This window comes from Rutidosis leptorrhynchoides, chromosome 3, assembly GCF_046630445.1.
Source record: "Rutidosis leptorrhynchoides isolate AG116_Rl617_1_P2 chromosome 3, CSIRO_AGI_Rlap_v1, whole genome shotgun sequence".
Classification (NCBI taxonomy): Eukaryota; Viridiplantae; Streptophyta; class Magnoliopsida; order Asterales; family Asteraceae; genus Rutidosis; species Rutidosis leptorrhynchoides.
In genome coordinates, this window is record NC_092335.1 from 73,239,021 (window position 1) to 73,311,109 (window position 72,089).

General features: G+C 31.9%; 3 protein-coding genes, 1 long non-coding RNA gene and 1 other non-coding gene across 8 annotated transcripts; 2 read left to right on the top strand and 3 right to left on the bottom strand.

Moving 5' to 3' along the window:
• The first annotated feature begins 10,938 nt into the window (after positions 1–10,938).
• On the top strand, positions 10,939–15,680 carry LOC139896338 (uncharacterized). Of its 4 annotated transcripts, XR_011776214.1 has the most exons (7): positions 10,939–11,295; positions 11,562–11,632; positions 12,075–12,238; positions 12,350–13,058; positions 13,437–13,514; positions 13,639–13,710; positions 14,838–15,680. It is a non-coding gene; the product is annotated as an uncharacterized lncRNA (long non-coding RNA). The 4 variants fall into 4 exon arrangements; XR_011776213.1 differs by having other exon boundaries at positions 12,350–13,514; XR_011776215.1 differs by having other exon boundaries at positions 12,350–12,449; positions 12,528–15,680.
• Positions 15,681–16,594: 914 nt separating this feature from the next.
• LOC139896339 (probable mitochondrial saccharopine dehydrogenase-like oxidoreductase At5g39410) lies at positions 16,595–19,066 on the bottom strand. The gene is made up of 2 exons (XM_071878967.1): positions 18,305–19,066; positions 16,595–17,276 (listed from the first exon to the last, which is right to left on the bottom strand). The coding sequence occupies exons 1-2, from the start codon at positions 18,965–18,967 to the stop codon at positions 16,596–16,598; spliced, it is 1,344 nt and encodes a 447-aa protein (XP_071735068.1). The 5' UTR covers positions 18,968–19,066; the 3' UTR covers position 16,595.
• Positions 19,067–22,091: 3,025 nt separating this feature from the next.
• TRNAQ-UUG (transfer RNA glutamine (anticodon UUG)) lies at positions 22,092–22,163 on the top strand. Its single transcript has one exon. It is a non-coding gene; the product is annotated as a tRNA-Gln (tRNA).
• Positions 22,164–22,472: 309 nt separating this feature from the next.
• On the bottom strand, positions 22,473–25,602 carry LOC139896340 (uncharacterized). Its single transcript, XM_071878968.1, has 3 exons — positions 25,359–25,602; positions 24,517–24,748; positions 22,473–24,421 (listed from the first exon to the last, which is right to left on the bottom strand). Exons 1-3 carry the CDS (start codon positions 25,361–25,363, stop codon positions 22,694–22,696), a joined length of 1,965 nt encoding a protein of 654 aa, XP_071735069.1. The 5' UTR covers positions 25,364–25,602; the 3' UTR covers positions 22,473–22,693.
• Positions 25,603–27,938: 2,336 nt separating this feature from the next.
• On the bottom strand, positions 27,939–42,781 carry LOC139900099 (uncharacterized). The gene is made up of 4 exons (XM_071882901.1): positions 42,496–42,781; positions 42,055–42,411; positions 29,025–29,299; positions 27,939–28,868 (listed from the first exon to the last, which is right to left on the bottom strand). Exons 1-4 carry the CDS (start codon positions 42,779–42,781, stop codon positions 27,939–27,941), a joined length of 1,848 nt encoding a protein of 615 aa, XP_071739002.1.
• Between the last annotated feature and the right edge of the window lie 29,308 nt (positions 42,782–72,089).

Here is a 72,089-nt window from a genome sequence, read left to right on the forward strand (position 1 = left end):
AGTTTCTTCATTACAACTCCGTTTTTGTTGGTTCAACTTGCCACTTCCTTGGATCGAGTCAAATTTTAAGAATATGAACTGAAAATACCTTAGGTTGTATTCGAAATCACAGGTTATAGGTCAAACTTTGGTGAAACTTATGAAAGTGATCATTTTCCATCATAAAAACAACATTTAATGATCATTTTTCTAAAAATACTTACACTTTGAGTTAAACCATGAATTTTTATGTGTTAACATATTCATAAGAAATATCATTTTTCCAGAACATGAACTTCCAATTCAAAACTTAAGATGGTTTTTAATTATCCAACCCAAAACAGCCCCCCGATTGCACTCCGACGACGTAGATTCAGTTTTTAAGATGTTCTTTGTAAAACCAAGTTATATCTTGTTAAGTTAGCATATCATTATGATATATTACAGATCTTGAAGTGTTTTAAAAGTTAAGTTAGAAGGATCTATTTAGTTTGCAAACAAGTTTGAAATCATTCAAACTATGTTCTTGTTGTTAAAATTTTACAACACAAAATAAGATAGCTGTATAAATATGAATCGAATAAGGTTATGAACAAGGTTACTACCTCAAGTTACTTGGACAAAGTTACTATAAAAGATGAGAAAAATCTTAGAACCAAAAGAGTGGTGGAGTTGGATCAAAAGGTTGGAAGTAAACTTGTATTTTTGGAAGGATTATTGAAGTTTTCTTGTAAGGAATTTATTATGATGATTAAGGCTTGTTTTTGAAGCTAGATCTTCATGGTTATTTGCTGAGATTGTGAAGAACACTTAAGGTTCCTAAGAGTGTGTTTTTGGTTAGAGAAAATGTATAGTAAAAATGAAATTGGAATGGAGTATAAATGGTGGTGAAAAGATGTATAAATTTGTAATATTGTGCAAAAGTCTTGTAATATGCCAAATTGATTAATCATGCATGCTAAGATCCAAAATTGGCTGACTCATGGCTGCTAATAAAGTGATTGTGATGTGTATATACTAATAGTAAATGCGTATAGGAGCTGGGTATGATACGAGTACATATACTCTAGGTATACATGTAGAAATTTTGAGGAAACGGAACGAGAATTCAAATATAGCTATCTTTTGTAAATATACTTATATTGTTTTATGTATATAAGCCCTTTAAAAGTGATTAAATACATATTTATACGATACTTGTATAAGTATTATAGGTTAAAGGTATATATGTCAAATAACGTTACGTATAGTTATCATTTTGAAAACTTAAGTTAGTAGTCTCAAAGTATACTTATAACTTATTGTTATTAGTACACAATAAGATGTTAAACCATTCTTAGATCATGTTAAATATATATAAATACATATATATATACAAACGTATAATTATCGTTTGTTATATAGTTCGTGATATCATCGGTCAAATTGGACGGTCAAACGTTGTGTAAAACTCTTTTTAAAAACATAAATCTCAACAATTTAGATTACTTATCATGTTGGTAAGGTTTAATTTATGTAAATATTAATCTCATAGGTATAAAATGATCGGAAAAATCCGGGTCGTTACAGATCAAAGGGCACGACCAAGTAAAACCCCCATCCCCTTTACCCCCTAAACGATATGGAAAAGATGTCATGGGTGAATACTTCATGGTAGGGATAAAATTGTGCTTTTAATATGTAGTCAACGAGGGTCGAACTCTTTATAATTACACATAGCCCTACTACAATTCACGAGTGCAACAATACAACATTATACAAACACATGTGACCTAAAACAACATCAAACAAATAGAAGTGAACCCATACAACTTTAAACAGACCATTTGAAACAATTTACCACACCAACACATGAAGCCACCGAAACACCAATACTAACAAAATATGTGTCAACAACAACCCAAAAACAATCAACCCACCACAGACCTCGAGTCACCCAAACTACACCTACAACCAAGGTTGCAAAAGACGTGAGACGGGGTCAAGACGGTCGGGTCCTAAAAAGGTCGAGACGTTCGAGACGGGGGTCGAGACGGACGTTGACTAAAGTTGACTTTTAAATATATAAGTATATAAATGCATATATGTATACATATTTTAAAGCTAAAAACTTTATTTGATTAATTTGTACTCATAATTGCTATCATCGTTAATTTAATACAAAAAATTCAAACTAAAATACAATATATTTCACCAATTTTACCGATTTTCTGGCTTTTCTGAATTCTGACCGACTTTGACCCGATTTTTTCAACTTTGACCCAAATTTTGACCGTTGACTGTCATATTAGATGATTTTCTTCGAGACGAGACGGACTAGTCACAAAACTGTCGAGACGGGCGTCGAGACGGCTCGAGACGGGGTGTTTTGCAACAGAGCCTACAACATACGGAACGCCATCGCAATCCAAACAACACTACCTAGACAAAAATCTGAAGGAACCTGAACAGAGGAAATTTGCTGCCGCTGAAAATGATTAATTGAACAAGTGTCGAATGATCATATGCGTGGTCACGCATATGAAGTACGCGCTATAAATTGAACAAATAAACATTGCCGAAGTAGCAAATGCTCGCTCAAAAGTTGGCGGTTTATTGGCAAGACTTATCGGATATTCCACAGAAATTAGTTGGGGCAATCCACAATCAGGGCCGGATATTGAGGCGTGCAAGTCATGCGGTCGCACAGGGCCCAACATCTATAAGGGCCTCTAAAAAATAACCTAACCTTATACATATAGGCTCATTTTTACATATTTTGATCCATTTGTTAATAAACAAAAAGAAAAATCGAAAAATAAGATACACAATCAATGTCGAATACTCCGTAATCCAATAGTATGCTCCAATACTCCACGTTCATGCTCCAATACTTAATTGCCGAACCTTAGTATTATGTTATAAAGAAAATCTTTTGTATACAAAAGGCCCACTTTTATTTTTCGAACAGGGCCTATAAAATTAATGGGACGGCCCTGTCCACAATCAGCAAAAATTAAAAAACTATAAATAGAGGACTTCGACTTTCTTTTGAAGGTTGTTGAACATGGATTCTTCAAGAGCGTTTGTTACCATTTTGTTCACTCGAGTCATTGGTAATCAATTCAAGGTAATTGTAAGGTTCAAGACCGGGACATGTTAATTGATGATCCTAAAACAATGTTTTAGAATTAAAGACGATCATAAGTTCTTCAAAACATCACAACAACATCAACCTCATTGCAATCGATCTTAGTTTGTCTTTTAGTAGTTGATCGAGGCTCCGAACACCCTTAAAACCCTCAAATTACCACCAAGGCACCAACTAGATAAATCTGAAAATCGCAAGACGAAGGTGCAACTCTATGGCATACGTTAAATTGTACTCCAATAGTCAAAATTTTAGTGTTTAAAGTTTAATACATAATGGCTTTAAAAAAAGATTAATACATAGCATAAAAAAAAATAGACTTTCTTAAATGTAGCTTAACATGTGATTTTTTTTTTTTTTGAACGGCAAGCTTGCATCAGTCCGGACCGAAGCCTAGTCATCATTTGCAGATACACACACGTTCGGGCAGGAAACCCGAACCATATTACAGGGATCCGAACCTTAAACCATCCCGAGGGGCAGGCGGGTCGGATCTGGGTCCTGAATAGGTCGGTAAAACCTTCCCTGGGGCAACCCGGCTTATGGTAAGTAAGCCTACCACGGGTATTTTTAAAGAGTGGGATTCGAACTTGAATCCACTGCTACCCCTTGCCCTGGCCCCATCGAAGTGAAACCAAGGATACCACTCGGCCAACGCTGGAATGGTTAGCTTAACATGTGATACATTGACACATGTTAGTAAAATCCAAATTGTAATTGGTGTGAAATTTTAGTGTTTGTTATAAAAGTAATAACTGGATGATAATTTTATTATTATTATAGATATTGCATAGTATATTTTTTTGAGTATAAATAGGTGTGTTGAGTTAGAGTTTATGGGATGTATTTTTTGGTTAACAAAAACACACTCTCTCTCTCTAGATTCCAAATGCCACCAAACTCTCATTGTACATTTTTCTATAAATAAAAAACCAATTACTCATACCTTTTGTTCAACCTTTGTTTTCTCCATTTTACAGTATCTCTATCTCTATATACCTTCTACAGTCAAGAACCACTAAAGGTAGTTATAAGCCTACTGAATTATAACACGTTATCAGCATGATTATCTCAACATTTATACTAAATATGGTTGGCTCTGCCACCTAACTAATATATGGTCGGTTATACCACCTAAATGATATATGGTCGACACTGTCGCCTAATTTACATTTATGTTATCTAACATTTATTTATGTATACTAACATTTACATTTATGTTATCTAACATTTATTTATGTATACTAACATTTACAGTTATGTTCACTAACATTTATATTTATGTTATTTAAGTTATATATGGTCGGTTATACCACCTGAATTATATTTTCTGTAATCTAACTCTTATTAACTTCACTAACATTTATATTTATGTTAATAAGACCTCATGATTGTACGCAACACGTCATTTGACAACACGGTACTTTATGTACGCAACACGTCATTTGACAACACGGTACCATGGGTCGAGATTAATTCCGATCAATACGAATACGATGGGGTCTTTATATGTTATCTAACATTTATGATTACTTATGCAATTAATCATTATTTATTTCATGCATACTAATGTTTATTCTTAAATTTATAATCTCAAAAGTTAAAATAAAAAAAGTAGTTTGTATTTTTATTAAAAGTAAATCTTAAAAGTTAAAATAAAAAAGTAGTTTGTATTTTTATTAAAAGTAAATCTTAAAAGTTAAAATAGAAAAAGTAGTTTGTATTTTTATTAAAAGTAAATCTTAAAAGTTAAAATAAAAAAAGTAGTTTGTATTTTTATTAAAAGTAAATCTTAAAAGTTAAAATAGAAAAAATAGTGTGTATTTTTATTAAAAGTAAATCTTAAAAGTTAAAATAAAAAAAGTAGTTTGTATTTTTATTAAAAGTAAATCTTAAAAGTTAAAATAAGAAAAGTAGTTTGTATTTTTATTAAAAGTAAATCTTAAAGGTTAAAATAAGAAAAATATATCATAATAATATATATTATAACTTAATATATATTATAATAATATCATTAATAATATAATATAATATGAACCTATATTCCCTTATGATTTTATTATTTGTAATCATACCATTATTCCTTTGTTTACTACTTATGAATCTAAACTAATTCTAATTGCATGTTGTTATTTATCTACGAAAAAAATAATAATATTATGATTATGATTATGATTATGATTTATGTTGTTCATCTTTCTGAAAATAGAAAATGTCAAACTTATCAAAGCTTGAGTTTGATGCCTTAAACGTATCGGGAACAAACTACACATCATGGGTTATGGACGTAGAAATAAATCTTGGATCATTGGGTATTCTAGAAACTTTAAAAGAAAATAATACTTGTTCCGATCAAGATAAATTAAAATCAATTGCTTTTATTCGCAAACATATTGATACCACCTTAAAACATATGTTTCTCACTATCAAAGATCCACATGTTTTATGGGAAAGTATCAAGAGTAGATTCGATAATCAAAAGGAAATATTACTTCCAGCTGCGAGGGAAGAATGGAGAAATCTAAGGTTCCAAGATTTCAAAAAGGTAAGTGATTACAGCTCGGCCATGTTCAAGATCCGTTCAAAGCTTCAATTCTGTGGTCAAGAAATAAGTGATGCTGATATGATGGAGAAAACTTTCTCCACAATGCATTCTGCAAATATAACCGTGCAAGAAAATTTAAGATTGCAGAATTATAAAACTTTTTCCAAACTTCAAACTTATCTCTTAGTTGCAGAAGTTAATAAAGAATTACTGATGAAAAATCAAGAATCTCGTCCTACCGGTGCGCTAGCATTTCCTGAAGCTAATGCTATTAACAATAATAATAATAATAATAAAAGAAGAAATGCACATGGACGAGGGCGTGGAAGAGGTCGTAGCCATATTGGCCAAAACCATCATCATGGAAATTACCATAACAATAATAAAAATTATAACTATGTTCGAAATCACCCTTATGGTAATGGTCGTGGTGGTGGTCGTGGTCGTGGTGGTCGTGGTGGTCGTGGACAAAGAAATAATAATTCACAAAATTATAAAATCCAAACACCATACAATCCCACAAATCACAATGTTGAAGAAGGCTCTTCAAAGATTGTTGAAGATTCTTGTTACCGATGTGGTAAAATTGGCCACTGGTCTAAAAACTGCCGAACAAATCAGCATTCTGTTAATCGGTATCAAGAATCCCTAAAGGGAAAAGGAAAAGAAGCAAATCTTGTGGATGACCTTGATACAAAAATCACTGAGCCAACTTGTGACTACTTTAATGAATAAATTTCTAATATCTATATATATATATATAGATATCCTATTATATGTTCTCGTTAAATAAATGGTTGTAGATTTTCAATCTACACCATATCTAGTTTACTACATATTTCCTTATTATGTGCTATCGTTTGTAACATGTTTTGAATGTAATATATTGATGAATTATATACTCATTATTTGTTTCTCATATTTTTTTTTGAAGTTCATGATGTATACTGCTGGAGTAAAAAATCAGTCAAATGGTGGAGATATTTGTATTGCAGACAGTGGTGCCACTCACACCATACTCAAATCTAAAAAATATTTTACAGACTTGAAAGCAACGGAAGGAACTATACATACTATATCAGGTCCTGTGGACTTAATAAAAGGAATGGGAAAGGCAAAATTCATGTTACCAAATGGTACGAATTTTCTGATAAATAATGCCTTATTTTCTCCCATGTCAAAGAGAAATTTGTTAAGTTTCTCTGACATATACCAAAATGGATATGATTATCAGTCAGTGACAACAGAAAATGAAAAATATTTAAGTATCACTGATAAGAATCGTGTAATTGAAAAACTACCAAGACTTCATTCTGGTTTACATTATACACATATAAATGTACCTGAAGTAAATGTGGTAGTTAAAGAAAAATTATGTGATCCTGTAATGATCAGTTTGTGGCATGAGAGATTAGGTTACCCAGGATCAACAATGATGAAAAGAATAATACAAAATACACATGGACATCCATTGGCGGATCAAAGGATCCCTCATGATGCACTTATCCCATGTACATCATGCTCACTTGGAAAGTTGATAATAAGACCATCACCTCTTAAGGTTGAAAAAGAATCACCAATGTTTCTTGAAAGAATTCAAGGTGATATATGTGGACCAATTCATCCACCATGTGGACCATTTCGATATTTTATGGTTCTAATAGACGCATCTAGTAGATGGTCTCATGTTTGTCTATTATCAAGTCGAAATATGGCATTTGCAAAATTTCTTGCTCAAATTATTAAATTGAGAGCACATTTCCCTGATTATACTATTAAAAGGGTGAGACTAGATAATGCCGGTGAGTTTACGTCTCAAGCATTTAATAACTTTTGCATGTCTATTGGGATTATTGTTGAACATCCCGTTGCCCATGTGCATACACAAAATGGTTTAGCTGAATCATTAATTAAACGATTGCAGCTAATAGCTAGACCATTGATAATGCGAACAAAACTCCCAGTATCTGTATGGGGCCATGCAATTTTGCATGCTGCATCATTGATTCGCATTAGACCAAGCGCAAGTAATACATATTCTCCTTTGCAACTTGCTTTTGGTCATCAGCCAAATATTTCCCACCTTAGAACATTTGGTTGTGCGGTTTATGTCCCTATCGCACCACCACAACGCACTAAAATGGGTCCTCAAAGAAGGATGGGAATATATGTTGGATATGAAACATCTTCAATAATAAGATATATTGAACCCATGACGGGTGATGTTTTTACAGCACGTTTTGCTGATTGTCACTTTAATGAAACATTATTCCCTAGATTAGGGGGAGAAATAAAAAATAAAGAAAATGATGTTTCATGGTGTGAACCTCAATTAATGTATCTTGATCCTCGCACAAAAGAATGCGAGATCGAAGTTCAAAAAATAATGCATATGCAAGAACTTTCAAATAAATTGCCTGATGCATTTACAGATACAAAAAGAGTGACTAAATCATATATACCAGCAGCAAATGCTCCAGCTCGAATTGAAATTCCAAAAACTGGCAATAATGTTATTCTTGAGTCTTTGCCACGCCAGAAACGTGGGAGACCAATTGGTTCCAAAGATAAAAATCCTCGGAAAAGAAAATCAGCTGATAATGAGGTAAAAGAAAGTGTTCAAGAAGAATTACAAATCAATACTCCTTCTGCAGAGGAGATTGATGATGTCAATACGGAATTTTCAATCAATTACGCACATTCAAAAATATTATGGAACCGAAATGAAATGAAAAATCTTGATGAGATATTTTCATATAATGTTGCATATGACATCATGAATGATGATGATGATCCAGAACCAAAATCTGTCATGGAATGTCAAAATAGACATGATTGGGATCATTGGAAAGGAGCAATACGAGCTGAATTTGAATCACTCAATAAAAGAAAAGTTTTCGGATCTATCATTCTCACACCTAAAGATGTAAAACCTGTGGGATATAGATGGGTTTTTGTGCGAAAAAGAAATGAGAAAAATGAAGTTACAAGGTATAAAGCTAGACTTGTAGCTCAAGGTTTTTCTCAAAGACCGGGAATTGATTATGAGGAAACTTATTCTCCTGTTATGGATGCAATTACTTTTAGATACTTAATCAGCCTGGCAGTTTCTGAAAATTTAGAAATGCATCTCATGGATGTTGTGACTGCTTATCTTTATGGATCACTTGATAGTGATATATATATGAAGATACCTGAAGGATTTAAGGTATCAGAAGCAACCAATGCAAAACCCAAAGAAATGTACTCAATCAAGTTACAAAGGTCTTTATATGGGTTGAAACAATCGAGTCGCATGTGGTATAAACGATTAAGTGATTACTTGATAAGCAAAGGGTATACCAATAATCTTATTTGCCCATGTGTTTTCATTAAGAAAACAACATCCGGATATGTGATCATAGCTGTTTATGTTGATGATCTTAATATCATAGGTACAAATAAAGAGATCCATGAAGCCATTCAACTTCTAAAGAAAGAATTTGAAATGAAAGATCTCGGAAAAACCAAGTATTGCCTTGGTTTACAAATTGAACATATGCCTAATGGTTTACTTGTACATCAAACAACATATACTGAAAAGATTTTAAAACGTTTTAATATGAACAAGGCAAAACCATTAAGTACTCCTATGGTTGTTAGATCACTTAATGTTGACACTGATCCATTTCGTCCCTGTGAAGATCATGAAGATATCCTGGGACCAGAAGTACCATATCTTAGTGCAATTGGAGCTCTTATGTATCTTACAAATTGTACAAGACCTGACATTTCTTTTGCAGTTAATTTGTTGGCAAGGTTTAGCTCAGCTCCTACCAAAAGACACTGGAATGGGATCAAACACATATTTCGATACCTTCGAGGAACTACTGATTTAGGATTATTTTATTCTAACGAATCAAAACAAGATTTGGTTGGTTATGCAGATGCAGGTTATTTATCTGATCCACATAAAGCTAAATCTCAAAATGGATATGTATTCCTAAATGGAGGTACCGCAATATCATGGCGTTCTCAAAAACAAACACTTGTTGCAACATCATCAAATCATGCCGAAGTAATTGCATTACATGAAGCCAGTCGGGAATGTTTTTGGTTGAGATCAATGACACAACTCATTACTGATTCTTGTGGACTAGAACGCAATAAAAGTTCAACAACTATCTATGAAGATAATGTAGCTTGCATAACACAGATGAAAGAAGGGTATATCAAAAGTGACCGAACAAAACACATACCCCCTAGATTCTTCTCATACACTCAAAATCTCATTAAGGACAACCAGATTGAAATGAGATATGTTCAGTCCAGCAAAAACTCTGCTGACCTTTTCACCAAAGCACTTCCAACTGCTATTTTCAGAACACACGTTCATAATATTGGCATGAGGCATGTTCAGAAGATGTAACAACTCAAGCGTTGCCTACTTGAGGGGGAGTCAACTCTATGATGCACTCTTTTTCCCTTAGCTAAAGTTGTATCCCAAAGGGTTTTCTTTAGCAAGGTTTTTAACGAGGCAGTACTAGTTATTCACTAATAAAATTATCATCCAAGGGGGAGTGTTATAAAAGTAATAATTGGATGATAATTTTATTATTATTATAGATATTGCATAGTATATTTTTTTGAGTATAAATAGGTGTGTTGAGTTAGAGTTTATGGGATGTATTTTTTGGTTAACAAAAACACACTCTCTCTCTCTAGATTCCAAATGACACCAAACTCTCATTGTACATTTTTCTATAAATAAAAAACCAATTACTCATACCTTTTGTTCAACCTTTGTTTTCTCCGTTTTACAGTATCTCTATCTCTATATACCTTCTACAGTCAAGAACCACTAAAGGTAGTTATAAGCCTACTGAATTATAACAGTGTTCTTTTAAAACCGTATACTTAATTCAAATGGATACGTTGACATTGACTTCCAATTGATAGCGGAAATGTGTGATAATCTGGCGAAAATACGTGTCAACAGAATATTTGTGTGTATATGCATATTGAAATTTTAGTGTTCTTTTAAAACTGTATACTTACCTCTTCTTCTATCTTCTATCTTCTTCTATCTATCTATCTATCTATCTATCTACATTTTACAAAGCATAAAAATTATATCCGACGTGTCAACCGTACAAACAATCCATAACATTTTGTCCACGTGGAGGTTTTTCTATCACAATCTTCCATCTTACTTTCAAATTAAAACTGTCACCTGGACAAATAAAAACTAATATCGCAGAAGCTATTGTTGAAAATAGCTTCACAATCTTCCATCTTCCATCTACAACCGTTCTATCTCTCTTTCTTTAATCTTCTTCCACCAACATCCTTTCAATAGCCGATTATGGCCGACGGCTGCCTGAAAATTGTTAGCCGCCACAACAGATTTAATCGCTACACTTTTACGCACATGATGGTATAAATTTTGTATACTATATCCGATTTAGGGAGTTCTCCATCGATGGTTCGCTACAGTTTCGGATTAGGGTTCGCTACCTTTGAGATTGAAACCCCTTTCAGATTGATTTTACGATCGCCATCAGTGAGGAATTAGAAAATGGTAATTAACTCCGCATCGATGTTTTAGGGATGATTCAGATTTTTTTATCGAATTGATTTCGGTTTCTACAAACGACAACAGGTACGTTTAATCAATTTGATTTCTCCATATACACAAATGTACGAGTGATGTTTTTTGACTTCTAAGTTTAAGAACCGTTTTTAATATTTGTTTCTTATTGTCATTCTTGATTGACATCAAGTTTTAAGATTTTGTTATTGGGTCCGTTTGATGTAAATATACCTGCTTGGAATCATTTATATCAACAATTATTTTTGTTTGAATAATTGCAGTTAAATTATGCAACTTTGTAATCTTTTGTTACAACCATGATAATATTGTTACAGACCTCTTTAACCACATAATGTTGTTGCACACCTCAGTATGGAACCAGATCTCATTATTCTATTGATATATGGTACGTTAAAACTTGGTATAGGTTGAATTTGTTTATTATTATGTTATAGGTCCGTTGAACTTATGTTAAAACTTTAAGGAAAAAATCCTACGTATGATCTGCTTCGAACCAACATAAACATGGTGCTACTCTCATGTACTCACAGTATCCTTTGCATGTACTTCTTTAACTCTAAAATTTAATAGTTTTACTATGTTATAAGTTGATTTAATTGTTAAATGCAGTAAACTAATGGACAAATTAACGTTTTTGTACATCACTATGCTCATGTTGGACCCATAAGATAGCTTCCAATGGTGCAAACAAACTCCTACTTTATTATTCTTAATAATTGAATTTCTTATAAAACAATTGATCGTTAGGGTTATAATGATATGAACTTTGCTGTAAAAATCACTCAGAAGAATAGGTAATAATATGTTTCCTTCTCCTCTTAAAACAGGGCTCTTTGATGCTAATATGGGAGGAGTTCATGTGGCTAAATCAATTTTACTACTTTGTATTGTTTAATCCATAACAATTATACAAAGTACTTAAAACTATATTCCAGCTGTGTTCACTTCAGTGATGTTATCAACTATACTGAAGAACCAGACATTCCAGATGGTAAGTATTACTGTATATTTTTGTAATTCATTATCTTATTATTAGCTTTAGCTATATTTTTCTAATATAGTTCAAAGTTCAGTATTTAATCGTCTTTCCGCGGTATTGTAGATATCATTGGATGAGTTGTTGAAACTCGAAAAATAGTGGCGTATGAAAAAGATTATTAGAAGGAAGGAAAACGTCTAACAATGGATCTAGAGGATCTAAAGTACGATTTTCAATAATTTTAATTTGGTACACAACCTTTCAGTATTTGTAAGATACTTATTTTCTTTCCAATGTGTAGTGGTTTGAAGATGAAGTGTACTTTGTGGGATCATTATGCTGAGCACTATCGTAACTTTGTTGTGAAAGTCTCTCTTTAAATGCTTTTTTGACTCTTCAAAATGCTATTGTGAAATTTTTATGGATATAGATGCTATTGTTGATATTCGGCAAATAATTTAGCTTAGGCATGTTGTTGTTTTTGGTGTTGTTGTAAGTTACAAAATGAGAACGAGAAGGGCTACGAGACTAAATAAGCATAGTCAGTTCTTTCGATCTTCTTCGCGTATTATGATATATGTTAGAGATAGAGATGGGAAATTTGACCCATTAATGTTTATCAGTCTATTTGGGTTAAAAAAGTTTTAAAGGTCCAAATTCTTTGAGCTAAAAACTTTAACTAATAAATGAATTTGATGCTTCTTACGTTATTGTTGTATAGATGTAGCAATTTCGACCCATTATTAATAAATGGGTCTTTTGTTTCTATTGCAGATCGGTTCGGAGCGAAGATAGTCGAGTGTTCCCGTGTCATTGAATTACCCGAACAAAGGTACAACCTCTTTAATATTGTGTTACTATTTAAATTTAGTTAAATTAGATAAAGCTTCAAATATCGTTAATAATTCATGGGTAGATAACCAAGCCCTTAAATTCCAGTCTTTTTAATATGAAGTATATGTGGCAATTACAACCCGTCTACTCTTGATGTGTAGAAATTGGGTTATGTTGTATCTTAGAAAGGATCATTCGAAATATTTGAAAGTTAGAGCAAAACTTCATGTTGATCTGAAAAACATAAACGCGGGTATGTATTGTTTATAAAATCGTCAAATTTTTAATTTTTGATAAAAAAAAATTCAGTATTATATTATATTTTTCAGCAATAATATGCCTTATTGTTGCTGAAATTTTGATATTTCAAGATCAGTGCAGAGCATTTATAGTTTTATGCTTGCTCTCATATGTTTTGGGTTGAGGATATGGAAAGAATCATGGATGGTGTGAGGTACATTATCATGCTAACTTGCTTCATTAATTGTATTTCAAAATGGGAAAGTAATAATGAGAGGCCTGGGCGGGTTGGATAACGGGTCAAATAAATAATGTGATGGGTTTTTTGTACTGTTCAGGTTGCATTTGTAATGGGCCAAAAGAGTCCGAGTCACGTATTATCAAGAATTGTGTCTCAAATATGATCACAGGTATATTATGTCAATAATAATAATTTAGTTTCGGCCATGGATATTATGTCGAATAAATCTTTTCGTGTAGGCTGCCTTGGAAAAACTCACAAGGCACATCGAGTATAATGAAATTGGAAGAATTTAGTTAAACCATAGTGAACCAACCATGAACCTCAACCACTAATTTTTCATCTTATATGCTACATTTCAGAATGACACAAGTACTTGGTGGGGCAAGTTAGAACCTTTTAAACTTTCAAATTGGGTCTAACTTGACTACATTATTATTATCGTAAGATAGTTGAATATGTATAGTAAAGTTTAATTTAACGAGTTTACAATTACATAATATAATATTAACAACACTATTTTAGTACAGGAAACTATAGGTTAGACAAAATGTGGGTGGATGAACCTGTTGACAACATTATTTAGTACAAGAAACTATAAGTTTATTTGTATTTAATTCAATTTACAAGTGTGGCGATTGATTGACTTTTATGAGTCAAAAGGATAACATAATGCATGTTGACTGTGATAAAATAAAAAGTGATATGGGAAGGCGTATAATATTATTAGTTTGTATTTATCAATATGTAGTAGTAAGCTTTTATGAGGCGCAAATGCTTTAAACATGCTATGGTATTATTAAAGTTTTATTAGTCAATGAAACATCACTTACACTTCCATTTTCTTTTTAGGTAAAAACACTTTTAGCGAAGATGGATGCTCAAGTTATGGTGTAGCTATAATAACTTTGGAGAAATGAACATTAAAATATGCAGCTTAGCTTTTCAAATACATTAAAACGATTCCAAACCTTTTTTTAGCAGCGTGATGTACTTGCCCATTAAGACACTTTGACCCATTACATATTTTTTCGGTGAACTTAAACTTGTTGTAGTAAAATTACTATATCTATTTCTATGTTCATTTATACACTTTGACCCATTTAGACCACAAATATCGGGTCTTTACTTTAATTCATCATTGGACTGGTTTTCAGTTCAAGAGTCCCCTATTGTGTATTTTGATGCACTTTGAGCTGTATCATTTTCCTTTATTCATTTTATATATGAAACTCATGTTTTTAAGTTTATATTACCATGCTTGATGCAATTGTAATCATTGCTATATTTTTGTAGATGTACAGTCAATTCAAGAGATCGGTTTTGAATGAGTTTGTTACGGGTGATTAAGAGACTGACTCAGAAAATTTTCAAATCTTCATCAGGTACATATCCTTCAATCACAACTAAATTATAATGTTGTATTTAATATTGGTGTAACGCACGGGCTTTAGAACCTACAGGTAATAACACGATTATATAGTCATGTGATGCATTGTTGAGCGGGGCTATAAAACCTACAGGCCATTATTTCACTGTCTTTAAAAGTTATCAAGTTTCTCTAATCGAAATGAGTTTGTATTGTTTTACTGGTATGAAATCAAATATGCATATATAGATATCCATAACAGGTGTCAATATGGGTATTGTATCAAAACATATGCAAGAATAAAAAAACAATCACAACTGACATGCATCTAAAATAACAAATCCTTCAAACTTTTGAAGTTATGTTGAGCCTTACAAACTCCAAAACACTTGAAATTTGTTGTTTACCGGATCAACCTAGCCGTTGCTTAATAGGTGATTTGATATGAACTATATATATTTTGCAATCAAGGCTTTATTCGTTTTGCTTTTGATCAAGCATACTTTATGAATTTGCTTATAATTCACAAATCATTATGTATGTAATTAACTTTAATATTGATGTATATAAAAATTGATTTATAAACTTCCGTGCAACCCACGGGCCCATAATAATTGTGAATCGATGATTCAAGATGATGAGATGACGCGTTTTCCATCGATATTTTGAACGAAAATCTTAAATTGTTTGGGTGTGTTGTACTGTTTGATACTCTAACAAATGAGACTGAATCGTTCTGTATTTTTAAGTGTTCAGGGATTGTGGGAAACAAGTCTTTAGGTAAGTAATCTGCTTCATATGGATAGGGAAACAAGTCTATTTAGGTAAGTAATCTGCTTCATATGGATATATCAATTATATTTTTTTATTTAAGTTGTAGTTACATGTACTAACTACTGAATTTGATTACGGGTGGGTTTGACACAGCTCTTGCTGCAGCAAGGTTCGACCTTTCTTGGTGAACAAATTATTTAATGCTATAAAATTTGTTTGTTAATATGGTTTTGACTCGATATATTGATTATAATATACAGCGTATGATCGGGCTCCTATCAAGTTTCGGAGAATTGATGCTGATATAAACTTTCATATATATGAATATGAGGAAGATATTCTTATTTTTTATTTTTGTCACAGGTAAATTTTATATTTTTCAGGTGAAAATCATTTTTTATTTGTCACAGGCTATGGTAAACTTTCATATAATGTTATTTTGAATGTACCTACTTTTTTCATTTGCAAACATTTACATGAAATATGAAATAAGTTGTTATTTTTTATTTTTATCATTAAGAAAATAGATGCTATATGCATTAGTAAACATAATGTTGTTTCGTGCTACAGAACGTATATTGATCCTATATACGTTCGTTAACAATTTACATGTTCTGTAATTAAGGCGACAAATTAAGGGTCGCGGTGCAACGCACGGACTCTTAAATTCTAGTATACTTATATACTTATTGATATGTGTTATGTTGTTACATACATAAACAAGCACTGTACATGGTAAACAATAGTTATATTTTGAACAGTTTATATGCATTGCAGATGGATTCAATCAAACTTAAGTAAGCTTTATGGATCTAATAAGAAGATTAATTATCTGTAACATCCATCATCATAATCTCTTGAGCTGAAAACTGATAGAGTGACAAAAGAACATATCATTTGAGTAAAAGTATTCATTTTTCTGAGACCAAATCAAACGAAATTCCATTCTCCTGTAGTCGATCTTGAAGATCAGTTGGGCCAAAAACTATCCCAGGAGTCAAGACGCCACCTTTAGGAAGATCTTGGCGTTGTTTCAATAACATCAAAGCACACTGAATCAAAATGATGGGGGTTGTCAAATACCCAATCTCGGGTCCCATTACTCTCGTAATGATCTCTGTATCAGGTTTTGCGTCTCGCTCAGAAGCCAGTTTAACGTCACTAAATCCAGTTCCAACAAACCACATCTTAAAAGTGGCACTAGCCACTTCCTCTTCGGTTGGACCCTCTTTCCTAAACCCTCCGAAACTGAAAAAGGAAGGAAATTTCAACAAAAGCCACCTCCCTAACCTAAAACTGCCCAGCAGCCCGATCGATAACCCAATTGCTATGAACCCAATGACACCCAAAAGACTCTTAGTGGCAATCTTTACTCCAAAATGAGCCGGTTTAATCGTCGACCAAAAGGCAGCTCGTTTCTCTGCCTGTTTGGGATCCTCATTGACTCCTTGGAGACCACTTGGGTTCTCTGTAAGTGCTGCAAGTGTTCTTCGGACTACAATGGCATCTGCAGATGGAAGCTTCACTGCCCAAACCCCGAGATCTTGCTGGTGCTCGATAGTCGATCCTTTTTCAGGAGGGGGCCCGGGAATCTAATTAACACAAATAAAGCCACATTAGATGACCTGCAAGAATCTAATATATCGGTCACTTGCACCCGGTTTTTATAACGTGCAACTTATATAGGCTACTACTGTTGCTAGATGAAAGATAACCAGATTCATACAATAGCAATAAGATAAATAAATTACTATACACCATCGAAATTCTAAAGTTAGACACACATATTAGCATATTTGGTACAATTTAAGTGGTTTACAAACACTAAATCCTGTCTACAAGACTACAATTCAATAGGGGTGTATAACCGACCCGAGTTGAGTTCAAAGAGCTTGAGCAAGGATCGTTTAAAATTATACTAATAGTTGTTGTATTACATAACTACATATAAAATATTATATTTTCGTAAAAGAATAATAATAATTTCAAGTTTATTAAAAAAAAAATTCACTGGTAGAGCGTGCTACCAGTCAACTTGTATATCTCAATTTTTCTATTTGATCATTGACTAATGACTAAGATAATGATTATAATTCTCAGTCTTTGTATATAAATCAAACACTTTCACACACATGATCCTTCATTTAGATGACATGTTCTCTTCCATTATGTATACTTAATCTTAAAATTTATTGATTTTTAATACTAACAACTTTTAATACCTAACTTTAACAATAAAAAATTTTGATTCTTATCTTGCTAGTGTTATGCACGAGTGAGTTCTGAATTATTTACAACGAAAGAACGTAATCGAATGCAACTCGAAGTTTTAGGTTTGTACCGAATCATAACTTGTTACTTAAAGTTTGTGAGTATATATTTTTAAATTATTTTGTGCCACCTGTGATTCAAATTTCTGGCTTTGCCCCTCCCGTGAGCTAGTTGAGTTCAATGTAACCAACTCGATTTCGTTTACTAAACTAGTTCCAAAATATGTTCTAGCTCTAAAAGCTCGAATCGAGCTTTTAACGCTTTTAACAGTCAGCAAATTTACACCATGCAATTCAGATAATCAATCAGCATACTATTAACAAAAAATTAATATAAAATCCTAAACTACCTGAGGTCGAGCTCTTCGAGGTCTAGACCGCCTTAACGCAGCCAACTTATCGGCATTAGCCACACCCAAAACCGCAGACTCAAACGTCCCAAAATTTCCGACAATCCTTTTATCCGATTCGAGACTCAAATAAGCCTCAACCCGATTAGGAACCGCCGGATCAACCCACTGTTTACAATTAAACATAAACCCAAATTCAGCAGGAACCGAATCAAACCCGCAAGCTGAAATTACCAAACTACCCTTCTCAACTGCTTTCTCATGATACGCCGCTTCCATTCTCTCCATAAACTCCGGTTCACCACAAATATCCAAATAATCGCAACCCGATTCAACACAGGCTGCAACAACCGGATCACCGTAAAGTCGAAACGGGCCAACGCAATTGAGAACGAGTTTAGCTTGAGACGCCATGTGACGGAGTGAATTAGGGTCTGACGTGTCGGCGGTGATGAGAGGAATGGAAGGGTGAGATGTTGAAGAAGATGCCCATTTTAGGGTTTGGGTTAATTTGGTTGAATTACGGCCAGCTAAAGCTAGGGTTTTGAGAGGAGAATTTGGAGTGTTGAGGAATTTGAGGGCTTCTCTTACTACGTATTTGCCGGTGAAACCTGATGCACCGAAGATGATTATGTCGTACGCCGGTTGTTGAAGTTCTGCCATGTTTATGTTTTTCTGTGGGGGTTTGTGATTTACTCCGTGGTTTTAGTTCTAGAACTAGATCTCAAAATGGATAAAAGAAAAGGGTAGTGATTTGTTGAATCTGATGACGTCAGTGGAGAAAATATGGGTGTACTCGTCCAACGTTATAAGTTTATACTCCGTATCATACTTGGACCTGGTGGACTTGTGAAAAATTTTTTAGATGATAATAATATTATATAATAATAAATAATATAATATAATAATAATAACTAGTTTTCGAACCCTCGCTTCGCGTCGGGAATTCGGTTTTCAATGTATTTTATTGCGTTTAGTTTGTAAAATTATTTCGTGGCTAACGATGATGTTGACGCGCAACTCGAGTCGAACTAAAATGTATAACCCGTGAAAGATTTAAACGTTATTTTAAATTAACATTATATGTGCATCTCCGCGTTTCTCTATGAAAATGTAAACTTTTAAAAATTTAACGCAAAATCAACGTGTATGAAAATTGAAAAGTAACCCAAATATTTAGCGTTTTTTAAAAAGCGTCCGTTTTGCGTATAGTTAGTGACATTGTGTTTCAAAAATTATTTCGAGTTTAACGATGGTGTCAGAAAAATTTAACTCGTTGCGAGCGAGAAGATATAACCCGTTGAATATTTGGGTAGAGTTTATTTAAGATTTTTTTTTATGAAAATGGTTATTTGACACTTTACCACCTATTTGAGGGGTCGATCTGAATTTTTGAAAAAAAGAGTGGGGGGCTTTGTTGGTGAAATGATACCCCTAGTTACTATTCATAACTTTTGTCTATTATATATATGTATAATAACTTAAAAAGATATGATATTTTTTTTCCGACGAAAAAACAGAAAACTTTTATAAATCAATAGAAGGTTCATCAAAAAAATGAAACCTCCTAGAAAGATACAACCGATAACGCAGAGCAAAATTAAACTAGACCAAAAGAAAGCTCACAAAAATAACTAAAATACATAAGGACTTCGAAACTCAAAAGATATAATCTATCTAACCGGCCATCGGAAAATAAAAAATCATCTAAAGACCAAAAACGACGGCCTTCTCACAAACATAGAGACTCAAACGTCTTTGACAAAATCACCAAACACTTCCATCTCCTCTTCATGAGACTTCTTTTTCCTTTCTTTCTCGGCCTTTTAACAATCGTAGATACAGAAGACGGATCACTAGAATTATTAACGACCCCCTTTTGTACCCCTTCCATGTTATCCATTACATTGTAGAAAGCCGCGTAAGGATCCCGACCAAAAGATTTGTTACCAATAGATTTGATGGAATGAAAAACACTTGCAACCTTAACCAAACCTTCTATCGGGTTTTCTATGCAATGGCTCGGCCCAGCAATAGATGAGCCCAAATGCTCAGGCCCACTACCCTTAGACCCATTATTAACACCTAGTTCATCAACATCACCTGGATTGCATACGGCTGCATCACCATCAGCCTTCATCCCCAACCCAGGATCCAAATCAACCACAGCATCATCAAGCGCATCCACAAAATCGAAAGCCGGAATCATACACTCGACAGAAGAAACCTTATCCCGATTAACTATCGTCGAATGCGATTTCTACAACATCGGAAGTGGTAATACGAACACTACCAAACAAGTCATTAGACTCCGGTTGAATCGACTCTGGAACAAAAATATTCCCCTCGTCAACAGTAGCAACAGAGTTGCTAGCCAAACAACTAAACGAAGCGTTAATATTACGGTAAAATTTGCTTCCGTAAGTCCGTATATTTATTATACGGAGTGTATTATTGTATAAAATATGACCTCGTGGTTTTCGAATTAACTTCCGTCAACTAGTGTTCCACTTTTGACTTAAAAGTTGAACACTTCACCCTTTGAAATCGATTACTTCATTAGACTAACACTCTATTCTCGAGTTTTATTTAGGAAAGAAAAAAAAATGATTGAGAAACTAAAACATTGATGTATTTTTTATTTTTATTTAAAAGAGAAAAGAAAATTAGTTGATGAATTATTTATGAAAAATAAGAAGTGAAATAAAGAAGAATGAAAGGGAAGAATGTGCTTTCAATTTGAAAAAATAAGGATTGAAAGAAAAATTAGACTAAAATCATTAGTCTACTTCATTTTCTACTAAAATTCGGGAACACTAAATCTTTTTAATTTCTTTCAGCTTTCTTTTTTTTCTCTCTCCAAAACAAAACTATAGAACAAAGCCTAATCTTTCTTCTTTCATTTCCTTTCAAATTAAAAAGATATCATTTATTTTTCTTTTTTTTTTTTGCTTCATAAAACTGAGGAACAAAGGGTAAAGATTACGGAGCGTAAAATGTTCAGTCATATCTACGATGGCAGTTGACGCCAATTTTATTGTGTTATGGAGCTTCAAATACTCACGCTTTCAAGGTGTCCATTACAAACTAAACGCAAAAAAAACTAGGCGTTAAAATCGAACATACTCAATTAGAATTTTATGAGACACATATATATATATATATATATATATATATATATATATATATATATATATATATTATTAATTTATTTATTTTACACTCAATTTTCTATCTTGACAACATCACCTAACAAAAAATTGACACTCAAATTTGAAATGGCCACATCATAAATACCTGAGAGACAATCGCCACTCACAAGTTAAAATAGTTGACTAACCGTTTATCAATATATTTATCACCGGAGATGGGACCGGAAGTGGTTCGATTTTTTCGTTCAAAGCTTGTGTGGGTGGTGGAATAGATGATAATAACGACGGATAGGAGGGAGAAGGTGTCGGTTAATGGGGTTTAGTTTTTGTTTGTTAGTTGGTAGTTTTTAATCTTTTATTTTATGGCTTGTAGTTTTTTGCTGGTTCTCGGTGAAGCTCGAGTTTAGTTAGCTTTTGCTCGATTTATATCGTTATCTTCGAGTCTTGCCCGTGTTTTCTCTTGTATTTGGTTTTTCTTTACGAGAAAAAATTTGTTATATAGTGTTCACTTTTCGAATAAAAAGAAAAGAAATCCATATCTTTTGCAGTAGTGTATGAATTAAAATAGTAGTTTATGCAGATACCTTAACTCACGTATTTTAAATAACTTTAACTCAGAAAATGATCATAGTCCTGGTTCTATGGTGTAGTGGTTAGCACTCTGGACTTTGAATCCAGCGACCTGGGTTCGACTCCCGGTAGGACCTTTTTTGTTCAAAATGAACATACTTTAATTTTGGTTCTATTTGTTCAAGTTTAATTCCTTTTGTACTGTAGATACTTTACAAAATAACCTTTAGCACTTTAATGATTTAAGATCTATTTAACTTTACATTAAACATATTTTCATGGTCCGGGTACTTTTTATTCTAAAGTGAACCTACATGAAAAATATGATATATGAAAATTAGGAGTTAAAAATTTGAGAAAATTAAACTTTGTGACCAACCTCATATTCAAAGACAAATCACATAAAGTCTTAGTTAAAGATAGTGAAGTAAGTGAGCAAACACTCGATAAGAGACTGTTTTTCCTCTGTTTATATCAAATCAAACTCATAAAACAACATGTTTGTTACCAAACAACCCAACTTTGTTGATGGCAAATTTCATCACTTTTACAGAAGACACACTTTAACAAGTCTACTGCATAATAAACTTATGTACAACAACAATGAGTCTATGACCCACGGTCATAGTATTTGCGCTAGCGGCAATCAAGGTGGGTAGCTTTCGACTCAACACTTTAAAGCAAGCGAATGATGATTTCCGCCATTTTGGCATCTTTGTCTCGGCAAACGTCTCGTCCTTTTCCCCCACCCGCTAAGACTTTTCTCATCTAACGCCACCTGTCTACAAACAGTCTGTTCAGCAGCCACCGCGGGTGGCTGCATTGGCGGCGCCTGGGGGCTGGTAGCCGCCAACCGCCGCCTGCCCCTACCATTCTTACCACCAGCTTTCCTTTTCGACTGCCATGAAACACCAATACCACTAAACGCCTCTTCAAATATCTGAATATCTTCACTCACTTCTCGCCTCGATAAAGAAACAATTCCCGGTAATACGTCCCGTTGAAAGTCTCTTCGTTGCCTACCCCTTTTTCCTTGCCCCTTTCTCGTTGCACGCTTTCTTAACAAACTTTCATCTTCTTCATTTTCCTCCATAACCACCTGCACTGCTGCTTTATACTCAAAGTATTCTTCTCTACTCTCTTTCAAGTTTAACGTCATGAACTCGAAGTAATCCATACCTTCAGGAATACACTCCTCATTATTCACATTCACCGACTCTTTCTCAACAATTTCACCTGATGCGATTGCATCAGCAAACCACACCAGCAACGTGTCAGCTGGCTGTGCTTCATGGACTGAAATGGACATAATAGCCTCAGCTGCAGCTTGAACAAGTTCGTCATTGGCATCAATAAAGTTATCATCTTTTTCGATTTCAGGGGCTGCAGGAGCTTCTAAGTCGATCTGCATCGAAGCAATTTTGACAACTGCTTCTGGTATGCATTTTATTGAATGTGGAGCTTCTTCTTCCTCATCAAAAGATATATTTAAATCAATTTGCTGCGAAACGCTTTTATTTTTATTATTTACGGAAACGTCCTGGTTGTCAGGCCCGCTAATAATGGGGACCCCAAGAATTTTCGTAATTCCACGAGAATTATCGGTTTGAACCTTTTCAGATTTACTGAAAAACTGCTGAGAATTCTGCTGCAGTGAATCCATATTCATCTGATAAAGTGTCGTTTCTTTCCCTTTCGTTTTCATCAGCCAAGGAGGCAGCCCGTTTTCAAGATTCTTCTTCTTGTCGTTTTCACGAGGTTCTTGAAGAGAATCGGACACTGGAACGTTCGAGTTGATACCACTTGTCAAAAATCTTGAATTATTCACATTAGCACGTTTAGTCCCTGCAAAATCTTCTGGAATTTGCCTTGATCCATTAGAGGACCCAATCCAACGGTTATGGTTAAAGTTAACCATTGAAGTGTTCTGATCCCGTGCAGAATCAAAAGACGGTGTATGATTACTTTCGAAGAGTTCAACACCGAATAAAGTTCGTTTTCTTGGTAAATGCTCAAATGATTTCTTTGACTCAGATTGTACGTACCAAAGCCCCGAGTTTGACTTTTGATCACTTTTATTGTTAATAATAGATTCTGCAAAAGACGTTTCTTCCAACTGTACTGGTTCATTAAGATCCGTCAAATTAAAGGATCTCGACGTGTTCAAGTTATGAACCGTTTCGACTGGTTGCTTCCCTTTATTATTCTCGTCCACGTCAGCAGGAAGCTCTAAATCAATCACTCGTCTCTGACTATGCATTTCTTTAGCTATCCATGAAGAAACTTGATTTAAATTCGGTTGATTTGTTGGCATTGTAGAGTTACAATGCTTTTTCATTGTGAATTCATTCATTAAATCGCTCTGTCTTTTATGCAGACGATGAAGCTCTTGAAGCTGAAACACATAGTTAAAAAATACATCATTAATACGAAAAAGTACAACAAAGTATATACAAGAAAAAAGATGCACAAATACGAGTTAAAACAGACCTGATGCCTAAAGATGGATTCTTGCTTTAAAATGGTTTGTCTCATTTGTTCTTTCGGATAGTTGTTGTATCCATTCATAGTTTGCCTCATAAAGTACGGGTCATATATTGTGGTCCTTTCGGTTCTTTCACCGTGATACGGGTCCCACATACCGTTGTATAAACCGTTGTTTAGATCGATCATGGAACCTGGAAAATGTGTCTTTGATTGTACTTTAGTCGCCATTTCTGCACTAAAATCATGTAACAGAAGATCAATATTCAAAGTAATATAAGTAAAAATTATTAACATCATAGATAGATTATGTCAGCATATCAGGTACAAATTCTTCAAAACTATAGTCAACAGAACAAACAATCAAGAGTCAAGGCTTACAAGATTGTATACAAAAGTCAACCAAAGTCAACTCAAGTGAATTTGCAGATACAGAGACATAGAATTAGAATCAGCCATGAATTTGAAAGATTAACACAGAAAAATCTCACCTAGCAATCATGTCTATTTAGATTTAGATACAATCTTCAAATTGTAATCTATCTATAAGCACTGATAATAAAAATAAAAAAGATATAGCAATAATAATAATAATTACAAATAAATACAATAATAAAGTAGCTTTGAGGTTTCAAGTTTCAACTACCAAACAAATTCCCCAAAAAGGGAATTGGAAACATACATATACATATTTAATTAATTAAATACCTATAATCTCAACAGTAAACAGATTTAATCAAAATCCAACACAGAATGTTTTTGCACAGTAATAGTAATAATTCAAATATATGACAAAATTTAGAGGTAATTAAACTAAAATACAGGTAATTGGAAACAAATTATGATACCTCATAGCCTTGATTGAGCTCCACCAAGTATAATTTTTATAAAACAGAGCCGATAATATAGGTATAAAAATAGAAAAAATAAAAATAAAAATAAAAAGAGAGAGAGAAAATCTGGGATCTGCTGGGCCACTTTTTTTCTGATCAAAGAGATACGAGAAAGAGAGTGATTTTGAGATAAGAATTAAGATAGATTTATTATTATATTTATAAAAAATATAAATAAATATACTAGATCCATTTCTCTCTCTACAAATAGAAATTGGAAATAAGAACACAAATGTATAAAGTTTGTCAACATGTGGTCTTCAAACACATATATTGATTCCATCATTAATGTCTTTGCCCATTTGGCCAGCAAATCTTTCTTTTTTAAATATCAAATTATTTTTATTTATAAATTGTTTTTAGTAATATTATATATTATTATATAATATAATATATAGAGAGAGAAACTTACACAGACTCACATATGTATCACCTATCAAATTTCTAGATTCTTTCCACCTTCTGTCACTTTTAGCCTTTTGGCTTCACATAAATTATTATTTATTATTCCGTATTATCGTTACCTTAACTTTGTGATTAAAATTAATTAATATTATTAATAAGGACATTATAATAAACAATTAGTAACAAATTGTATTGGATTGCATTATAATATAACATAATCCAATTATGTATGTTTATGCAATGTTGATTAACTAGTAAAATGGGCCCGCGCGATGCCGCGGGACCTTTCGGGTTGTATATTCATAGTTAATGGAGCGTTATGTATTTACAGAAGTAAAAACGTTTTACTACGGGTGTTTTTAAATACATGTAGTTAGTATCTAATGTACCTAATGGCCTTTTTAACGGCATGAAGATCGTGTAAAAAAAAAAGGGAAACAGAATTATCGATATGATGTAGTTAGTTTGGGGAGTTTATTATAGGTTATGGAACACTGATCTAAATACAAGTAATTAGCGTTTTTTTTTTTTTGGAAGTGTCCGTGTCGCGTATAGTTAGTCTCGTTGTGTTCGTTAGATTTTTTTGAGTTGAACGGTGGGTTCGAAAAAAATTAACGCGAGCCGAGCGGGAAGATATGTCCCGTTGAGTATTGAATAGAATCCGAGGTATTTAGCGTTTTTTTAGAAGTGTCCGTTTCGCGTATAGTTAGTCCCGTTGTGTTCGTTAGATTTTTTTGAGTTGAACGGTTGGTTCGAAAAATTTTAACGCGAGTCGAGCGGAAAGGTATGTCCCGTTGAAAATATGGGTGAAGTTTAATTAAGTTTTTTTATTAAAATATTGATTTTACACTTGATACCCCTGGTTTGACGGCATGAAGATCGTGTAAAAAAAAAAGGGAAACAGAATTATCGATATGATGTAGTTAGTTTGGGGAGTTTATTATAGGTTATGGAACACTGATCTAAATACAAGTAATTAGCGTTTTTTTTTTTTGGAAGTGTCCGTGTCGCGTATAGTTAGTCTCGTTGTGTTCGTTAGATTTTTTTGAGTTGAACGGTGGGTTCGAAAAAAATTAACGCGAGCCGAGCGGGAAGATATGTCCCGTTGAGTATTGAATAGAATCCGAGGTATTTAGCGTTTTTTTAGAAGTGTCCGTTTCGCGTATAGTTAGTCCCGTTGTGTTCGTTAGATTTTTTTGAGTTGAACGGTTGGTTCGAAAAATTTTAACGCGAGTCGAGCGGAAAGGTATGTCCCGTTGAAAATATGGGTGAAGTTTAATTAAGTTTTTTTATTAAAATATTGATTTTACACTTGATACCCCTGGTTTGAGGGTTGGGATGTAACTTTTTACATTTTTTAGGGGGGTGTTTTGTATTTTTTTTCCCCTTTTTTCCTTGTTGTCGTTTTTGGGGGAAATTGGGTGGGGGTTGGGGTAAAACGACCAAAATTTGGGTGTTGGTTAGTATATATGTTAATAATAATTAATGTCTAACAAAACGGTTTATATAATTAATGATGGAATTTAATATAGTAGCTAGGCGTTGATTATTTCTTACCTTAATTATTAAAGTTTAAATTTATTAGTAGGTGTGTCATGTATATATTTTAAATATTGGCCTGTAGGTTATGCCGGATATTATACAAATACAAGTGGCTTTTTATGGCTAAGAAATACATCATCCTCAGTTTTGGCTAGAGATAGGATTATGGGCTACACTTATTCTATGTTTATATTCAAGGAAAAAATGACATAATATACAGATATATTTGCCTAATATATAGGGATTGTTAGATAATACTATTTTCAAGATAATTAGATTTAAAGTTGAAAGAGGTTTTTCACTATAAATTATTAAATTATTGATTAATGATGGTAAGTGTACCGAATTATGATAAAATGTGTGATAGCTTGGACATTGTCATTTTATTAGTAAATATATAGTTGTTATATTAATTGTTCTTTTTGGTCGTCTATGATATTTTTTTTTTTTTTTCCTCAAAAGGCAAGAATATATTAAACCACAAACACAAATTACAAAACAGGCAGAGCATACTCATAACCCAAATGCAAAAAAACAAATAACCATAAAAAAAAAAAAAATTCTAACACCATACAAACATCAAACAGATTACACAGCAATCTGCAGATTGTTATCCATCAAAACCAAACTGCACAATTCAGCAACTTTCTGCACATTCTTAGTATCCTTGACTTTCAAGCTAGTCATTTTGACCCGAATGAAATCCTTAACATCATCACTAACTTCATTCACTGATTTCTTCACCTTCCTGAATATTCTCCTATTCCTTTCCATCCAGATATAATACACCACAACTCCAATAGCCACTTTATTTAAAATGTTCCTTATATCTTTGATGGCAGTATACTTAGCCATATCTTGAACAATATGCAATAATCCATTATTCAATCCTTTATAAACAAGCATTCTCTTGACCTTATTCCAAACTTGGCTTGTAAAATCACACCTAAAAAACAGATGAGAGTGTGAATCCTCCTGATTGCCACAAAAACTGCATTCAAACTGCTCATTAGGATACCATTTCTTAAGTCTATCTTGTGTAGAAAGCCTATTTTGAACCACAAGCCACGAAATAAATGCATGTTTTGGAGTAATTTGAGGATACCACACAACATGATACCAATCAATCTTTGGATCAGAACACCCCAAATCCTTCCAAGCTTGATTTGTTGAATAAGCTTTGAGTTTATTGTCATTTGTAATCCACCACATATCACCATTGGAATCTTTAAAAATATGAGGTTTCATAACATCTCTTAACACCAACATTTTCCTCCATCCCCAACTATCACTGGATTCATGGTTAATATCCCAATAATCCTTCCCTTTTAATTTCACTCTATTAATCCATTGCCACCAAATAGACTCTTTTTTACTTAAAATTTTCCAGACCTGTTTCATAAGCAAAACATCATTCCACTCGTTGAGTGGCCTTAAACCCAAACCACCTTGCTTTTTAGGTCTACAAATTAACTTCCAGGCCACTTTAGCTGAACCTTTACAATTCTGACCTTTTGTCTACGGGAAATTTTTCAACATTCTTTCAATATCTTTTATGGTAGACTGAGGAAGAGAATACACAGATGCCCAATACACTTGCATAGAGCTTAAAACAGATGTTATCAGTTGTAACCTGCCTGCATAGGATAAGCTTTTATTTTTCCAGCAATTTACTTTTTCTCTAACTTTGTCCACCAAAATCTTACAATCTCCCACACCAAGTCTTTTAGCTAATAAAGGAACACCTAAATATCTCATTGGTAATTTACCCACACTAAAGGGAAGGACATTAAGAATATCATTCCTTATGCCTTGATGAATGCTACTAAAGAAAATTGTACTTTTTTGCAGGTTGGGAAACAAACCTGAAACATCACTAAATTCATCCAACACCTTCTTTACAACTGCAACAGACTTAACTTCACCCTTACATAGCACTAACAGGTCATCTGCAAAACATATGTGTGATAGCTCAATCTGTTTGTGTGACAACCCGGAAATTTCCAACCAAATTTAAACTTTAATCTTTATATGTTTCTGACACCGAAAATTTCCAACCAAATTTAAACTTTAATCTTTATATGTTTCCGACACGATAAGCAATATTTGTTAAGTTAAATTTCAAGAATTTTAAACTATGTTCATACATTCATTCAACCTCGACCAAGTTCCAACGATTCACGAACCATTAAACGAATATGATTATATATGTATATGTGTATATATATTATAACTTGAAATGTAAACAAAATATTAGATTAAATACTTTATATGATTGTATCTGTTTCAAAATGTTTATCAATGGAATTAGAAGATAAGGTCAAATGATTGAATTATCAGATATATTGAATTATGATTACAAGTCTCTGTTGAAAGGCCCACGTTGATTTGAGAAATCCTTCCATTTTAACAATATTCAGAAAATGGTAAAGTGATTTATAAATAAGAACAAATTGTCAATTATTGAGAACTATACAAAGGATAGTGGAAGATTGAATCTCATAAAGACTCGATTGAACTATTTAGTTTCAAACGTACAAAAACATTTTCAGTTTAAAAAGAACTTTATTATTAAAACGTATATAACTTTTATAAATATCTAGAACCACTTTTGACAACTCATTACTTAACTAGTATGATAAAGATAACGATATTTATATTTTATTTTATTAAGTATATATAACGATTTAAATTAATATTATATATATTTATACGCGTATTATACGTACATAGTTTTATACTTTTACTATACTTAAACTTTATCTTTACTTTATTTTTACTTTACTTTAACTTTAATAATTCACTTTAATAATTCATACTTTAATAATCCACTTTAATAATTCATACTTTAATAATTCATATTTTAATAATTCATACTTTAATAATTCACTTTAATAATTCATACTTTAATAATTCACTTCAATAATTCAAAAATCTATTATAAATAGAATTCAATAGGTTTCATTATTACATAGAAACTTGAAAATATTTTTCTCTAAACTCTCTCAATCGATTTACATATATATATTTACTCCGTATTATTTCAAGATATTATTAGTATACATAAAATATTACGACGGAGTGCTGTCCGAGTGATTTCGAAATTGTTTTTCGAGTAGGATAGGATTAAGAAAATTATGGGTTATAGCTATGGAGGTGATTGAGTATGGTTCATGGGTATGCTCGTGAGGTCAATATAGTGTTTATCATTTCCGTTGCGTCTACGTACCTTTCCTGCAATATTGAATCTCAATATTGATACGTGAGTACTCATAATTTAACTTTTACATACTAATAGTGTATCCCTGACTAGTGCTCGAGTATTTAGGATTATGCATGCTTGTACTTTTGATATTGCCCTTAGACAGGTTAGGTTGAATCTTGAATTAGTTACACTTGCGGTTGAGATAAGGTATAAGATATGCATGTCCTTGGAAAGCTAGCGAAAAATTAAGAACTTTTTCTTTAGATATCGAATGGTTTCGATGAACGAATTAGAAGTTATAATCAATTGAATTTTCGATATTTTTATTAAAAATGATTATTATTATCGTCATTTTTATCGTCGTTCTAGTTTTATCTTATTATTATCATTATTATTATCTTTATCAATAAAAGGGATTTATCATTAAAAATTGTTATTTTTTTTTATTATTACTATCGTTATTATCGTTAAAGTTATAATTAGTATTATTATTATTATCCAATTATTATTATTATTATTATTAGTATTATTATTATTATTATCATTATTAATATATATATATCATTATTTAAAAATGGTTATTGTTATTGTTATTATTATTATTACTATATTATCATTAAGATAATTATTAGTATTATCGTTAATAATGTTATAGTAACTATCATTATTAATATTAGTGTAATTAAAACAAATATTTGTAACACCTAATTATTTTGATTACTATTATTATCATTATTATGAACACGATATAAAAGACGATTAAAAGCTATTAAACGAAACGATTAGGAAATAATGAGTAAGAGTATCATGATGAAATTAAAATATTATAAGATATTGATTTAGATAAAATTATCGTTCTTATTATTTTTATCATTACTATTATTATTAAAAGTATCGTTAGTATTAAAACTATCATTTTAACAAAAATTATCATTTTAATAGAAATGTCATTGTTACTATAAAATATCATTATTATTATTATTTTAAATAGAATTATTATTTTAAAGATAATATTAAAAATTATCGTAAATATTAAAGTTATCATAATTAGAATTATCGTTTTATCATAATGTCATCTTAGTAATTATAAATATTGATATTTTTATAATAATAATTATTATTACAAAATAATATAACTTTTATTTACTATCATTTTAGATATTATTTTATCAAATAAATATGTGATACAAACATATTTTACTACGTGTAATAACTTACTTTAATAATACCTATCATATTATCTTTATGATATTAAATGAACCCTATAAATTTTATTACTTAATATATATAAAAGTATATTTTATTATATAAATTTAATATAAAATTTTATTTATTAATAAATAAATTATATTATTTACTCTAATAAATCTTTTAAAAATATTTAAAAATATAAAATGACGATATTTAAACTATATATTAATCATGTATTGATTTTTAGAAATTATTTTGAGTCAAATTTACTTTTGTTGACTTTTGCATATTAGTCTCGAGCATTAGGATTGTGGTACACTATGACTTGACCTAATTTGTTAGACAAATATTGACCAACACATAAATATATATAATTAATTTAGGTTCGTGAATCCGAGGCCAACCTTGCACTTGTTCAATGACGTTATATGTATTTTTACTACGAAATACAGTATGGTGAGTTTCATTTGCCTTTTTACCCTTTATATTTTTGGGACTGAGAATACATGCGCTTTTATAAATGTTTGACGAAATAGACACAAGTAATTGAAACTACATTCTATGGTTGAATTATCAAAATCGAATATGCCCCTTTTTATTAAAGTCTGGTAATCTAAAAATTAGGGAACAGACACCCTAATTGACGCGAATCCTAAAGATAGATCTATTGGGCCTAACAAACCCCATCCAAAGTACCGGATGCTTTAGTACTTCGAAATTTATATCATGTCCGAAGGAGGATCCCGGAATGATAGGGGATATTCTTATATGTATCTAGTTAATGTCGGTTACCAGGTGTTCACCATATGAATGATTATATTTGTCTCTATGCATGGGATGTATATTTATGAGAACTGGAAATGAAATTCTTGTGGTCTATTAAAATGATAGAAATAAATGATTATGATAAACTAATGAACTCACCAACCTTTTGGTTGACACTTTAAAGCATGTTTATTCTCAGGTGTTAAAGAAATCTTCTGATGGGCATTTGCTCATTTTAAAGATATTACTTGGAGTCTTTCATACCATATTTCGAAGAACGTTGCATTCGAGTCATTGAGTTCATCAAAGATTATTATTAAATCAATTTATAGTTGGATAGTGGATATTATGAAATGGTATGCATGCCTGTCAATTTTCGATGTTAAGAAAGTTTGTTTTTTAAAAACGAATGCAATGTTTGTAAAATGTATCATATAGAGGTCAAATACCTCGCAATGTAATCAACTATTGTGAATCGTTTCTAATGTATATGAACGGGTCCTTTCAGTTGGTATCAGAGCGGTGGTCTTAGCGAACCAGGTCTGCATTAGTGTGTCTAACTGATAAGTCGATAGGATGCATTAGTGAGTCTGGACTTCGACCGTGTCTGCATGTCAAAAGTTTTGCTTATCATTTTGTGTCAAAAATTAACTACTTATCATCCTCAGGAAATTACCTGCTTATCATTTTTAGTCTAAGACACGTCTTGCTGCATTGATTGCATGAATAGTGTATAGACAAAAATTCATATCTTAGCATATCTGCTAAATCATATCTTATCGTATCTGTTACTTTAAACTTTGCCTGACATATCCCGCAAAGTCCTCCGTAATCTACGAAATCTTTTGATCTATATATCAACCAATCATTGGAGATAGCCAAAATCTTTTGATCTATATATCAACCAATCATTAGAATACCATCTGTTAGCCAAAATCATTTCATATCGGAAAAAAAAAATCCTTTATCCAATCGTACGAAATGGAATTCGTCATCAGTTCAAGTCACTCAGATTCCGAAATGGAATCCCATTTAAGCTCCGAAAGCAGTGTGACCGGAATAGATCAACCAATCAGTCATCACCTATTCTGGATGAATTGGGGATGGGTTTGTAGCCTCCTCAATCATTGGAGACAAGAAGAAGGTGATCCCTTCCATCCACCACATTGCCCTCTTGACGAAGAACCTGAAGCACTTACCGGCGAACCTGTCCGAAACACCATTTTCTCACTCATTTCCAGAGTATCTCGTCATGATTATATATTACATCAAATTTTAGATTTTATTTATCCGCTCGTCCGAACCGACAATCACCCCGGTGTAATAGAAGAAGTCAACGAGCTTCGCGCTCGGGTAGTGGCTTTGGAGAATATAGTGCAGAGATTACAAACACCAGCAGCAGCATCAGCAGCATAACCAGTACCACCATCATCAACGCCAACAGTACCATTACCACCTCCAACCACAACCGCGTCGTAAACCTCAACTTCACAATCTGTCCCACGAGCATCAACGTCATACGCACCATAGATACCAAGGAGTACCAACAACAATAACTGACGAAGTATTAATTCATAACTTCATTGGAGAAATATTCCGCGGTGATTATGTAATCTCTAAAGTCTTAGAGATTATCTAATCTAGCCCTAACCATAAATCAGTTAAGCGAACCAAAATGATAGAAGGAAGAGTAGAAACCCTGACAAAAATGGTGTGTGATTAACAAACTAAACTTTCTTTACCAACAGCATCAACAGTACCGTCAGCGTTACCAGCATCGTCAGTACAGTCAACATCCGAATCAACAACACCGATAACATCACAAACTCTGTCAGTTCAAGAATCACTGTGGGCATCATTACGAATCAATAACGTGTATATTGTATCAACGAGTTATGAAGAATTAACTCATTCCCTCTGAAGAAATTATATGTATATTATATATATATATATATATATATATGTGTATATATATATATGTATATATATATATATATGTATATATATATATATATATATATATATATATATATATATATATATATATATATATATATATATATATATATTGAAATAAATCTTTCCGTGCTAAGCTATTGTGTGTGAATCTTAACTACTCGGTTAATTCATATTACAAATATGCAATAATGTACGTCCTTCAGCCGCAACTTAACCAGCATTAACTACAATCTCTGTTGCAATTCAACAAATTCCAATTCATAATAAATCAAGTATATATTTGATTTTACACTTTCATCATCGATGTACCCGAAACTTTTCAGATAACATCATTCGTACTTTGCGAAATTCACTAGAATTCCACGAACCGAACATCATACATCAACAAATAACGAAGTATTGATTCATAATTTCAATGTCATTAAAGAAATACTGCGTAAAAGTTATGTACTTTTTAAAGCCTTTAGGGAATATTCAATTCTAGTTTCAACCGTAAATCAAATGAGTTTAATTTAATATTAACTCATTAAATCTATGTTACATCTGAAGAAAATATACATATATATATTTTCATAAAGACTGTAATAAAATTCTTTTGTACAAAATATTAATTGTGAAATTTTTTTTAACGGGTAGGTAATACCCGAGAGATATATAAATTCACAATTAATATGTTACATTCTTCGAATCTGATTCAGCAAATCATCCATTATACTCCCTACTTTCACAACAATATACATTCTTTTATAGAAATCAAAACAACCATACTCATTCAAAATTTAATTACATATTCTGATTTTGAAATCTCAAAATTCAACTTGAGATATGACCAAAATCATCACTCTTAGATCCTTACATCTTTCACAAGCTATATTTTGACTTCAAAACTGTGTTAGAGTATCAAATGTATGTTAACGATTACAATCTGTGTTCAAACCCTTCGAAAATTTCTGAAGACACTTCGAATGATGAGCAATCGAGATGATGATCCAACCACATGTTACCCACAGTTATGTATCCGAAAAACTCTTGAAACCAAAGTAAAAGTTTAAACAATGTATCCGAGTCAGATTCTTTGGCATTTATTAGCAAAAATAACTTTGCGACTCCTATTCAAAGTAGCCAGTTTTGTCACAGCTCCAGCAAGTCAACTTCGACTTTTCAGTCAGACTAACCTTATTATAACCTTGAGATATACACCATCGTTACCAGGGAACCTTTTACATTCCACCACATTATTAGCAGATGTATCAACAACTTCATTACCCTTTGACTTTAGCCTCTCCAAAAAGTCATTATAATTATTCATTGAAACCCCATCATTTACTCATTCGCATCTTGTAATGAGAATTGCCATACGAATCATTGGGAATTAGCAATCAGTATTTTGAAATCTCGCAGCATGTCTACGCCAACAGTTATATGTGTATATATAACGTCTATCTTCTGGACTTAATTTGAATGTGAAGTTTCTGAAAAACACTCCGAACTACGAATTGGTTCTCCAAAAATGGAAAAAATGCTGATGAAGCAGCAAAAACTATAAACGAATTTAAACGGTAAAAGCTGGATGATAATGATGAAGTGTGCTGGCAAAGCGCAGAAAAAGAGAAGTTTTGGAACTGGAAAACGGATTGAGTAAAGTAGGAAGGAGGCTGTGGACAAATTACAAAGACTGAACCTGACTTCAAAGGATCCAAATGATTCAGTACCTGCTGAAGTCATTAACGAATACCTTGATCCTGACTCTAAACCCCTGCGGACAATATTCTTCATCATCCTCTGATATTAGAAATTCTAAAATATCATCATATCTTTTATTATAAATATCCTCCATATTTCTGAAGATATTTTCTTAATTTTTCTTATTTGAAATCATTTACCTCTTCGCGCTATCTGTATTACATCATAAAAGAAACTATTTTAGTTTCTAAATTCTGAAACATTCAAGTTTAAAATAGGAATATTTTGAAGTAGTGTTGGGAACTGAAGCATGAATTAGTATAATATAATGACACTTGATCAATGTGATTATATTACAGTAAGTCATGCTGAGTTTCTAAATGGAATGTGATGATTCACAGATCATAACATCATCATGTGCCATGTTATACGACTCTTGTATTCTATTTAACCTCTAAAATATCAAGAAAATATTTCTTGATGATTCGGCCTTTTTTAAGGTATTCTAGTAATTTGACAAGTCAAGATCGTGCCATCACAATTTCCTTCCTAGAACATTAACAATGTTCATTCTGAAATTCATATCTGTGAATTCTGGACCATTACAAGCGGTGCTTAATCGCAAGAAGAAGAAACGAAAGGACAAAACTCCGAAATAGAAATTGGGGTATAAATTGCAGCAAATAAAAGAGAGCATTAACTGTGAATGATAATGATTATAGAAGACAGAAGCAGAGACTTTGAAATATAAGGGAACATATAAAGCCCAACGACAAACCAGAAATTATAAACCATATATATCGATGCATATAGCAATATAAAGACACGAGAGAACTAGAAACACTATAAACCCAAGAGTATAGTAGAAGTAAATAGATTCTTCCGGCGATAGATGAAAAAGAAGAATGACGGATATGAAAGTTAGAAGTATATCGAGAATCAGAACTGGATGGAGCATATTGATGAATACTTTAAAATATGAGTTGAGGGGGAAAGAATAGAAGGTGATAAAACATGACTAGGAACTTAGAAATCAATAGATTTAACTCACACAATGGCGGAATAAGTGAATCAAACCCTCTAGTGAATAGGTTAAGTTTTTTTTGATTAATTTAGTCAAACCACAACTAAATCAAGTGTGATTAGATCAACACCTAGAGCTATTATTCACCACCTGGGTGATTTGGACTGAGAGAGAATCGGAGGAGCTCACTAGATCTGAGTGTGTGTAACAAATGAGAGGCTTAACCTAAAATGAAGAACATAAGACTTTATATACCCCTGCTGTTGACTCACCCATACGATTCATTCATCACACGTACGAATTGGCTTCATCAGCCGTACGGGTGATCACTCACTCGTGTCTTCTCATTTAGGTTGTAATTGTGACTTAGCTCAGCATCAACCGTGCGTATGAGCCTGTCAGCCGTACTAGTGAGGCTTCACTCGTACGTCTGACTAAGTCTAACATAGTAAAACATCTAAATCTTGTTCCTGCAGTTCCTGTAACCACATACAAACACGGATAGGATAATAACGAGCAATCATGGTGGCCTGTAAACTGTTGTACCTGCAATGGACGTGGGTAGATGTCTAGGGACTTGCATAAAATGCATCAACAGAAGGTGTGAGTTGTAAGGAAACGAAGGAGGTGAATTTATAAGAAAATCTCCGACAGAACAATTAAAATGGACGATCGCATTTAAAGCAGATCCTAATTCCCTTGATTACCGGAGAGTCAAATCTTATTAAGAAGATTTTCTTCAAATCTCTTGAAATTTGGGAATCAATCATATCTACGTCAAATGATAAGATGAATCTACACTTACTCATTTCACTCTTCTATGTTAGCTTCATTCGTACTCTTCATATAAATGGATTGTTTATCCAAATTATTCGCTGATGATAAAACTCTAATTTTCAGCCCGTATGCATCATGAAAACATACTTATTATCATTCACGACCTTTCCACTCAAATTTCGGGACAAAATTTCTTTAACGGGTAGGTACTGTGACAACTCGGAAATTTCCAACCAAATTTAAACTTTAATCTTTATATGTTTCTGACACCAAAAATTTCCAACCAAATTTAAACTTTAATCTTTATATGTTTCCGACACGATAAGCAATATTTGTTAAGTTAAATTTCAAGAATTTTAAACTATGTTCATACATTCATTCAACCTCGACCAAGTTCCAACGATTCACGAACCATTAAACGAATATGATTATATATGTATATGTGTATATATATTATAACTTGAAATGTAAACAAAATATTAGATTAAATACTTTATATGATTGTATCTGTTTCAAAATATTTATCAATGGAATTAGGAGATAAGGTCAAATGATTGAATTATCAGATATATTGAATTATGATTACAAGTCTCTGTTGAAAGGCCCACGTTGATTTGAGAAATCCTTCCATTTTAACAATATTCGGAAAATGGTAAAGTGATTTATAAATAAGAACAAATTGTCAATCATTGAGAACTATACAAAGGATAGTGGAAGATTGAATCTCATAAAGACTCGATTGAACTATTTAGTTTCAAACGTACAAAAACATTTTCAGTTTAAAAAGAACTTTATTATTAAAACGTATATAACTTTTATAAATATCTAGAACCACTTTTGACAACTCATTACTTAACTAGTATGATAAAGATAACGATATTTATATTTTATTTTATTAAGTATATATAACGATTTAAATTAATATTATATATATTTATACGCGTATTATACGTACATAGTTTTATACTTTTACTATACTTAAACTTTACCTTTACTTTATTTTTACTTTACTTTAACTTTAATAATTCAATTTAATAATTCATACTTTAATAATCCACTTTAATAATTCATACTTTAATAATTCATATTCTAATAATTCATACTTTAATAATTCACTTTAATAATTCATACTTTAATAATTCACTTCAATAATTCAAAAATCTATTATAAATAGAATTCAATAGGTTTCATTATTACATAGAAACTTGAAAATATTTTTCTCTAAACTCTCTCAATCGATTTACATATATATATTTACTCCGTATTATTTCAAGATATTATTAGTATACATAAAATATTACGACGGAGTGCTGTCCGAGTGATTTCGAAATTGTTTTTCGAGTAGGATAGGATTAAGAAAATTATGGGTTATAGCTATGGAGGTGATTGAGTATGGTTCATGGGTATGCTCGTGAGGTCAATATAGTGTTTATCATTTCCGTTGCGTCTACGTACCTTTCCTGCAATATTGAATCTCAATATTGATACGTGAGTACTCATAATTTAACTTTTACATACTAATAGTGTATCCCTGACTAGTGCTCGAGTATTTAGGATTATGCATGCTTGTACTTTTGATATTGCCCTTAGACAGGTTAGGTTGAATCTTGAATTAGTTACACTTGCGGTTGAGATAAGGTATAAGATATGCATGTCCTTGGAAAGCTAGCGAAAAATTAAGAACTTTTTCTTTAGATATCGAATGGTTTCGATGAACGGATTAGAAGTTATAATCAATTGAATTTTTGATATTTTTATTAAAAATGATTATTATTATCGTCATTTTTATCGTCGTTCTAGTTTTATCTTATTATTATCATTATTATTATCTTTATCAATAAAAGGGATTTATCATTAAAAATTGTTATTTTTTTTTATTATTACTATCGTTATTTTCGTTAAAGTTATAATTAGTATTATTATTATTATCCAATTATTATTATTATTATTAGTATTATTATTATTATTATCATTATTAATATATATATCATTATTTAAAAATGGTTATTGTTATTGTTATTATTATTATTACTATATTATCATTAAGATAATTATTAGTATTATCGTTAATAATGTTATAGTAACTATCATTATTAATATTAGTGTAATTAAAACAAATATTTGTAACACCTAATTATTTTGATTACTATTATTATCATTATTATGAACACGATATAAAAGACGATTAAAAGCTATTAAACGAAACGATTAGGAAATAATGAGTAAGAGTATCATGATGAAATTAAAATATTATAAGATATTGATTTAGATAAAATTATCGTTCTTATTATTTTTATCATTACTATTATTATTAAAAGTATCGTTAGTATTAAAACTATCATTTTAACAAAAATTATCATTTTAATAGAAATGTCATTGTTACTATAAAATATCATTATTATTATTATTTTAAATAGAATTATTATTTTAAAGATAATATTAAAAATTATCGTAAATATTAAAGTTATCATAATTAGAATTATCGTTTTATCATAATGTCATCTTAGTAATTATAAATATTGATATTTTTATAATAATAATTATTATTACAAAATAATATAACTTTTATTTACTATCATTTTAGATATTATTTTATCAAATAAATATGTGATACAAACATATTTTACTACGTGTAATAACTTACTTTAATAATACCTATCATATTATCTTTATGATATTAAATGAACCCTATAAATTTTATTACTTAATATATATAAAAGTATATTTTATTATATAAATTTAATATAAAATTTTATTTATTAATAAATAAATTATATTATTTACTCTAATAAATCTTTTAAAAATATTTAAAAATATAAAATGACGATATTTAAACTATATATTAATCATGTATTGATTTTTAGAAATTATTTTGAGTCAAATTTACTTTTGTTGACTTTTGCATATTAGTCTCGAGCATTAGGATTGTGGTACACTATGACTTGACCTAATTTGTTAGACAAATATTGACCAACACATAAATATATATAATTAATTTAGGTTCGTGAATCCGAGGCCAACCTTGCACTTGTTCAATGACGTTATATGTATTTTTACTACGAAATACAGTATGGTGAGTTTCATTTGCCTTTTTACCCTTTATATTTTTGGGACTGAGAATACATGCGCTTTTATAAATGTTTGACGAAATAGACACAAGTAATTGAAACTACATTCTATGGTTGAATTATCGAAATCGAATATGCCCCTTTTTATTAAAGTCTGGTAATCTAAAAATTAGGGAACAGACACCCTAATTGACGCGAATCCTAAAGATAGATCTATTGGGCCTAACAAACCCCATCCAAAGTACCGGATGCTTTAGTACTTCGAAATTTATATCATGTCCGAAGGAGGATCCCGGAATGATAGGGGATATTCTTATATGTATCTAGTTAATGTCGGTTACCAGGTGTTCACCATATGAATGATTATATTTGTCTCTATGCATGGGATGTATATTTATGAGAACTGGAAATGAAATTCTTGTGGTCTATTAAAATGATAGAAATAAATGATTATGGTAAACTAATGAACTCGCCAACCTTTTGGTTGACACTTTAAAGCATGTTTATTCTCAGGTGTTAAAGAAATCTTTCGATGGGCATTTGCTCATTTTAAAGATATTACTTGGAGTCTTTCATACCATATTTCGAAGAACGTTGCATTCGAGTCATTGAGTTCATCAAAGATTATTATTAAATTAATTTATAGTTGGATAGTGGATATTATGAAATGGTATGCATGCCTGTCAATTTTCGATGTTAAGAAAGTTTGTTTTTTAAAAACGAATGCAATGTTTGTAAATTGTATCATATAGAGGTCAAATACCTCGCAATGTAATCAACTATTGTGAATCGTTTCTAATGTATATGAACGGGTCCTTTCAGTTTGCACCCAAAATGATATCTGAAATCCTTAGATTATTTAATATGCTTCCTCATGATTAAATTGAACACTTCCATTACAAGAGTAAAAAGATAGGGTGACATTGGATCACCCTGTCTCAAGCCTCTTCCACCCTTAAAGAAGCCATGAACCTCACCATTGACACATATAGAGAAAGAAACAGTAGAGACACAAATCATGATCCAATCTACCATTTTTTTCAAGAAATCCAAACTTAACCAAAATGTCCCTCAAAAAACTCCAACTCACTTTGTCATAGGCTTTTTGGATGTCAATTTTCATTGCACATCTCTTGGGCCCTATAGCTCTTCCATAACCTCTCAACAACTCTTGGGTAAGTAAAATGTTATCCTGAATTGACCTTCCAGGAACAAAAGCACTTTGATTAAGACTAACCACTTTATGCAGCCCATTCTTGATCCTTTCTATAATTATTTTACTTATACCCTTATATAATACATTGCAACAGGCTATAGGCCTAAAATCAGACACCTTATTAGGGGTGTCAACTTTAGGGATAAGGGCTAAAAGGGTAGCATTGACTTCACCTAATAGTTTGCCAGTCTTAAAAAAGTCTTGAATTGCAATGCAAACCTCATTTCCAACCACAGGTCATGCCCTTTTAAAGAAACCAGCAGTAAAACCATCAGGACCAGAAGCTTTATCACTATCAATATCAAAAATAGCTTTCTTAATCTCTGAATCAGTCATCTCAACAACCATAGCATTAGCCTCTTCAAAAGAAAGTGACTTAGTAAAAATATCTCCAAGATTGTCCATTGGCTGAACATCCCTAGCTTCACCCAAAAACTGCTTAAAATGATTAACAATTTGACTAGCTACATCATGCCCATAAAACCTATCACCCTGCTCATTACAGATACTTTCAACACGACTTTTAACTCTCATTGATTTCATTATGCCATGAAAATACTTGGTGTTCTTATCACCATCTACCAACCATTTTAATCTAACTTTTTTGCTTAAGAACTTTTAACTCATCATTGCATGCTTCTGTATACTCCTTCAAAATTTGAACAGCTTCAAACTTAAGCTTTTTATTATGAGGATCATCATCAACTTCTAATTGACATTTTTCAAGCTTACCTTTAAGATCCACCACTCTAGAAAACACATTACCATTTTTCCAAATAAGCCTATTTAAGTCCTTTTTCATAGCCTTCAACTTTTTCACAGCTTTGAAATATTAAAATATTAAAAAGTTTATTGATTGACCAGAGACTCAAATTTGTAGGTAGAACTCGTTTCAAGTTTATATACAGTATTTCACTACAATAAACTGTTGAATTTATGACACTTTTAAACCGTTTATTGACACTTAAAACCCCTCAAACTAACATTTCTGACGCTTCTACTTGGTGTGGAAATTATGGGCCTCAGACATGTACTCTTGCTTTTGACGTTAAAAAATTTTCATAAACATATTACCCTTCGATGTTTAGTAGTGTGATGTTTAGTAGTGTAAAGGAATTTTTACTTTTTGACATTTGAAACTGTGAAAAAAACATTCACTTTTTTGACACTTTGTCAATAACATTCACTTTTTGACACTTGTGTTAGAAAAGTGGAAAGAGTAAAAAAGAAGAATTGTTGCTAACAACCCATTTCAAATAATATAACAAAAACAATCCAATCGTATCTCCAAATTGTTGCTAACATACAAAAACTACTCAAACTATAACATCTCAACTTTCTGAAAATCTCCCCTACAAAATTATCAACTGAACTGCATATTTATAAACTATCTTTACTGCATCTCCCTGCAATCAAATAAAATAAAATAATAATTATGGTCAAACAAAGCATACACGATCAAATATAGATCCATAAACAATAATAGTTGCACCAACAAAAAAACAAAGAATATTAGTTGTCGTGAAAATTACCTCATGCATATGATTAAAGTGGACAATTCTCACACAATGCACCCCAAGTAGATCTGGAAACAGAATGTTTCGAGTGAACAGCATGGCTAAGCATTAAACATATACTTAAAAGCCCTATGATATTTACCAATAGATATGTGCTTCCTGTTACTGATAAGTTACCAGCCTGTATAATATAACGCTCGGTTGGATAAACGATATATAGTTAAACTTCAATCTACATTCAAAATGATATACAAGTCCACAAATTCACATCCAAGTTGACGTATTACTTTAACTTTAATACATACTTATTACCAAACTGCAATTTCAAGTTTGTGGAACAATTAACAAAAATGCTCATCAATACTTGACTGACCTTGGTGTCGCATAAAGCCACCAATTGCTTGTGCAAACTATAATGTATATATCAGCAGGTTGTTGCCTCTATCATGAACACTTCCTTTAGTTCATAGCTACAACTCGTGATCACAAATATAAGTTGTCTAACATAAAGTCGCATAGTTTACATTTTTGCAGTCCATAAAAGTCTATAGAAGATAAGAGTGTACTTTAAGAAGTATAACCAACATTCCTTAACAGCTGCTAACATATAATACCTTGAGTGACACAACCTTTGATATAGCATGTGACGCCCCGTACAAAACCATTATGTACGATTCATCAACAACAGGTCCATTACACGGTATAATGCTACATGCTGTTTTAAAACAAGTTTTGAATTCATGAAAAGATAACGTCTTTACTGTAGTGACCCGTCCTAATCCATCTGGACGAAGTCTTAAATAGTTGGTCCCTTTGCGAGGTTCTGACCTCTATATGCCATGAACGACTCCATGTAATATGAGCAAATGCACAGCGGAAGATTTCTTTCATACCTGAGAATAAACATGCTTTAAAGTATCAACCAAAAGGTTGGTGAGTTCATAAGTTTATCATAAAACAATAAAATTCATCATTTTGATAGACCACAAGATTTAAATCCTGCATGGTACAAATGGGCCCGAATCCTATACCCACCTGTAATGTACATGCGATATCTTTTAAATACAGTACACATATCTCGTGTACGAAACCATTTTTCAACAATTCTTTGTAACCGTACACATATCTCGTGTACAAAATATCATACATATAACCTGTGTATAAAATCATTCTCTCGATACATAACATTCACTTTACTTTCATTGCTTGGCTTGATAACCGACCTTAACATATAATGCGCATCATTAATACCCCCAAAAACAGAACTTCTCGTCTGTATAATATATAAACTTCGAAGTACTAAACACCACGCCCACTAGCTCTTCCGTCTAGTGAACATTCTTGGTGGGGGTGTTAAACCCGGTAGCTACCTTTAGGATTCGCGTCAATTAGGCATGTACTAATTCTCAAAATTAGTGATGTTCCCTAATTCTTAGGTTACCAAGCAATAATAATCAGGGGAAAAATATTCATATCAATTGTGGCAATTATCATGTCCACATAATTCAATGGTGGCAATTATCACGTCCACATAATTCATTCGAGGAATGTTTTGCTTGTGTTTATCTCGTCAAACATTTATAAAAGCATTTCATGTATTCGCAGTTCAAAATGTATTTTCAAAAGCATTTAATAAAGCAGTTGTAAAAATAGCGCATGTATTCTCAGTCCCAAAAAATGTAAAGAGTAAATGGGAATCAAATGAACTCACGATACGATATTTTGTAGTAAAAATATGCATACGACGATACTAAACAATGCAGGGTTGGCCTTGGATTCACGAACCTATATCATTTGTATATATATTAAAATGTATAATCGTAATTGAACAAGTTTATATATTATACCTTAAATTATATATTATATATATTATTTGTGTATATATATTCAGAATGTTTAATAATAATATAGTTATTTTAATATATATATACATATATATATATATATATATATATATATATATATATATATATATATATATATATATATATATATATATATATATATATATATATATATATATATATATATATATATATATATATGATTAGTATTTTAATGAAAATCCTACTTGTCATATATATGAATATTTATCTAAATATTGTTAATATGATTAAACGTACTTATAACCTTAATAATATCTTTTAAAACTTTTATTTTCATAAATGTAATGATACATATAATACTGATAATAATGATAGTTTTAATGAAGATAAAATAATGATTTTAGTAAAAATAATCATAATGATGATAATAATGATAATATTAATATTAATCATAATAGTCATAATATTTAATAATAAAAATAATAACAATAATAATCATAAGAGTAATCGTAATACTACCTCATGGAAGTAGTCTTTAAAAAAATGTTCAAGTCCGGGTTTGAACCCGCGACGTCCCGCTAATCCGAAAATAATCCTAACCATTATGTCATTTGTGTTTTTCTGAAATAATCACCATCTTAATCTCTTTCAACCCTTTTTCGTCACTTCTTGTTCTTCCTAAAATTAACCGAATTCACCATAATCATAATATCAACATGATCATCCTATTATCATCATTTCTATCTAATCTATCTCGCCATCTTTATTTTTTTTTTCGTTTCCTTTTTCATATCATGATCATTATCATAATACCATACGCCATCATCAACATCATATTCGTTGTCATCATTTTTTATCATCATATGCATATCATCATCATCCTCGTCTATTATCATTATCATCCTATTTACCACATCATTATTTCATATACTGTATTTCTAGTATGCTTGTGACCCGTTACTATATAGGCTTTATAATTAATAATGGAATGCAACTTTGGACTGTTAAGATCATGGCCCAATAAAACTAGCCCATGTATGTTTTAATTTGATCCACAAACTAATCCAGTAACATCCCAAACAGAAAAGCTCGATTACTTTTACTGCTTAAATGGTGTTTTGATTCGATAATTAAGCAGGCAACATAATCGTATCATCATCAATTATCCACCGTCGCCATTATTAACAATATAACCTTAATATCATAACCTCATCATTATTGATATATCATCATCAACGCTATCTATTATTATTATTATTTACTATCATCATCTTCACCTATTCGTCTATATCTTCCATTAAACAGAAATATATTGTACAGCGGCGGCAAGAACAGACAGTATTAACATCATCAATTAAATTACGCGAATCGTGTGATAGTCAACACGAAACGCTTACTTTTGTGACCCAAATTATGCGGGTATTGTATAAATCTACACGTATCGCGTAATTCTGTGAATAAATACGCGGAACTCGTACCTCGTTACACAAAACACGTAATATTTTTATCATCAATACTGTAGCATCGTTGTCAAAATAGAAGACTGTAGCAGAAGGTTGCAGGTTATTTGATGGTGAGTTTCTAGATCATAACAGAAGTAAACAGTAGCGGCATAGTAATAAATAACGGGTGTAACAACTGTGGTATTTTTGGTGGTTGCTTGATTCGTTTACTATAAAAATCAGAAACAGAAAGAAAGATAGTGAGAGAGAGGAGGGTGATCTATCATAACCATCATCATCATGTTCATCATATCATCTTCATTATCGTGCTTCGTTAACAGCATTAGTGCAAGGGTTGTCTGGTTTGGTTATTGAAACAGAAATTTATTGCAACAAATTACAAGTGGGTTTCATTGAAAAAAAAATTATATAAGTAGCTGTAACACAAACAAGAGCATGACATTAGTTGTAATTCGATGGTTGAGGTGTTGGTATTCAACAGAAAACAGTAGCACGAGTATCAAAACAAGAAAGAAGAAACAAAAAAAAAATTGTGTAGCAGCATTCACGAAATTTACAGAAGAGAGAGAAGAGAGATAGATGACTATGGTGGTTTTAAGTATTTTCCGGTGGTGGAGATGAGTGCTTGTAGTGGCGACTGTGTTGATGGCCAAGCGGCGATGGTTCTAATGATGGTCGAGGTGGTGAGGTTCCTCGGTGGTGATTGTGGTTGACGGTTTATGGTGATGATGAAGTGGTGAAGGTGGTTACGGTGGCGGATGGGTCAAAGGTTGATGTAGCCGGTGATTGGTGTTTGGCAATCGACATGATTGCGGCTGGTTGTGGTGTTTGGAGAAGAAGAAGATGGGTGATGTGTCTCCTTAATCTCCATCTTTCTATATGTATATATGGAGTTATATATAAAATTTTTAATTTTAATATTAATAATAATTATAATAATAATTAATAGATATCAAGTGATTAGAAGGAGTACCGGAAGTCATAAAGCCAACAGTTAGCAGCCGGGTTAATTTGTAATATTGTGCCGACACCTTTTCACGGGGTGTGTCCATTGCTAAACAGTTACGGCTAAATTAATTCGAAAAAAATCCCATATTTTAAAATTAAGTCCATTTATTTATTTCAGTCATTACCTGTTTGAAACCTGATCAAAAAGGTTCGATAATTACTTATTTTCTGTTCCAATTTATATGTACGGAGTACAAAAACTTAGATTAAAAAGGTAATAAAAATATTTATCAAAACTATAATCTTTTTAATTAAATTTTGGACCAACTTTTATTTTAAAACTTCATATATATATATATATATATATATATATATATATATATATATATATATATATATATATATATATATATATATATATATATATATATATATATATATATATATATATTAGACCCATTTTAAAGATAATTAAACGTCAACTGAAAGTTACAGACATTTACCATTTAAGCTCAAAATTTATTATATTTAATATACACTATGTATATATATAATCAGTTTTAAATAACAAAAATTACTACGCAAATAAATATATATTAAATAATTAAATTAGATATAACAATATATATATACAAGAAATATACGTATAAAATATTAGTTTTTATTACAATGTATTTTATTTTATATATTTATTTATAACAATAAATGTATATAATAGTTTATTAATGTTCATGTTATTATATATATTATACATATATATATATATATATATATATATACACATATTTATATAGATCCACATATTTACAAGCAATGGTTCGTGAATCATTGGGGACAGTCGAAGGTCACATGAATATATGAAAATAGTTCAAACTTTTTGAGACTCAACATTACAGACTCTGCTTATCGTGTCGGGATCACATATATAGATTAAGTTTAAATTTGGTCGGAAATTCCCGGGTTGTCACAGTACCTACCCGTTAAAGAAATTTCGTCTCGAAATTTGAGTGAGGTCGTCATGGCTAACAATAAAAATGTTTTCATGACGAATATGAATTGATAAATAGAGTTTCATCATTATTGAGTAATACAGATAAAACGATTCGATTATGTGAAACGTACGAGTGAAGCTGCCACAAAAGAGTGAAAGGAGTAAATGTAGGTTTGTCTTAACCGGTGACGTAGTCACGGTTGATTTCTGGAATTCAAGGAATTTTGAGAAAATCTTTGTAATAAGATTCGATTCTTCGATAATTAAAGAAATTAAAATTTTCTTTTCTTAAATGCAATAATATGTCTCGATTGTTCGGTCTAACTTTTCAAATTACCAGAAGTCACGAGAAAAGATAGAACTATCAGGAAGATACGTTCTTGATATGTTTAGAGATTAGATAGAATGTAAGAGTCGTGTAATATGGCACATGATGACGGTATAGTCTGTGCATCATCACGTTCCATTAGAACTCAGCATGACTTACTGTAATATAATCACGTTGATCAAGTGTCATTATATTATAATAACTCATGCTTCAGCTCCTAACACTACTTCAAAAACATTCATAATTTGAACTCGAAGGTTTACAGAATATAGAAACTATACAGTTTCTTTTATGATGTAATATTGATAATGCGAGAACATAAATAATTATCGGACAAGAATATTGATAGTTTGAGCAGAGTGTATATAATACTATTAAAGTTTACAAGGAAATACTATTAAATACGATACATTTTTACACAAGATATTTATTTATTTAGAGAATGGATATACTTAAACCTTGCTACAACACTTATAGGCAGTGTACCTAATCGTACAGTAGTGTAGTTTTTAGTAAGTCCGGTTCGTTCCACAGGGAATCTTTTTAAACAAAGCTTAACGCTATATTAGTTTACTTTTATAAAAATACAAATATATATATAAGTAATATTATTATTATAAAGGGGGGTTTTTACCGTTTAATGACCGGTTTGTCGATTTTAAAACTTTAGTCGCAGTTAAAACCAAATGTAAAATAATAAATAAAAGACTTAATTTAAAGCGTAAAGTTTACGATAATGAAATTGCGAATAATAAAAGTGCGATAAAATAAAATTGCGATAAGTAAAAAGTACGATAATTAAAAGTGCAATTAAATACAATAACAATAAAAATGCGATAATTAGAAGTGTAATTAAATATAAAATAAAGGAAATTAAATATGAAATAAAAGAATTATGCTTATTTAAACTTCCGTAATCATGATGTTTGACGTATTGATTTTAGTTTTATGCCCATGGGTTAATTGTCCTTTGTCCTGGATTATTTAATATATCCGTCTGGTTTTTGTCCATAACAGTCCATCAGTCATAAATATAAAGTGCGAGTGTCCTCGTCAAATTATCCTTATACCCGAAGTTAAATATTCCAACTAATTGGGGACTTAAACTGTAACAAGATTTTAATACTTTGTTTAATAATTACACCAGGATGTCGACTGAGTGTAATCCAAGGTTTTAATATTTTGTTATCAATTATACCAAGTGTCCTTGTACATAATTTCACCCCTGTTTTAATTATTCTAGTGGCTATTAATCCATTCCCGTGTCCGGTTAAATGAACGCTTATTCGTACATATAAATACCCCGCCCATCGTGTCCGATCGAGTGTATATGGTAATTTATAGGAACGCCCAATTTTAAATCTTTATATTAACATTAACAAACTATCATTTAGTTAAACAAATATAAAGCCCATTAATAGCCCATAGTCTAATTTCCACAAGTGTAGTTCTTTTATCCAAACCCCAATTATGGTACAAAGCCCAATTACCCAGTTTTAGTAATTAGCCCAACATCATGATTACTTCGGATTAAATAAGCATAATAATAACTTAGCTACGAGACATTAATGTAAAAAGGTTGAACATAACTTACAATGATTAAAAATAGCGTAGCGTTACACGGACAGAATTTCGACTTACACCCTTACAACATTCGCTAACATACCCTTATTATTAGAATTAAAATTAAAATTAAAATTAAAATTATAATATAAATATAAATATATACGTTTAGATAGAGAGATTGATATATGATGGATGAAAAAATGCTCAGAATTCGGTTGGCTTTATAGGGAGTTTCAAAGTTTGGGGCTCCGCGACTCGCGGCACTTTTGGCCTTCAAACTCCGCGAGTCGTGGAGATTGAAATTACAGCTCGGTCCCTTTTGGAGTCTTTCTTGCCGACGGTTTTAAATATAAATATAATATATTAAATAATTATAAGAATTATTTAATTATTATATTATATTTATGTGCATAGTTGACTTGTAATTTTTAGTCCGTTGCGTCGAGCGTTGAGAGTTGACTCTGGTCCCAGTCCCGGATTTTCGAACGTCCTTGCGTACAATTTAATATCTTGTACTTTGCGTTTTGAATCTTGTACTCTTGTAATTTCGAGACGTTTCTTATCAATAATTGGAACCTCTTTGATTGTCTTTTGTACTTTTGAGCTTTTTGGTCGTTTGCGTCTTCAATTTGTCGAATTTGTCTTTTGTCTTCACCTTTTATTATTTAAACGAATATCACTTGTAAATAGAACAATTGCAACTAAAAGCTTGTCTTTCTTGAGGAATAATGCTATGAAATATATGTTCGTTTTTAGCATTATCAAATATTCCCACACTTGAGCGTTGCTTATCCTCAAGCAATATCGTCTTGAAATACAAGAATCACTTCTTTATTCTTCACACTTTGTATATCAGTGATTTCTATACAGCGGTATAAACAATGGTAGTAACGATATGGTTTACAGTCCCACATGACTATAAAAATTTAGATCCATTAAGGAAATTGGATCTTTATGAAAACATTTGATCTTTTGAAAATTAAATCTAGTTTTTACCCTAGATAAGTTTTCCGGAATAACCCTTCACCGGTGTTTGCAAAATATTTTTGTGGGTTTGGTGGGTTTCAGATTTGAAAATTTTAGCTCAAAACTTGCGGTTTTGTGTCACCCACTTGCTAACCTTGTATTTGGAAAGCAACACATCCAGTTTACTTGTCCCGTATATTACCTTTCGGTAAACTACCGTCCGGTTGTAAAGGAAAGCGTTGAACAAGCAACTGTTAAGGCAATGTCCCCTGACATACTTTTAATTATGGTCTATAACGTGTTGGACGCAATTACTATCCTTGGTAGGAGCAATAGTAAAGCTCACCCTTATGATTTTTCGGTCTGGCACAAGGTCATGTCTTTGACCACTATGCAACCACCGTTCTTACGGTTGACACCCGATTTAGTTCAGGTGACCTAATGAATTCCAGGTGAATTCTTAGGATTTTACGTTCAATGGTAATGAACGCATTGAAAATAGGGTTTTCAGAAAACAAATCGGTTTGTAATTTTGATCAAAATATTTTCTCATTCAAGCTCGAGTTTAGATATCATTGAATTCCATGAGTTTGAATTCTCAATCTTTAAGGTCAATCTCTAGGATTGAGTAATATCAGACTTAAAAGCTGATTTTTGATCTTTTAAGGAGATTATCCTTTCTGGGGATCTGATTCATTAGTCTTATCAAGCTAATTTGCATGGTGCCCCCCCATTTTACGAAATAAATCCTTCTCATGGTTAGGATAAATCTGACCACTTGGCGACCCTGTTTAATGCTGAGGTCCGTGGATTTCCTGCTGATTTTAGTGATGACTTTTCTCAATTTTTCGTCAACCTACAGCTGGTCTGGACTACAACTTCATGACCTAAATCAAGAAGCGCGTTTCTTTTTCGGAAGACTTTACTTCCTTTTAATGATGGAATTGATTCATCGTGCAGATCCATCTATTCTTTTCTTTCATCGGGTAAAACAGTTTAGTTTAGTCCAAAGCAAAAGTATTTTCAGTTATTTGTTACAGAAATATGTGATATATGTTTTGAATAACTTGGTAAATTTTCCCACACTTGGCTTTTATTTTCCTTTTTATCGTCCTCTATTCCATTTTAAATGAATTTTAACATTTTGGTTTGTTTCTCAATTTATGTCCTTTTTGAGGTAACAATAATTTCGGTGTTAAAACCTAGTTTTATCGTTCATAAATATGTATAAACATGATTTTGAGTTCATTTAATTGAAAATTTTTAAAACTTTTACTAGAATTGGGTAGTCAGTATATAAGACTAGGGCTGTTCTTTATTATCAGAGAGCACTAGATTCTAATACAACTACTGCTTTACTAGTATTTTTAATGGTAACCAAGTGTATAAAGTAAAAACTTTTAAAATCCGAAAGAATTTAACCCCTTCCCACACTTAAGATCTTGCAATGCCCTCATTTGCAAGAAATCAGTAACAATTTAAATTATTGAGGGTGATTTGTGTGAAAATGATTAAATTTTTACCAAAGTTTCCAAATATATTGGCGTTTGTTTGCTGAATGATAAATGGTGCACATCATTTGTTCATTCCGTCTTGTTGTTATTTCACATATATTTTGCATCTTGTCGTCAAAATTAGTTGCTTTTGCTGAACTTAATGCCAGTTTTTGAAAATGCGTTGTTTTACCCTGTTGTATACATAAGATAAACTGCAAACATATATACATATTTTTGAAGTTTGGTATATTACCCCACGTTCAAAAATTATTAAAATCTAAGAATAAAAGTTAGAAAATTATAAAAACTATTACAATATTATCATAAGTATTAAACGTATCAATCATTACAAATTACAAAAAAAAAAAAAAACTAAGTAGACTAGGGATGATACTGGTACCAATAGGGGTTCCAGGCATAACCATAGGTGCTATAGAATGCTTCGGCAGGGTTATACGTAGGATACGGTGGTTGCATCTCTATAGACCAGGGAGGGAAGATGGGTTTCGGTGTAGGAATATAGTTTCTACCTATATGTTGGCAATGAGCTATGATTTGGTTCTGATGAACTTGCCAATCTTCAAATGCTCTCTGTCTAGCATTTTCGTACTCCTGTGAAGCTATAAACCTTTGCATTTCTTGCATCTCATTTCCCCCTCCTACATTACCTTGCTGTTGGTTTCTCTCAACCTGTGGATGTCTACCATGGTATTGTACTGCGGCGTTATTTCGCCTCTTCAAAACTTTCGCACCATGGTATACATTTAAACCTATAGTATCGCGGGGTTCTGGTTCTTCCACTAATAATCCCCCCCGACTTATATCCACATCGAGATATTCAGCAATCAAAGTAATAAAAATACCACCTCCTATTATGCTATGCGGCCTCATCCCCCTAACCATAGCTGATAAATAATAACCCACACAATACTGTATACTTACAGCGCTTTGTGGGTCTCGAATACACATATGGTAAAACAAATCCTGTTCATTTACTTTTCCCTTGTTCTTACCCCTTTGTGTAATCAAATTAGCTAAAAACCTATGAATTACTCTTAATTCAGCTCTATCTATATCCAAATAAGAGTAATTTCCCCCTTTGAAACGGTGATGGCTTGTCATTTGACTCCACACACCGTGTGTATCAAAATTTTCATCTATCTTTCTACCATTTAGTATCAACCCTCTACAATCGGCAGATGCTAACTCCTCAGGCGTATATATACGTAAAGCCTGAGCCATGTCTAGTAAAGACATGTGGCGCATCGAACCGCCTAACAAAAATCTAATAAAAGAACGATCGGTTAAACTAGCTACCTGATCATTCAACTCTATACTACACAACAATTCTTCACACCATAGTTTATATACAGGTCTACGCATGGTGAATAAACGTACCCAGTCATTAAAAGTAGAATTACCATACCTCTGTACAAGTAATTCTCTAATTGGCCCAGCCAATTCTACAGCTTCTAAGGGTCCCCATTCTATGACCCTAGGTACCTCAACAACCTTAGAATGAAGAGTATGCAAACCCCTTTGATATTTTGGATAATCTATCCAAAGTCTGTCAAATCTCAGGTTCGGGTGCAACTCTTCCAAGTGCATATCAGAAAATGTCATGACTGGGTGAGGTATATCTTGCTTGTAGTAGTTATCCACCTCCTGTTGTTCTGCATTCTCAGCAGGAGCATTGCGAGCTTGGGATGAAGATTCACCCCTTTCAGTCTGCAAAACACATCAAACACAATTTTTGTGCATCCAAATATGCATTAGTGTCAGCAAAATCATCAATCTAAATAATTACAATGACATGATCAATTTATATCAAACTTAAGCTTATTTTCATATTTTCATCAAATCTACACTTTTTCAAATAAGCATATACGAAAATGTTCGCCAAGTTCATAAGCATTCAATTCAAATAACATGTCAAAATAATCATTACTAGCAATTAAACAAGTTTCAAATGGCATTATCTCTCAAAAATCAAGTTCATGAATTTTAGACTTGAAAAAGTCCACTTTAATTCTCAAAATCATGTTTAGGCTCAAAGTTTGGATCATTTAACTACCTAGACATGTTATACTACTTAATTTAGCAACAATTCATGACAAAAATCTGCCATAACCTGTTTATATCAAAAAGCCCCAAATTGCTCAAGAACACAAACCCTAGATTACTCAAAATTTGAAGTTTAAGGCTTCTAATCATGTTAAATAGCATCAATCTAGGTTATACAAGCATAATACATAAACAATTTAAGCCTAATTACACTAAAAAGCATCAAAATCAAATTGGAAAAAAAATTGCTCAAGAACACTAATTTTCGAATTAAATGGTGTTTAGGTGTAGAAATTTACCGTTTTTCTTGAGTAATTCCTAGATAGCATCCTTCTCAACATGATTTTAGTAAAAAATTTGGTGATTAACGGTTAAAAATTGTGATTTTGGGGTGTATTTTTCGGGTTTTTCGTGCAGTATGTTCGCAGTATTGGTGTGTTTGTGGGTTGGGACCGATCTGTTCCAGCTATTATATTTTTTCTGTATTTCGGTCCTCCCGCGACTCGCGACATTTAAGCCTTCAAACTCCGCGAGTCGCGGAGTTTGGTTTTTTTTTTTTTTTTTATATATAATCATTAACTTATAAAATAATTAAGTAATTAATTTTTAAAATTTTGTTTCCCTTGTTATTTAGGACGAGGTCGTTTCGGATTGATGTCCTAGTCCGTCCTTCGACAAAATTTTAAAATTTGTCTTTTTGTAGCGATTGTTTTAAAAGCTAAGATTTTTGGGTTGTTTAATGTTTTTGGCATACTTTAATTCAATAAGATTAAAAATAATGATAATAAAAGTTCTCGTCCCTCTCTCGGGTAAAGCAATTTCGGTTTAAAGACCTAGTCTTCAACTTACGACGAAATTTAAAAAATCATATTTTTAACTTAATGAGATAAAGTAAATTTTTGTTTTTAAATTCACACAATTTAAATATAAATTTCAAAATTAATATTAAAAATTCATACCAAACTTAAAATTTGAAATGCATAAAAATAAAATTCATATTTTAAAAATTAAAAATTCACACCAATCTTAATTTAAAAATTCATATTATAAATTCACACCAAACTTACAATTTAAATTGCATAACATTAAAAATTCACACCAAACTTATATTAATTTTTTTCAAATATTTACAATTTTAAATATATTGTTTTTACAAAGTTTACAATATTAATTTAAGATTTAAATATTAATTTTAAAAACATAGTAAAAAATAAAATTAAAAATCTTTTTGGCTTTTTATCCCACTTTAATCAATCAAATATTATCAAAAATATGCGCCCCTCTTTTCGGTAAAGTAATTTCGGTTCCAAAACCTAATTTAACTCATGACGAATTTTTGAAATATTTTGGGTTGATTGATTAAAGATATTTATACCTTAAGAATAAACGTTAAATTTCGCAGTGATGTAATAAATTTTTGAATGATATCAATAATTTCGGTCGCCAAACCTAATTTTATTCAATACCAATTTAATACTTTTTAGCGAACAAATTAGCGTTTATTATCAAAAGGTTAAAAATAAAAAAAAATAAAATAAAAACTGTACAGACTTACCTGTGAAATAGATTTCTTAGTTATATGATCTATCCCATTCATAAGATAGTCGGTTTAATTGGTTTTCCATAGCTACATAGGCGTAACCTCGAGCATTTAGTGTCTTTTCTTCTAAACATATGAACGGTCCGTCTCTGCATAAAGTAACAAATTCGGTATTTGAATAGGTTTGATTATTTGAACATTTACCTCCATGTGACCATTTTCCGCATTTGTGACATCTTTCTAGGTGTCGTGCTCTTCTTTTCGCTGCGGATTTTGATTTTCCTTTACCAAATTGTAACTTATTATCTTCGCATCTGGATTCTTTTCTAACTCCGTCCATTCTTTCTCTGATTACTGATACTAGTTCACTCGGTAGTATGTCATTATTACATTTAGTGATCAAAGCGTGTAGCATTAGACCATGGTTTAGTTCACAGACAGTCTTCATTTCCTAAAAAAATAAAAATTCAGAATGGGGGGAGAAGACTAGTTCTTTAGGGTCTGCTAGGGAAAGACCATTCGGGTTCCATTTTCGAGAACTACACGAAAACAGATAATCTAACTCTAACAGAAATAAATATTATCCTTTAAAGACTTGATTCTCCCCACACTTAGTTAGCTGTGGTGTCGAAATTGTGATTAACTTCGTTGTCGACTTCCATCGGACCATGTATGTAATGTTTAACTCTGTGACCATTAACTTTAAATTCAATCCCTTTTGAATTTATTAATTCTATCGTTCCGTATGGAAAAACTCTTTTGACTATGAATGGTCCAGACCATCTTGATTTCAATTTTCCAGGGAATAGCTTGAATCGTGAATTGAAAAGAAGAACTCTGTCTCCTTCTTTAAATTCTTTTGAACTTCTGATTCTTTTATCATGCCATTTCTTCGTTCTTTCTTTATAGATTAACGAATTTTCGTATGCTTCATGTCTTAATTCTTCTAATTCGTTTAGTTGACTTAATCGTAGACGTCCGGCTTCATGTAAATCAAGATTACATGTCTTCAAAGCCCAAAATGCTTTGTGTTCAATTTCTACTGGAAGATGACATGCTTTTTCATAAATAAGTCTAAAAGGTGTGGTTCCAATTGGAGTTTTGTAGGCTGTTCTAAAAGCCCAGAGTGCATCCTCCAATTTAATGGACCATTCCTTCGGATTTGATCCTACGGTTTTCTCTAGAATACGTTTTAAAGCTCGGTTGGTATTTTCAACTTGTCCACTTGTTTGTGGATGATATGCGGTGGAGATTTTATGAGTTACTCCATATCTTTTAAGAACTTTCTCAAGTTGATTATTACAGAAATGAGTACCCCGATCACTTATTAAAGCTTTCGGTGTTCCAAACCTTGCAAAAAGACGTTTTAAAAAGTTGACTACAACTCGTACATCGTTAGTTGGGAGAGCTTGTGCTTCCGCCCATTTAGATACATAATTAATGGCTACGAGTATATATAGATTATTATGAGATTTTGGAAATGGACCCATAAAGTCAATACCCCAAATGTCAAATACTTCACATACTTGGATGACATTTTGTGGCATTTCATCACGTTGACTTATTTTTCCGGCCCTTTGACAAGCATCACAGGATTTGCAAAGAAGGTGTGCGTCTTTGTAAATTGTAGGCCAATAGAATCCAGCATCATAAACTTTTCTTGCTGTTAGTTGAGGCCCATAATGCCCTCCTGTTGGTCCTGTGTGACAATGGTTTAATATTTTACTAGCTTCATCTCCAAATACACATCGGCGTATTATTCCATCGGGACAACTTTTAAACAGATGTGGATCTTCCCAAAAATAGTGTTTTATATCACTGAAGAATTTCTTTCGTCTTTGTTACGATAATCCTTTTTCAAGGAATCCACAAACTAAGTAGTTTGCATAGTCTGCAAACCATGGAATTTCTTTATAATCTATCTTCAATAGATATTCATCAGGAAAGTTGTCTTGTATGGCCGATTCATTTAGAACTTCTAATTCGGGATTTTCAAGACGAGAAAGGTGATCAGCGGCGAGATTTTCTGCTCCTCTTTTATCTCGGATTTCAATATCAAACTCTTGTAAGAGTAAGATCCAACGGATTAATCTTGGTTTAGCATCTTGTTTTGAAAATAGGTATCTAAGAGCAGAATGGTCGGTATAGACCACCGTTTTTGCTAGAACGAGATATGATCGAAATTTGTCAAAAGCAAAGACAATAGCAAGGAGTTCTTTTTCAGTAGTTGTATAGTTCGTTTGTGCTCCTTGTAACGTCTTACTAGCATAATATATAGGTTGAAATCGTTTTTCAATCCTTTGTCCTAAAACGGCTCCCATTGCAAAATCACTTGCATCGCACATTAGTTCAAATGGTAGATTCCAATTTGGTGTTATCATGATCGGCGCATTAGTTAGTTTCTCTTTAAGAATATTAAAAGATTTGATACACTCATCTGAAAAGATGAATGGAGCATCCTTTTCTAGGAGTTTATTCATAGGAGTGGCAATTTTAGAAAAATCTTTTATGAAACGTCGGTAAAAACCGGCATGCCCTAGAAAACTCCTAACTCCTCTAACATTGGTGGGATGTGGAAGTTTAGCAATTACATCTACTTTAGCTCTATCCACTTCAATTCCTTCTTTTGAAATTTTATGTCCAAGAACGATGCCTTCTTTAACCATGAAATGGCATTTCTCCCAATTAAGTACTAGATTTGATTGTTCGCATCTAATAAGCATTCGTTCCAGATTAACTAGACATGATTCAAATGTATCACCGAAGACTGAAAAGTCATCCATGAATACTTCCATGCATTCTTCTATCATGTCGTGAAAAATCGCCATCATACATCTTTGAAAGGTTGCTGGGGCGTTGCAAAGTCCAAATGGCATGCGTTTGTAAGCAAAAGTACCATAAGGGCACGTGAATGTGGTTTTCTCTTGATCTTCGGGTGCTATTGGAATTTGAAAATATCCGGAAAATCCATCTAGAAAACAATAGTAACTATTTCCGGCTAATCTTTCCAACATTTGATCAATGAAAGGTAAGGGAAAGTGATCTTTTCTGGTGGCGTCATTTAATTTTCTATAATCAATACACACACGCCATCCTGTTACAGTCCTAGTAGGAATAAGCTCATTTTTCTCATTTGTAATGACAGTCATGCCACCCTTCTTAGGCACGCATTGAACTGGGCTTACCCATGGACTATCAGAGATTGGATAAATTAAACCTGCATCTAGTAGTTTAATAATCTCTTTCTTAACTACATCTTGCATATTAGGATTTAGTCTTCATTGGCGTTGCACATACGTTTTATGACCTTCTTCCATAAGGATTTTATGTGTGCAATACGAAGGACTTATTCCTTTAATATCATGAATCTTCCATGCAATGGCTGGTTTATGAGCTTTCAACACAGAAATGAGTTGTGATTTCTCATTTTCAGTAAGAGAAGACGATATTATTACAGGTAATTCAGATTCACCATGTAAATAAGCGTATTCCAAATGGTTTGGAAGTGGCTTTAACTCTAATTTCGGAGGTTCTTCTATCGATGATTTGTATCGATATCTGTCTTCTTCTTTTAGCATTTGAATTTCTTCTGTTGTTGGTTCATATCCATTAGCTATAATTGTAGCTAACATTTCAGCTTCATCAATTGGTTCATTACCTTCTCCTAAAGAACATTCTCCTGTTCCTTGTAATTCTGGAAATTCTTCTAATAATTCTGCATGTGCATCTATAGTTTGAATATAATAGCATGTATCATCTGCAGATTGCGGTTGTTGCATTGCTCTATCAACTGAAAAGGTAACACTCTCATCCTCTATACTTAGGGTCAGTTTCTTACCGAACACGTCTATCATTGCTTTAGCCGTGTTTAAGAATGGTCTTCCTAATATGAGAGGAACTTGAGAATCTTCTTCCATGTCCAAAACAACAAAATCTACTGGAAATACTAAAGTACCAACTTTAACTAGCATGTTCTCCATTATCCCTCTAGGATATTTTATTGATCTATCGGCTAGTTGTATGCTTATTCTGGTTGGTTTCAATTCTCCAAGGTCTAGTTTAGCTTATAGTGAATACGGCATTAGATTTATACTAGCACCTAAGTCTGCCAATGCTTCTATTGAACTAAGACTACCCAGAAAATATGGAATTGTGAAACTTCCTGGATCAGATAGTTTTTCTGGTATCTTATTTAACAGCACTGCTGAACAATTAGCATTCATAGTAACAGCAGAGAGTTCTTCCATTTTCTTTCTATTTGAGATTAGATCTTTCAAGAATTTAGCATATCTAGGCATTCCTGAAATTACATCAATGAAAGGAAGATTTACATTTATCTGTTTAAACATATCCAAGAATTTGGATTGCTCGGCTTCAAGTTTCTCTTTCTTCATTTTACTCGGGTAAGGAAGTGGTGGTTGGTATGGTTTAACATAAGGTTTATCCTTAGCTGTGTTATCTTCATTAACCTTTTCAACTATCGGTTCTTTTTCCTTATCTTGATCAGGTTGTGGTTCTTGTGGAGTAGGAATAGCTTCATCAGAAGTTACAGGTATTTCAGGTGGTTTAAGTGTTGTACCACTTCTTGTGGTAATGGCTTTAGCTGTTTCATTTTGGGGGTTAGCATTTGTATCACTAGGTTGACTTCCCGGTTTTCTTTCACCTATTAACCTTGCTAGGTTACTTACTTCTTGTTCCAGATTTTGAATAGAAGCTTGTTGATTTCTAAATGCTTGAGTATTTTGTTCATTAGTTTGTTTCTCAGATGTGAAAAACTGCGTTTGAGTTTCAACTAGCTTCGTCATAATATCTTCTAAATTCGGCTTTTTATCATCGGTTTGTTGTGGTGGTTTGTTTTGAAAATTAGGTCTTTGCTGATTGTAATTATTATTGGATACTTGTTGATTGCTAGGACCTTGTTGGTTATTGTATGGAATATTTCTGTTATAATTCTGGTTTTGATTGTAAATCGGTCTTGGCGGTTGATAATTATTCTGATAATTATTTCCAGGCCTTTGGTTTATGTATGAAATATTCTCTCTTTGTTCCATTGTTAATTCAATACTGAGACAATCTTTTGTCAAATGTGGTCCTCCACACTGCTCACAACTAATTCGTATTGAGTGAATATCTTTAGTCATCTTTTCCATTCGTCTCTCCACAGCATCTATCTTTGCGGAAATGGAATCTAAGTCATGGCTAGAATCGGCTCTAGCTGCTTTAGATGATCTAACGATATCTTTTTCTTGGTGCCACTCATGTGAGTGGGAAGCAGTGTTATCAATAATTTTGTAAGCATCAGTTTCGGTTTTCTTCATAATAGAACCACCAGCTGCTATATCTCTGTCTTTCCTTGTAGTGATGTCGCATCCTTGGTAAAATATTTGTACTATTTGACAGGTGTCTAAACCATGTTGCGGACATCCTCTTAACAACTTTCCATATCTAGTCCATGCCTCATATAGAGTTTCATTCGGCTTTTGTGTAAACGTAACAATTTCTGCTTGAAGTCTTACGGCTTTAGATGCAGGAAAGAATTGTTTAAGAAATTTTTCAACTAAAACGTCCCATGTATCGATCGCCCCTTCAGGTAACGATTCCAACCAATCTTTGGCTTCTCCCTTTAAAGTCCAGGAAAATAACATGAGATATATCTGTTCATCCTCCACTTCTCGGATTTTAAATAGTGTGCAGATCCTATTAAAGGTACGTAGATGTTCATTTGGATCTTCCTTCGGCGCACCACTAAATTGGCATTGATTAGTCACCATGTGTAGAATTTGTCCTTTGATTTCATAATCTGGCGCATTAATGTCTGGATGAGTAATTGTGTGACCTTGGCCAGTGCGTTTAGCTCTCATTCGGTCTTCCATACTTAAAGGTTCCAGATTCTCCATAATTGAATTTGTTGAATCGGAATCACTAGAGGATTCTGATTTAATGGTTCGTTCCTCAACAATCTCTGTTTGAATGATTGGTGGTTCCGGAGGAAAGTTTAGTGGTTCAGGATCTACGAATCGTTCCTGAATATTCTCCGGATTCTCAATTGTGAGGTCGGGTTCAAAAAATGGATTATCGGAAATTTGAACTGAAGAACTTGGTCGACTGGATGACGATTCTAAAGAAAAATCAACGGCAGTAATATTTGCTAAATGTCTTGATCTAGTTACAGGTGGTGAACGTCTTGCTCGGTGCATTCACTGAATATCCTATTAGTTTTTAAAAGGAAAGAAAAATTATAATAAGTTATCCAATCAATAGACTTTTCTGATTTTGCCCACGTTTCGAATAGCCAAAAGATGCAGCAGAGGGGCAGGATTCGTTTGGTCTCAATATAATTGAGGACTGTTTGGCTCCAATAACCCGGTCCACGTACAAATCCAACTATTACTACGAACCAGAAAATTTTGATGTCTATTAATTTAACCACTTAAAATAAATTTTCGTAATTTTAAGAAATTTAGATAAGAAGTAGAATAAAAATCTATGTCCTAAAACTAGAATAGCGAGAAATAAGAAAGAAAAAGAGTTCGTCGAAAAAGGTCGAAAAAGAAAAATGGTTGAAAAATAAAAGGTGACGGAAAAATAAAAGAAACTTATAAAACTTAAAAATACTTGACTAACCTAACCTTATTACTACAACTAACTTAAAATTATAATCGCAAATTGAGATTACTAATTGGAATGATAATTGATACATAGGTAAAAGTCGTCTAAAATATTAAAGCTTACAGGAAAAACTAAATCCCAAATGGAAATAACTTAAAAAGAAACTAAAACTTAAAAAGGCGTCGCAAAATTCTAAAGCACCTAAATCTTAGTCTAAAGAAAAAGCACTTAAGGAATTCTACGGCAAAGCCTAAAAATCTAGAAGTAAAAATAACTATGGCAAAAACTAAGTTTAAAACTAAATATGAGCTAAAAATACAAATATTACGCTAAAATGATTAAAAAGGGACAAAATATAAAAATATACAAAAAGTTGTAAAAATTACAATTTTTATAAAAATATTATTTTTATATTATTTATTTATTAAAACTATTAATTTTACAATTTAATTAAACTAATTTAACTAAATAAAACAAATTAAATAAAAAGTAAAACTTAAAATAAAACTAATTATAATAATAATAATAATTAGGGTTAAATAATAATAATAATTAATTAATACCCGTAATTAATTGCAGTTTAGGGTTTCTGTCGCGTGTCAGAGTTACTCCGCAAGTCGCGGTATTTCAAGCACCAAACTCCGCGAGTCGCGGGGATCCGAATTTCAACTCTGGCACAGTTTTAAATCGACGCGTTTTTTTTTATTTTTATTTTTTATTTTCTGTTTTAAATTTAATTAATCTATTTATATAAGTTAAATAAGACTTATCTTTAAAAACTAAGATAAAAATAAAATACTTTATAATTTTATAAATAACAATCTAAAAAATAGATTTATATATAATTATTTTTTTTTTCGGTTTTATATTTATAAAATATATTTATAAAATAAATTAAATAAAACTTATATTTTTACAAACTAAAGAAACTTTATAAAACTTAAATATTTATCAAACTCCTAAAAATATTTATATTTTTGTTTTTCTTTTTATATTTTCGAATATTTAAAACGTATTTTTATAAAAACGAATTTTAATAAAAGTAAACTAAATTTTTTTTTTTTTTTATATTAGCGTTGCGCTTCCGGCTTTTAAGAGATTCCCCGGCAGCGGCGCCAAAAATACTTGATAGTTTGAGCAGAGTGTATATAATACTATTAAAGTTTACAAGGAAATACTATTAAATACGATACATTTTTACACAAGATATTTATTTATTTAGAGAATGGATATACTTAAACCTTGCTACAACACTTATAGGCAGTGTACCTAATCGTACAGTAGTGTAGTTTTTAGTAAGTCCGGTTCGTTCCACAGGGAATCTTTTTAAACAAAGCTTAACGCTATATTAGTTCACAAATATATATATAAGTAATATTATTATTATAAAGGGGGTTTTTACCGTTTAATGACCGGTTTGTCGATTTTAAAACTTTAGTCGCAGTTAAAACCAAATGTAAAATAATAAATAAAAGACTTAATTTAAAGCGTAAAGTTTACGATAATGAAATTGCGAATAATAAAAGTGCGATAAAATAAACTTGCGATAATTAAAAAGTACGATAATTAAAAGTGCAATTAAATACAATAACAATAAAAAATGCGATAATTAGAAGTGCAATTAAATATAAAATAAAGGAAATTAAATATGAAATAAAAGAATTATGCTTATTTAAACTTCCGTAATCATGATGTTTGACGTGTTGATTTTAGTTTTATGCCCATGGGTTAATTGTCCTTTGTCCTGGATTATTTAATATGTCCGTCTGGTTTTTGTCCATAACAGTCCATCAGTCATAAATATAAAGTGCGAGTGTCCTCGTCAAATTATCCTTATACCCGAAGTTAAATATTCCAACTAATTGGAGACTTAAACTGTAACAAGATTTTAATACTTTGTTTAATAATTACACCAGGATGTCGACTGAGTGTAATCCAAGGTTTTAATATTTTGTTATCAATTATACCAAGTGTCCTTGTACATAATTTCACCCCTGTTTTAATTATTCTAGTGGCTATTAATCCATTCCCGTGTCCGGTTAAATGAATGATTATTCGTACATATAAATACCCCGCCCATCGTGTCCGATCGAGTGTATATGGTAATTTATAGGAACGCCTAATTTTAAATCTTTATATTAACATTAACAAACTATCATTTAGTTAAACAAATATAAAGCCCATTAATAGCCCATAGTCTAATTTCCACAAGTGTCGTTCTTTTATCCAAACCCCAATTATGGTACAAAGCCCAATTACCCAGTTTTAGTAATTAGCCCAACATCATGATTACTTCGGATTAAATAAGCATAATAATAACTTAGCTACGAGACATTAATGTAAAAAGGTTGAACATAACTTACAATGATTAAAAATAGCGTAGCGTTATACGGACAGAATTTCGACTTACACCCTTACAACATTCGCTAACATACCCTTATTATTAGAATTAAAATTAAAATTAAAATTAAAATTAAAATTAAAATTAAAATTATAATATAAATATAAATATATACTTTTAGATAGAGAGATTGATATATGATGGATGAAAAAATGCTCAGAATTCGGTTGGCTTTATAGGGAGTTTCAAAGTTTGGGGCTCCGCGACTCGCGACACTTTTGGCCTTCAAACTCTGCGAGTCGCGGAGATTGAAATTACAGCTCAGTCCCTTTTGGAGTCTTTCTTGCCGACGGTTTTAAATATAAATATAATATATTAAATAATTATAAGAATTATTTAAATATTATATTATATTTATGTGCATAGTTGACTTGTAATTTTTAGTCCGTTGCGTCGAGCGTTGAGAGTTGACTCTGGTCCCGGTCCTGGATTTTCGAACGTCCTTGCGTACAATTTAATATCTTGTACTTTGCGTTTTGAATCTTGTACTCTTGTAATTTCGAGACGTTTCTTATCAATAATTGGAACCTCTTTGATTGTCTTTTGTACTTTTGAGCTTTTTGGTCGTTTGCGTCTTCAATTCGTCGAATCTGTCTTTTGTCTTCACCTTTTATTATTTAAACGAATATCACTTGTAAATAGAACAATTGCAACTAAAAGCTTGTCTTTCTTGAGGAATAATGCTATGAAATATATGTTCGTTTTTAGCATTATCAAATATTTATGAAGATATCTTCAGGAATATTGAGGATGTTAATAATGAAAGATTCGATAATATCTTAGAATTTTAGAATCGAGTTGTGATGAAGAAATTCATTCACGATGATTTAGAGCGATTAAGGAGTAAGGTATTCGCTAAAGATTTTATCAGAAACATAATCATCTGGATTCTTTATGTACAAGTTTAGTCCTTGTGATTTGTTCAGAGTCTCCTTCATGGTTTACTCAATTCGTTATTATCAAACTTTTGACTGTTAAGGTAGTATCCAGTTTTCACTGCTTCATCAGCTTTTTCAAAACTCAAAAAACTGATTCATAGGCTAGAGCGCTTTTCGGAAATTCAGAATTGAAGTTCGTATATCCAGGAGATAGAAGATATATATATATATATATATATATATATATATATATATATATATATATATATATATATATATATATATATATATATATATATATATATAATTGTTGTCGTAGAATCGCTGAGAAATTCGAGATTATCGATTGATGCCTCCCGGTATTTGATATAGTAATTATCGTTACAAGATGCCGATGAGTTCATGATAAGACTTCAATAGATAAATATAGTGATTTTTCAGAGAGATTTAAACCAAAGAGCAACGAGGTTGCAGGTTCTTCTGCTGGTAATATGGTGGGATATAAACGGTTCCCTGATAACAATAAAAGAGCACGCATATTATCAAGGTTATAATAAGGTTGTTTCGAACGAAAAGTCAAAGTTGACTTACTGAAGCTGTGACAAAAATGGCTAATTTGAAAAGGAATTGCAAAGTTATTTTTGGTAATAACAACGCCAAAGGAACTAGCACAGATACGTGTTAAACGTTTACTCAGGTTCCGAGTGTTTTCAGGTGCATAACTATATGCATAAATCCTTCCTTCCGTAGATGAAGTGCAGTTGGTTCATCCTCTCGATTGAGGTGTTTCCAAGAATCATGAAAGGTTTGAACGCAGATTGTAACCGTCAAAATACCAATGAGGTTTAAGATGAAATCAAATGGCAAACTTGAAGAATTGTTTAGTTTCATATGTTATGATCAATATTTTAATTCATTTTAATTGTCCAATATTATTAGTCCACAGTCGATAGTCCACAGTTAACAGTCCAATAATTCATATATATAGTTTAATATATAATATTCGAATTAATTAATACGTCTCGTGACCCGTGTACATGTCTCAGACTCGATCACAACTCAAAGTATATATATTATTATAGAATAAACCTAAACCATGTATATCTAACTCGATCATTACTGCATATAGAGTGTCTATGGTTATTCCAAATAATATATATAGATGCGTCGATATGATATGTCAAAACCTTGTATACGTGTCCCGATATTTAAAGTGCGTAAAATAAATAACAGAAATTAAATGACGATAAATAAAGTGCGTAAAGTAAATAACAGAAATTAAATGACGATAAATAAAATTGCGATAATTAAATTGCGATAAATAAACTGCGATAAATAAAATATAATCAGTTAGCTGGGAACAGTTAGCTGGAAGTTAGCGTGGATTCTTAACAAAATTATATAATAGAATTAACCAATTTGTTAGAAGTAACTATCATATGGTACATTAGGCAATTTCTTTTCTTTATTCAGTACAATTCTAGATTTCCAAATCACAAAACAGTCCAAGAATCAGTTGAGGGTACTTATCTGTTTCATTTTTTTATTTTATCTAATACACTGTGATAGTACTTCTTGTCTGATAAAGTTATGTGTCCTAATCCAGCTCCAATGCAATCCAATCAGGAACGATATTAAATAATACAAATGAACCTTCTCTCTTCTTTCTCTCCTTCTTCCTTCTTGGAAATTTTCCTTCGTGAACCCGTAATAACCAATACCACAATCGCCACTCCACCGATTATCATCTCCATTATTAAACAAACAAAACGCCATTTTGGTTCCCTGCTCAATCAAACGAACAACCTTGTCACACTTCTACAACTCAAAACCTAAACCACCCACTTATTTCCCCTTGCTGCTACGAACCTTCTTTAAATCATGTTTCTGTATTAATCGATCACCATGAATAAATCCATGCAACCGTAACTTCTTGCTGTTACTGTTTCGGTTTTAAACACCACCACTTTGCAACTCACATCAGTTACCATACTACTGCTTTAACATACTCTGCTACTGCTTGTTTGCTTTTTCTAACGAACACCACAAGAACCAGGAGATGAGAAACCCTCATTCATTTTTAATGCCCAAGTAACTTTTCTTTAAAAATTATATATAATGCTACTTGTTTTCTTTTTGAGCCGACAACTATAAAGTAAACCATGTGAATTTTCTTGGTTGTAGGGACAAATCTAAGATCCATTTGTTTTATAAAAAGTATTTTCATCCGAATACAATAATTAAATTGATGAAGTGGATGATGAGATATTATAGCTATACTTTCGTTCCTATTTTAATCCAGATGGGCCGTTACCTTTCAATTCCTATTTGGGTCGATTCTTGTTGTTGGGACTTGAGACATTAATCTGGTTGGATACTGCAGCAGCCCAAACTGCTACTGCAGTGTATGTGGTTGTTTATTGCAGCCGTTGTGGATTAAGTACACCCATTACACCACCATCCGCCACCCTAGAGCAACCAACCACCATCGAAACAATCAAAACTCACTTCTTCTTCGAAAACCCATCACCACCTACGACTGCTACTGCAACTGCAGTTTATATTTTTTTTTTCTGAAACAGTGAATACGAAGGAGATAAACGATAATGATACGGGATATATGAAATGATGATATTATGGTATTTGATAATGATTACGATCACGATATAGTAATAAGAAGTTAATGAAGATGAATAAATGGGTCTTGTCTCAAAGAAGAAGATAAAAAGGGAAGTAAAGATATATCGGGTTATAAATATTCAAGTCGATTTATATTTCAGAAAAGTAGGAACAGCAGAATTGTTTAAGGTGTTAGAGGGTGTACGAGAGGTCGCGGGTTCGAGTCCCGCTGGTGGCATTTCTTTTTAAAACCCCATTTATATGAGGTAGTTTCCTAATTATTTATTATAATTATTATTATTATCATTATTATTATTATTGTAATTATATTTATTATTATTGTTATTATTATTATTATTATTATTATTAAGTATTATACATATTAGTGTTATTATGAAAAATGATAATGATTGATATGTTTTGATGACAAAAATATAAGTACGATATGAATATGAATATAAATATAAATATGTAAATAGGATTAGGGATGAAGATAATAATAAAACTTTTATTATGATACAAACTTGATATTATAAAACGATAATAATTATATTAGGAATTGATTAAGTGAAATTATAATGTTATGAATGAGATTATGGTAATATGAGTAATACTAATATTAGTATCAGTATTATTAACATAAGTATTATTATAAATATCATTATTATTATTATTATTAACATTATCATATTACCATTACAAATATCATTTTAGTATTATTACAACTATTAGTTTTAACAAACAAACGATATATATATATTTTATACATTAAACATAACAAAATTTATATTTTCATAAACAAAAGAAATACATGAAACATATATATATATATATTGGAAATAAAAATGATATAACTAACAAATTTATATATATATATATATATATATATATATATAAATATATATATATATATATATATATATATATATATATATATATATATATATATATACATATTGTTCGATTACAAGTATATGTGTTAATGTGTATATAAATGATATAGGTTCGTGAATCCGAGGCCAAACCTGCATTGTTCAGTTGTTCAAAATAGTCATATGTATTTTTACTACAAAATACATTAGGTGAGTTTCATTACTCCCTTTTTATATATATTTTTGGGACTGAGAATACATGCGCTGCTTTTATAAATGTTTTACGATATAGACACAAGTAATCGAAACTACATTCTATGGTTGAATTATCGAAGTCGAATATGCCCCTTTTTATTTAGTCTGGTAATCTAAGAATTAGGGAGCAGACACCCTAATTGACGCGAACTCTAAAGATAGATCTATCGGGCCCAACAAGCCCCATCCAAAGTACCGGATGCTTTAGTACTTCAAAATTTATATCATGTCCGAAGGAGGATCCCGGAATGATGGGGATATTCTTATATGCATATTGTGAATGTCGGTTACCAGGTGTTCAATCCATATGAATGATTATTTTGTCTCTATGCATGGGACGTATATTTATGAGAAATGAAAATCTTGTGGTCTATTAAAATGATGGAAATGATTATTTATGTTAAACTAATGAACTCACCAACCTTTTGGTTGACACTTGAAAGCATGTTTATTCTCAGGTACGAAAGAAATCTTCCGCTGTGCATTTGCTCATATTAGAGATATTACTTGAAGTCATTCATGACATATTTCAAAAGACGTTGCATTCGAGTCGTTGAGTTCATTAAGATTATTAATAAGTCAATTATAATTGGATATATTATGAAATGGTATGCATGCCGTCAACTTTCGATGTAATGAAAGATTGTCTTTTCAAATACGAATGCAATGTTTGTAAAATGTATCATATAGAGGTCAATTACCTCGCGATGTAATCAACTGTTGTGAATCGTTTGTAATCGATATGGACTTCGTCCGGATGGATTAGGACGGGTCTCTACAGTTGGTATCAGAGCGGTGGTCTTAGCGAACCAGGTCTGCATTAGTGTGTCTAACTGATAAGTCGTTAGGATACATTAGCGAGTCTGGACTTCGACCGTGTCTGCATGTCAAAAGTTTTGCTTATCATTTCGTGTCGAAAATCATCAGTTTATCATCCTTAGGAAATTACCTACTTATCATTCTTAGTCTAGACATGTCTTATTGACTCTATTACATAGACAGTGTATAGATAAATACATATCTTAGTGTAGCTGTTATTGTTACCTTTGCCTAACAGCTTCCGTAGATTCCTCCGTAACTTATGGGATTTTAGTATTATATATGCATATGTAAATTATGTATTGCAGGGTACTAATCTACATCCTATAATCTATTTCTTATCAAAAATCCTTCATCTGATCGTACGATATGAATCCTTCAACTAGTTCGAGTCCCTCGGATTCCGACAGCTATTCCGATAGTTATCCCGACGGTTATTCCGAATGGATAGTCATCTAAGCTCCGGAAGAAACGTCACCAGAATGAATCAACCAATCATCCATCCCCAATTCATCTGATGGATTCGTAGTCGACTTAATCAATGGAGACACGCAGAAGGCGATCCCTTCCACTAACCGAATTCACCTTTTGGCGAAGAACCTGAAGCACTTACCGGCGAACCTGTTCGTAACACCATTTTCACCCTCATTTCTCGAATATCTCGCCACGACTATATCATAACTCAGGTTCTAA

What these genes read in the sequence shown, in the direction of transcription:
- LOC139896339 (XM_071878967.1), bottom strand. Translation starts at nt 18,967, where the DNA reads ATGGCAGAACTTCAACAACCGGCGTACGACATAATCATCTTCGGTGCA. An exon ending in CTCGAAGAGCTCGACCTCAG is followed by an intron (nt 17,277 to 18,304) that starts GTAGTTTAGGAT and finishes TGTGTTAATTAG; the next exon opens with ATTCCCGGGCCCCCTCCTGA.
- LOC139896340 (XM_071878968.1), bottom strand. An exon ending in AATCCATCTTTAGGCATCAG is followed by an intron (nt 24,422 to 24,516) that starts GTCTGTTTTAAC and finishes TATGTGTTTCAG; the next exon opens with CTTCAAGAGCTTCATCGTCT.
- LOC139900099 (XM_071882901.1), bottom strand. Translation starts at nt 42,781, where the DNA reads ATGAAATCAATGAGAGTTAAAAGTCGTGTTGAAAGTATCTGTAATGAG. An exon ending in TCCTGATGGTTTTACTGCTG is followed by an intron (nt 42,412 to 42,495) that starts GTTTCTTTAAAA and finishes GCAAACTATTAG; the next exon opens with GTGAAGTCAATGCTACCCTT. An exon ending in TGGACAAAGTTAGAGAAAAA is followed by an intron (nt 28,869 to 29,024) that starts GTAAATTGCTGG and finishes AATTTCCCGTAG; the next exon opens with ACAAAAGGTCAGAATTGTAA.